Below are 72,089 nucleotides of genomic sequence, written 5' to 3' on the forward strand. Positions count from 1 at the left end.
GCGCCCGCCTTGAGGGAGGTAGTGGGTCAGCCCATCGTCGCGCCTCGGTGAAGCGCGAGGAGGAGTCTGATTGAGCTCTGGAGGCAGTATGAGCTCTCGCGGCGAGTTGGTGCCGAGCAAGTCGCATCTATTTTGTTTTTCTCCCTTCCCTCGGCGGGACTTGTCATGGTCTTCGCTTCCCAAGGCCGAGGCCTTGCCGCGCGCTTCATGTCCTTCAAGGATTAGTCAGGAGGGGTAGCTTCCGGTCTCGGTTGCGGAGGCGACCGACTCAGGTCCTGTGTTTGCGTCGTGATGCCCGTGGGGCACAGATTGGGAGGGGTGCTCCCGTATTGGACTTGGATAGAAAAACCTCAAACGATTGGGGCAGAAAACACTCGCGAGGGCGCCCACGTAGCCCCCTCGCGAGATTTGCGCGAGAGAAAACGAGGCAAGTGGGAGAAAAAAGACAGAGTCACAAGCTAAGAATGGCAACAACTCCAATAAAACTTCAAATAGGAACGAACAAGCCAACTGCAGAAAGAAAATGAAAAAGCCGCGTCCGTCACCTAATCTAGTCTTCGACGTCTTCTCACCAGCGCAAAGCTAAATGCTGCCACTGGGCGTGGGCGGGAGCCGCCGAGGCCCGAGGGCGGCTCTCCGGAGACTCCGGGGCGTGTACAACCCCAACTCATTATTACGTGAGAGTGTCACGGGCGGCGAGCTTCACAGGCATTGGCCTTCTTCACTGGCTCCGGGCCTTTCTCAGGAAAATGAGCTTCACAGGCGTTGGCCTTCTTCATAGGCACCGGGCCTTTCTTGGTTCGTCTAGCTTCACATGCGCCGGGCCTTCTTTACAGGCTCTGGGCCTTTCTTCAAGGGTAGAACTTGCAGAGATGCTGGATGTTCCACGCGTTCGAGATGGGCACCCCCTCCTGAGTCTCCAAGCGTGCAGCGCCGGGCCTAGAGACATGAACAACCTTGAACGGGCCCTCCCACATGGGCGAGAGCTTTTGCAGCCCCTCCCTAGAGAGCACCCGTCTGAGCACGAGGTCACCTACCTCGAGGGTCCTGGGGCGGATGCTGCGGCAGTGGTACCGCCGCAGTGCTTGTTGGTATCTCGCAGCCCGAAGCGCAGCCTCCCATCGACGTTCCTCCCCAAGCACGAGGTCCACCCCCCGCATGGCGTTCTACTATGCTTTGTCGAAAGCCAGGACCTGCGCGGAGCGATGCCTGACCTCGTGAGGAAGTACCGCCTCAGCACCGTAGACGAGGAAGAACGGGGTTTCGCCGGTCGACTTGGTAGCGGTAGTACGGATGGACCATAGCATGGACTGAAGCTCGTCATGCCAGCCTCTACCGCAGGCCTCCAGCTTCTTCTTGAAGGTTCGGGTCTTGAGGCCCTTCAGGACCTCCGCGTTGGCGCGCTCAGCTTGGCCGTTGCTCCGAGGGTGTGCCACCAAAGCGTAGCATATCTGCGTTCCAAGGTTAGCATAATATGTTTTGAAGAGATTGCTGGTGAACTGTGAACCGTTGTCGGTGATGATGCAATTAGGCACCCCAAACCGGCTCACGAGGCCCCTGATGAACTTGACTGCTGAGCCAGCCGGGATGGTGCGGACAGCTTCCACTTCGGCCCACTTAGTGAATTTGTTGATGGCGATGCAAAGGTAGCGATAGCCCCATGGCGCCCGAGGAAATGGGCCAAGGATATCCAGTCCCCAAACAGCGAATGGCCACGAGAGGGGAATGGTCTGAAGGCCCTGAGCTGGCTGGTGAATCTGCTTGGCGTGGAACTGACAGGCTTCACAAGCCTTCACCATCTCGATTGGGTCATTGAGTGCTGTTGGCCAATAGAAACCGCTGCGAAACGCCTTGCCGACGAGTGTGCGTGAAGACAAGTGGTGCCCGCAGTCTCCACCGTGAATGTCTGCCAGCAGCTCTTTTCCTTGCTCCCTGGAGATGCAACGCAGAGTAACGTCATTCAGCGGCCTTCAGTAGAGCTCTCCGTCTTGGATGAAGTAGGCCGTGGCCTGCCGCGCCACGCGCTCCACGTCCTCCTCCTTCTCTGGCAGGGTCCCTTGCATCAAGTAATCCTTGAACTCTGTGGTCCAACATCCCTCCTGAGGCTCCAGCGCCAGGAGCAAGCGTGCCCCTGAGGTTGGGCCACAGGCCGGGGCTCCCGAGGCAGGCGGTCGAGGGAGCTCCTCCCTAGGCTGTGCCATGCTTGATAGTGATGGCGCCGCCGAGGGTTTGAAGAGTCGCTCCTCGAACACACCAGGCTCCTGAGGCAGCTGCCTAGATGCCCTCTTGGCGATGTCATCAGCCTTTTGATTGGTGCCGCGAGGCACGTGTTGCAACTCCAGCCCCCAAAACTGTTTCTCCATCCCGCGGACCTCCGCGAGATACGCTTCCATGTGCTCGTCCCTCGGCTCATATACCTTGCTGGAGAAGTTGACGAGGAGTTGTGATTCGCCCTTGATGATGAGGCGCTTTACCCCCAAGGCGACTACAGCTTTCAAGCCCGCTATTAGGCCCTCGTACTCTGCTATGTTGTTGGAGACCTTCTCTCCATGCTGGAAGCAGAGTTGCGCAACATAGTAGAGCTTGTCCTGAGTGGGGGATATGAGCACTGCGCCAGCCCCTGCGCCCTGTCGCGAGAACGCTCCATCGAAGTACATGACCCAGCCATCCGGTGCTTCACTTCCCGAGGAAAGCGACCGGTCCTCGCCCGCTTTGAGTCCCGGTCCCTCTGCCCATTCTGCCATGAAATCTGCAAGTGCGGCTCCCTTGATGACCCTGGTCGTGCTGAATTCTACCTGAAACGCATGCAGTTCGATGTTCCATTCAGCGACCCTCCCAGCTGAGTTGGGGCTCCTGAGTACCCTTTCCAAGGGGTATGCTGAGACGACCTTGATGGGATGGCCTTGAAAGTAGTGCCGCAGCTTGCACGAGGCCACTAACAGTGCGAGGAGGAGTTTTTGGGGCTTGGGGTACCGCGCCCTCGCGTCCCGTAGCACCGTGCTGACGAAGTAGACAGGGTGCTCGACGAGGTTGAGGGTGCTGGCGCAGCCCGCGTCCTCCGGAGGTTGAGGTGCCTCCTGATACGACGGAGCCCCCAGCGCTTGGTCGCTTGGAGAGGCCTCCTCCGCTCTGGGTGCGCTCCCCTGCTGAGGTTGATCCTTTTCTTCTGCGGTCGTGGTCTTCGCGAGGCCTTCTTGGCCTTGCTCTGCTTCGGTCGGGACGACGGCTGCGGCCTTGGTCCGGCGCTCCTCTCTAACCGCCACAAGGGCTGCGCTGGTGGAATAGGGGGTGGCTGCAAGGTAAAGCACCAAGGGCTCCCGAGGGCGCGGAGCTACCATCATCGGAGGGCTAGTAAGGTACTTCTTGAGATCTTGGAATGCCTTGTCGGCTTCTTCAGTCCACTCGAATGGGCCCTCTTCTTCATCAGCTTGAAGAAGGGCAGTGCCCGCTCCCCCAGCTTGGAGATGAAGCGTCCTAGCGCGGTTACACACCCGGTGAGCTTCTGCATTTCTCTGAGGGTCTTCGGTGGGCTCATGTCTTTGATTGCCTTGACCTTCTCTGGGTTGGCCTCGATGCCCCTGTGGGACACGAGGAAGCCCAAGAGCTTGCCTGAAGGGACTCCAAATACGCACTTCTCCGGATTGAGCCGTGGATCTACTTCACGAAGGCTCGCGAAGGTTTCTTCCAGGTCCTGTATCAGGGTTTTTGCCTCCCGAGACTTCACCACAATGTCATCGACGTAAGCTTCAGCGTTTTTCCCGAGCTGCCGGCCCAAGGCAATGTGCATCAGCCGCTGAAAGGCCGCTCCTGTGTTGCGCAGCCCAAACGGCATGCAGGTATAGCAGTACACTCCGCACGGGGTCCGGAAGGCCGTTTTCTCCACGTCTTCTACCGCCAACTTGATCTGGTGATAGCCCGAGAAGGCATCCAGGAAGCACAATAGGTCACACTCAGCGGTAGAGTCGATGATCTGGTCGATGCGAGGGAGCGGGAATGGATCCTGCGGGCAGACCTTGTTGAGGTTGGTGAAGTCGACACACATGCGTTCCTTTCCTCCCTTTTTTGGCACGAAAACAGGGTTGGCCAGCGAATCAGGGTAGCGGACCTCGCGAATGACTCCTGCTGCCTCTAACTTGCGGGTCTCTTGGATGATGAAGGCCTGCTTTTCAGTGGACTGCCGCCTTGCCTTCTGCTTCACGGGGCGCACGTTGGGGCACACGTTGAGATGATGTTCAATCACATCCCTTGGGACTCCTACCAGCTGATCAGGCTCCCATGCAAACACCTTCTTCTTTGCGTGCAAGAACTTGACCAAGGCCTCCTCCTGCTCAGGCTCGAGGTTGGCGCCTATGGTGAAGGTGGCACCAGTGGATCCATCCTTGCCGACCGGTACCTGCTTGGTCTCCGCCTTGTCTTGGCTGAATAGCTGCTTCTTCTTAGCCGGCGCAGCCCCCTTGGGCTCGAGGACATCTGTGCTGGCAGGCTGCGCCACCGCAGCCGTCTTGAAAGCAAGCTTGAGCGCTTGCAGCGCATCCCCTGTGTCTCCGGACATGGTAAGGGCGCCGCTGCTCCCGGGCATCTTCATGAGGTTGTACGCCGGGTGAGTCGCTGCCATGAACTGGGCCAAGGCTGGGTAGCTGAGGATGGCATTGTACGGGAGGCTGATGGGGGCGATGTCGAAGTCGATCAGCTCCGTGCGGAAGTTGTCGTGAGTGCCAAAGGTCACCGGGAGGCGGATCTGCCCCAGGGAGCCGGTGGAACCACCTCCAACGCCCGAGAAGGGCCTGCTGGGTTGAAGTCGTTCTAGCGGCACGTGGAGGAGGCTGAAGGCCTCCACCGAGAGCATGTTGAGGCCGGCACCACCGTCGATGAGGGTCCTGGTGACGGCCACTTGGCAGATGGTGGGGGTGCATAGCATCGGGAGCGCGCCCCGAACAGGCGGTGTTGGAGCGGTGATCATCCGAGCTGAAGGTCAAATCGGCCTTGGGAGCCACCCAGCCCGGGGGGGAGGGGTTCTCAGCGCTTGAGGGCGGCGCCGATCTGGCGGACCAACGACTTGATGTGGCGGCTCGAAGGCGGTGCCTGCGATCCGCCCAAGATGGCCACGATGACTGGGGGTGCCGGCGTAGCATGATGGGCGAGGAAGAGGTTGCGCAACTCCTCCCAGGAGGCCACAGAAGCCGCTGGCAGCTGGAGCAGCCACATGTGCGGGGCGCCGGTGAGGGCCATGGGCAGCTTGTTCGCCATGACCTTGTCATCGCCGCGGCCTTGAGGACGACTTCTTCATACACCAGCAGGAAGGCCTGCGGGTTGGCCATGCCGTTGTAGCGCGGTGGCATGTCCGGCTTGATCTTGCGCGGCTACTACACCTGTCGCAAGGCGGGGCCCAGGGCTCGGAGCCCCCTAGTCTCCGCACCGGCATCGACAGCTGGAGTGGGCGGTGCATTGGCCGCCATGAGGGCAGAGCGTGGTGTTGGTGGGGAACGGGTCGACAGAAGGGAGAGCTCCGGTGCACCCCTACCTGGCGCGCCAGATGTCGGATGTTGGGTTCCGGCAGACCCGTAAGGTTCAAAATCTAGGGTGCGCACGAAGATCTCTCCCCTACCTATCTACGTCTGATCACCTCGTGAGATCTAAGCTAAAAACGATGAACAACACAAGGGACACAAGATTTATAATGGTTCGGGCCATCGTTGTGGTGTAATACCCTACTCCAGTGTGTGGTGTGGTGGATTGCCTCAGGGGCTGATGATGAACAGTACAGGGGAAGAACGGCCTCACGAGAGGTGTTCTTGAGCTGGTGCGATGAACTGCTTGGGTGAGTTCAATCGCCTCTCTCTCTCTTGTCTTCCCAAAATCAGGATCCCCAAAATCTGGATCCCCTACTCCGTGGTGGCTAGCTCTATTTATAGAGGCCCTGGGCCTCTTCCCAAATATTGAGCGGGAAGGGCGCCAACAACGGCCATTTCGAAGGGGAACACCTAGTACAAGTTATCCTGACTAAAGTTGATCTTCGGCTGCCAAAAGCACTGGCGATGACGCCGTCTTGGGCTCCATGGTGACCTCCATCCTGCCGCTCCGCTGGTCTTGGTCTCATTGCACTGAAATGGCAACCTTTGCCTGATGCCTCGGTACTCCACGTCTGTGCTTGCCCCTTTTGCACCAAAGAGGAAACAAGGACACTGCGCAGGCTGGCGCCCGCCTAGCGCCCGCCTGTTCTCGATCGTCATGGCTTGCGTCACGAGCACCTCGTGAGGTACCCTGCCTTGATCTCTCCTCCTCCTCGCGAGCGTGCCTAGCGAGGCCGTCCCTGAGGAAGCCTTGCGTCGTCCGCCCCGCGAGGCTTGGCCCCTCGCGAGGGTCTTGAGTCTTGTGCTGATGAAGATGGGCCGTACTGGGCCACCACTTGAGCCACGCCACAGGCCGCAGGCAGGTAAGTCTAGGGACCCCCATTCCCAGAACGTCAACAACTACCTGTCATTGGGACATTTGACTAATTAGGAGGGGGTTAGCTTAACAGGGGGTCAACCCCACTAACTAAACCAGGGGGCAGTGGCCCATCCGTGGCCTCCGGTGGCTAGGCACGCATAGAGCAGGGGCTCCAACAACCATAGACAGTGGCGACACGGGATGACGAGGCACAGCGAGGCGAGGTGGCTACCGAAGCTCGTATGCGGGCGACGCGAGGGTAGGGGTCGGCGTGGTCGTACCGTAGCGGACGCGGGCTCGCGCGGTTGGGCCCATGATACTTCCCTTTTGCACCATGTTTTCCTACTGTTAGTTATAGTGTTTTTATGAAATATAACACTTTGTGGAGTAACTCTAATGCCTTTTCTCTCATAATATGCAAGGTTTACACAAAGAGGGAGAATACCAGCAGCTAGAATTCTATACCTAAAAAAGCTACATCGGAGATACCTATTCTGCACATGTCCAAATGATATGAAATTTTACAGAGAATTATTTTGGAATATATAAAAAATACTCGAGAAAAAAATACCAGAGGAGGCCACCCAGGTGCCCACTAGGCACCAGAGCGCGCCTACCCCCTAGGCACGCCCTGGTGGGTAGTGGGCTCCCTGGCCCACCTCTGGTGTCCATCTTCTGGTACATAAGGTCATTTGACCTAAAAAAATGAGGAGATAACTTCCAGGATGGAGCGCCGCTGTCTCGAGGCGGAACTTGGGAAGGAGCACTTTTACCCTCCAGCGGAGCGATTCCACTAGGGGAAATTCCCTCCGGAAGGGGGAAAACGAAGCCATTGTCATCACTTATCACCAACAACCCTCTGATCTTTGGGAGGCCAATCTTCATCAACATCATCAACAACACCATCTCATCTCAAACCCTAGTTCATCTCTTATGTTCAATCTTTGTATCAAAACCTCAGATTGGTAGTTATGGGTGACTAGTAGTGTTGATTACATCTTGTAGTTGATGCTAGCCGATTTATTTGGTGGAAGATTATATGTTTAGATCCATTATGATATTTATTACCCCTCTGACCTTGAGCATGCATATGTTGTGTGAGTAGTTACTTTTGTTCTTGAGGACACGGGAGAAGTCATGTTGCAAGTAATCATGTGAATTTGATATTCGTTCGATATTTTGATGTTGTGTATGCTGTGATTCCCTTAGTAGTGTTATGTGAACAACAACTACATGAGACTTCACCTTCTTTGGGCCTAAGGGAATGCATTATGGAGTAGTTATTAGATGATGGGTTGCTAGACTGACAGAAGCTTAAATCTTAGTTTATGCGCTATTCCGTAAGGGGCTAATTTGGATCCATATGTTTAATGCTATGGTTAGATGCTATCTTAATTCTTCTTTCGTAGTTGCGGATGCTTGAGAGAGGGGTTAATCATAAGTGGGAGGCTTGTTCAAGTAAGAACAACACCCAAGCACCGGTCCACCCACATATCAACTTATCAAAGTAGCAAACATGAATCAAACCAACATGATGAAAGTGACTAGATGAAATTATTATGTGTCCTCAAGAATGCTTTACTTATTATCAGAGACCGTGCCAACCTGTCCTTTGCTAGAAAAAGGATTGGGCTACCTTGCTGCACTTACTGTAACTATTGTTATTTGTTACAAATTATCTTGCTATCAAACTACCTGTTACCAACAATCTCAGTGCTTGCGGAAATTACCTTGTTGAAAACCACTTGTCATTTCCTTCTGCTTCTCGTTGGGTTTGACACTCTTACTTATCGGAAGGACTACGATTGATCCCCTATACTTGTGGGTCATCAAGACTCTTTTATGGTGCCATTGCCAGGGAGTGAAGCGCTCTTGGTAAGTGGAAATCAGTAAGGAAAAATTTATATTACACGCTGAAATTTACTGTTACTTGCTACTATGGAAAACAATCCTTTGAGGGGTTTGTTTGGGGTATCTTCACCTCGATCAGAAGCACAAAGAGTTTCCCCTCAACCTACTGCGCCTACTGAAAATATTGGTCATGAAATTCCTTCGGGTATGATAGACAAACTGCTAGCTAATCCTTATGCAGGAGATGGAACACTACATCCTGATATGCACCTAATCTATGTGGATGAAGTTTGTGGATTATTTAAGCTTGCAGGTTGCTTGTCCTCAAGCAATTCAGTTGATAAACTGAAAGTGAAAAAGAAAAACTTTTACGAACTCTTTTGCTCTTGTTTCCATAAATAAGCTTAAACAACACCTATGTTTTCAGCAAAGATTATAAATAACCATGTCGACAATAACTCTTAGAAATTATATTAACTCATAGCAATGACACAATCAACTAGCGAGTAATAATAAGACATCTCAAACAGCAACACGTTGTTAAAACAACCATGATACAATATGACAATAGTGGTATCTCGCTAGCCCTTTCTGAGACCACAAAACATAAATGCAGAGCACCCCCAAAGTTCAAGGAGCGACGAAACATTGTAATTCATGGTAGAAAAGATCCAGTCATGATGCACCCAACATTAGCTACACACAATGCATCAGCATGACATAAGTGCTCTCATGTTCTGGCGCTTATTTGAGAAGGTGATGACACAATCATAAAAGTAAATAGATAGTCCCTTCGCAGAGGGATGCAGTGATATGTAGAGGTGCCAGAGCTCAAGTTTTTATAACAAAGGTAAATGAAATTTTGAGACATGCACCCTTCTTGTTTACTTCACGACCATCACTTATCAATATCTTCCATGCTAAACAAATTAGTAGTCGTTCCCGAGCGGTAAAGTAAAGGTTGTTTGCTCCATAGGAGTTTTAGTTTGATTATTGATAAGTTCTTTTTGAAATTTGGGACTGTGAATCCCTACTACCGCTCTTTTCTCGTGCAATGGTGAGTGAATAAACACCCAACCTGAGAATATCCCGCTTAGCATGGAACACACTAACTACCTCCTATTGCTCTATAAACAATCCAGGCACACAAAAAGGATATTTATTTGAAGTTTTTAGAGGTGGCACATGCAAATTTACTCAGGACGGACGGGTAATACCACATATAGGTAGGTATGGTGGACTCATCTGGAATAACTTGGGTTTCAGGTTTTTTTGTACAAGCAGAGTTCCCACTTAGTATAGGCAAAGGCTAGCAAATAGATTGAGAAGCGGCCAGCTAGAGAGCAATAACGGTCACGAACATGCATTATGCATAAGTAACATTGGATACTAGCATGAGCAGGATATGAACACCATGAACATAAATATCATAGAGGCTATGTTGGTTTTGATTCAACTACATGCATGAACATGTGCCAAGTCAAGCCACTCGAACATTTAAAGGAGGATACCATATCATCATACTACATCACAATCATTTTAACGCAATGTTGACATCCAAGATCAATCATTATCCACTCCTAGCTACTTATGCATGGCATGAGAAACTATAATCTCTAAATGTCATTGCAAACATGTTTGATCATAATAGGATGAATCATGGATACTAGGTTAAACATATTTACAAAAACAGAATAAGTCGAGTTCATACCCGTTTCTCTCTGCCACGACTAGTTCATTGAATATCATCATTATTGCCTTTCACTTGCATGACCGAACCATTTGAAAATAATAATAGCGCAAGAGTGCCGTGGACTAAGCTAGAATCTACGACAAATTTATTCAAAAGGAGAAGACAAGGTAATATGGGCTCTTCGTTAGATCAACAATAATGCAAATGAGAGCCACTCAACATTTTCATCATGGTCTTCTCCTCGGTATGACTCAAAAAAGAAAAGAGATTCAGAGAAACACACTGAAATATTTTTGGAGTTTTTGTTTTTTCGTAAACAAGCAAATAAAAAGGGAAAAGCAAAAACAAGAAAAACTATTTACATGGGAAAGGTCCCAACAAGTAAAAGAAGAACAAGGAAATCTTTTTGGGTTTTTGTTTTTAGTGATACAACAATTGAAACTAGGAAGAAAAATCAAAAGGAAGCAAGAAACATATTTTTGGATTTTCTCAAAGTTTTTCAAACACACAAGAAGAAAGGAAGAAAATAAATTGAACATGGATAATACAATGAATAAGTGTGGACACCGACAACTGGAATGAAATGTGTGAACATGAATGTAATGTCGGTGGAAATACGTATTCCCCCAAGCTTAGGCTTTTGGCTTAACTTGGTAATCAGTCAGTAGCCTGTGTAATGGCCGGAGTGGTATCTCATGGAGGCTCTCGGTGTGGATGCCTCATCCCGCCGTGTAGGCACAACCGCTGCATTATGTGCTCGGGCCTTTCTATCAAGAGCATAATATCTTCCCCTATTGTGAACATTAAAGAGAGCAGGTGCAGGCAAATATGTGTCCACCATAGAGTACTTATTAAACATCAAATTATAAGTGAAATTATGAGGATCTCCTTTAAGGATCTTATGATGTTTCACAGCATCAAAGTCTAGGTACTGAGTGGGTAAAATAGGGTCATAGGGCAAAGGTGAAACACTGAGCTCCCTTGCTAATCGTGTGTCATAAATTCCACCATAAAAATATCCACTACCGGTGTTGTGTTGCTGTGGGAACAATGGTGATTTTTTTGGAGGAATGTGGTGATGTGGGAACAAGAAGTAAGTGAGGGGGCCCACGTGAGGACCACAACCCACCAGGGCGCGCTTGGGGGTCCTGGCGTGCCCAGGTGGGTTGTGCCCACCTGGTGCACCTCCCTTTGATATTATTTGCATTAGAAATTCTTAAATAATCAGAAAAAAATTGTATTAAGTTTTTAGAGCATTCTGAGAACTTTTATTTTTGGGTCATTTTTTATTGCACGAAAAACTCAAAAAACAGACAAATCATGACATTTTATTTTATTTAACTAAGAAAAATAGAAAACAAAAGGTAGGGACAGAAGGTAGTGCTCACTAAAGTCATCAACTTCATACCTCTCAAAAATGATCCATTAATAAGGCTGATCAAGTCTTATTGACAACCACTTTCGATTAGCATGAAACCGAAGAACTTTCGTAAATCACTAAGTTACCTCAACGGGGATATGAATGTCCCCAACAATAAGCATTTCATATTTCTTTTTAACAGTAGGTAGAGGCAGTTGAAAACTTCCAATAGTGATTGTCGGAGATTTTTCAATAACATTTGTACCATTCACTTGGAATTGTTTCTTTGAAAAGTGCACCATATTCTCATTACCATTGATATGAAAAGTGACCTTGCTTTTATTGCAATCAATAACAGCTCCTGCAGTATTCAAGAAGGGTCTACCAAGGGTAATCGACTTGTTGTCGTCCTCGGGCATCTCAAGTATAACAAAGTCAGTCAAAATAGTAACATTAGCAACAACAACGGGCACATCCTCACAAATACTGATAGGTATGGCAGTTGATTTGTCAGCCATTTGTAAAGATATTTTAGTAGGTGTGAGCTTATTCAAATCAAGTCTTTTATATAAAGAGAAAGGCATAACACTAACACCAGCTCCCAAATCACATAAAGCAGTTTTCACATAGTTACTTTTAATGGAGCAAGGTATAGTTGGTATTCCCGGATCTCCAAGTTTTTTAGGTACTCCATCTTTAAAAGTATAATTAGCAAGCATAGTGGAGATTTCAGCTTCCGGTATTTTTCTCTTATTGGTTGATACGTCTCCAACGTATCTAGAATTTTTGATTGTTCCATGCTATTATATTATCTATTTTGGATGTTTAATGTGCATTAATATGCTATTTTAATTATTTTTGGGACTAATCTATTAACCGAGGGCCTAGTGCCATTTTCTGTTTTTTTGCCTATTTTAGAGTTTTGCAGAAAAAGAATACCAAATGGAGTCCAAACGAAATGAAACCTTCGCGATGGTCTTTCTTAGACTGAAAGAAAACTAGAAGACTTGGAGATGAAGTTAGAGAGGCAACGAGGTAGCCACGAGGCAGGAGGGCGTGCCCCCACCCTCGTGGGCCCCTCGTAGCTCCCCTTACCTAGTTCCTTCACCTATATATACTCTTATACCATAAAAACATCAAGGGGAGCCACAAACCACTTTTCCACCACCGCAACCTTCTGTACCCGTGAGATCCCATCTTGGGGCCTTTTGCAACGTCCTGCCGGAGGGGGATTCGATCACGGAGGGCTTCTACATCAACACCATTACCTCTCCGATGAAGCTTGAGTAGTTTACCACAGACCTTCGGGTCCATAGTTATTAGCTAGATGGCTTCTTCTCACTCTTTGATTCTCAATACGATGTTCACCTCGATGTTCTTGGAGATCTATTCGATGTAATACTCTTTTGCGGTGTGTTTGCCGAGATCTGATGAATTGTCAATTTATGATAAAGATTATCTATGAATATTATTTTGTTCTTCTGTGAATCCCTATATGCATGATTTGATATCTTTGCAGGTCTCTTCGAATTATCAGTTTAGTTTGGCCTATTAGATTGATCTTTCTTGCAACAGTGCTTAGCTTTGGGTTCAGTCTTGCAGTGTCCTTTCCCAGTGAAGTAGGGGCAGCAAGGCACGTATTGTATTGTTGCCATCGAGGATAAAAATATGGGGTTTTCATCATATTGCTTGAGTTAATTCCTCTACATCATGTCATCTTGCTTAATGCGTTACTCTGTTCTTTATGAACTAATACTCTAGATGCATGCTGGATAACGGTCGATGTGTGGAGTAATAGTAGTAGATGCAGGCAGGAGTCAGTCTACTTGACACGGGCGTGATTCCTATGTTCATGATCATTGCCTTAGATGTCATCATAATTATGCGCTCTTCTATCAATTGCTCGACAGTAATTTGTTCACCCACCATAATATTTGCTATCTCGAGAGAAGCCACAATTGAAACCTATGGCCCCGGGTCTCTTTTCCATATTATTGAATCTCGTTTACATCTTGCTAGTTTCCAATCTACTATTTTGAAATCTTTACTTTCCAATCTATAAACCAAAAATACCAAAAATATTTACTTTACCGTTTATCTACCTCTATCAGATCTCACTTTTGCGAGTGATAGTGAAAGGATTGACAACCCCTTTATCGCGTTGGTTGCAATTTGTTGATTGGTTGTGCAGGTATTCGGTGACTTGTGCATCGTCTCCTACTGCATTGATACCTTGGTTCTCAAAACTGGGGGAAATACTTACGCTACTTTGTTTCAACACCCTTTCCTCTTCAAGGGAAAACCAACGGAAGCTCAAGAGGTAGCAAGAAGGATTTCTGGCACCGTTGCCGGGGAGATCTACACCAAGTCAAGCTATACCAGGTATCCATCATAAAATCTTCTCCCTTGCATTACATTATTCGCCATCCGCCTCTCATTTTCCTCTCTCCCACTTCTAAAATGATTTTTGAAAACCTTCGCCTTTTCTTTGCCCCTCTTTCGCTCGTCTCTTTTTGCTTGCTTCTTGTGTGCTTGTTTGTTAGATTGGTTTGTTGCCATCATGTATGAAACTGGGGAGGTTATCACTGAAAAGGATAGTAGCAACGATGGGGGGAACTTTGATGCTTTTGATAATCCTCATGAAGAACCTACTATTTTGCACACTAAAAAGTTCTGCATTGGTAGTGGTAATATTATTGGAAAAAGGGGTTATTCAAGATATCTTTACTTGTGTCGGTGGTTTGCCATCTATGGGTGGGTCTATTCTCCATAAAACTAGTAGTCTAGCAGATGCTATTTGTTTGCTCGTAGTTGAACTTGAGAGACAATTTATTCACATGCATCCTTGCATACAAATGATTTTTCTAGAGTTTTCTAATATTGAGCATTCTTCTGTTAAGTGAGCTGCTACCATCTTTCTAGCACATGAGTTTAGATTTATAATAAAAGAGGCTAATGAATTTTTTGCGCATTATAGGGTGGACGCCGGTCGCCCTCCCATAGAAGCAATTCTTTTTAACCAAGAAGAAATAATGCATTTACGATCCTTTGATCATGTTGCTTATAATGAAAATATTAGAAAGAGGGTTCCTACCGATGTTCTAGTTGATAGGATTTCTGAATTTAATGATAATTTTGCTATTCAGAACAACGGGTTGGGATTTCCTCTTGAACAAAGGCTCATGACTTTTTGCCAAAAGAACTCTTATAATGATGAGTTGGTTGTACAATATGAAGGGCCAAAGGAGGAACAAATTCCTCCCGAGCTTGATCTTGGGGACTTCTATCCCATTAAATTTAGCCCTTTTGATTACTTCTGCTTGCCTCAAAGAAAACTTGCTGCTGAACTTAGGGAGTACGAGATGAGTTTTCGAGATTTGCCCTACCATTATTATGGCAATACCTAGATCTATTCGTGTTTTTATGCCTAGCTAGGGGCGTTAAACGATAGCGCTTGTTGGGAGGGAACCCAATTTTATTTTTGTTCTTTACTTTTTTCTCCTTTTTAGTAATAAATAACCTATTTAGCCTCTGGTTAGATGTGGTTTTAAGTTTTAATTAGTGTTTGTGCCAAGTAGAACCTTTGGGAAGACGTGGGTGAAAGTTAATGCGATCTTACTGTAAAAACCAGAAACTTTTCAGCTCATGAGAATAGCTGTAATATTGTACAGAAGAGTGCTTTTAAGTTGATTATTTTTGCAGAAGATTAATAGAAAAATTCCTCACGTCCACAAATTTATTTCAGAATTTTTGGCGTTACAGAAGTATTCGAGAGATACAGATTACTACAGACTGTTCTGTTTTTGACAGATTCTGTTTTTCGCGTGTTGTTTGCTTATTTTGATGAATCTATGAGTAGTATTGGGGGGTATGAACCATAGAGAAGTTGGAATACAGTAGATTTTACACCAATATAGATAAATAATGAGTTCACAACAGTACCTTAAAGTGGTGATTTATTTTCTTATACTAACAGAGCTCATGAGATTTTCTGTTGAAGTTTTGTGTTGTGAAGTTTTCAAGTTTTGTGTAAGGATTTGATGGACCTTGGAATAAGGAGTGGCAAGAGACTAAGATTGGGGATTCCCAAGGCACCCCAAGGTAAAATTTAAGTACAACCAAAATCCTAAGCTTGGGGATGCCCCGGAAGGCATCCCCTCTTTCGTCTTTGTCTATCGGTAACTGTACTTGAGGCTATATTTTTGTTCACCACATGATATGTGTTTTGCTTGGAGCGTCTTGTATAATTTGAGCCTTTGATTTTTAGTTTACTAATACCATCCTTGCTGTACACACATTTTGGGAGAGACACGCATGAATCGTGATTTATTAGAATACTCTATGTGCTTCACTTATATCTTTTGAGCTAGACAATATTGCTCTGGTTTTATTTAATAGAAATTGTTGAACTCTCATGCTTCACTTATATTATTTTGAGAGTCTTTTAGAGCAGCATGGTAATTTTCTTTGGTTATGAAATTAGTCCTAATATGATAGGCATCCAAGATGGATATAATAAAAACTTTCATATGAAGTGCGTTGAGTACTATGAGAAGTTTGATTTTTATGATTGTTTTGAGATATGAAGATGGTGATATTAGAGTCATGCTAGTAGAGTAGTTGTGAATTTCAGAGATACTTGTGTTAAAGTTTGTGATTCCCGTAGCATGCACGTATGGTGAACCGTTATGTGATGAAGTTGGAGCATGATTTATTTATTGATGTCTTCCTTATGAGTAGAGGTCGGGATCTCGTGATGGTTAACTCCTACCAACCCTTCCCCTAGGAGCATGCATGTAGTACTTTGTTTTAATCACTTGTAGATTTTTGCAATAAGTATGTGAGTTCTTTATGACTAATGTTGAGTCCATGGATTATATGCACTCTCACCTTTCCACCATTGCTAGCCTCTCTTGTGTCGCACAACTTTCGCCGGTACCATTACACCCACCATACCTACCTATTATGGCATTTCCATAGCCATTCCGAGATATATTGCCATGCAACTTTCCACGGTTCCGTTTATTATGACACGCTCCATCATTTTCATATTGCTTTGCATGATCATTTAGTTGACATCGTATTTGTGGCAAAGCCACCGTTCATAATTTTTTCATACATGTCACTCTTGATTCATTGCACATCCCGGTACTCAGCCGGAGGCATTCACATAGAATCATATTTTGTTCTAAGTATTGATTTGTAATTCTTGAGTTGTAAGTAAATAAAAGTGTGATGATCTTCATTATTAGAGCATTGTCCCAAGAGAGGAAAGGATGATGGATACTATGATTCCCCCACAAGTCGGGATGAGACTCCGGACAAAAAAAAATAAAGAGGCCATAAAAAAGAGAGAAGGCCCAAATAAAAAAATGAGAGAAAAAGAGAAGGGGCAATGTTACTATCCTTTTTCCACATTTGTGCTTCAAAGTAGCACCATGATCTTCATGATAGAGAGTATCCTATGTTGTCACTTTCATATACTAGTGGGAATTTTCATTATTGAACGTGGCTTGTATATTCCAATGATGGGCTTCCTCAAAGTGCCCTAGGTCTTCGTGAGCAAGCAAGTTGGATGCACACCCACTTAGTTTCTTTTTGAGCTTTCATACACTTATAGCTCTAGTGCATCCGTTGCATGGCAATCCCTACTCACTCACATTGATATCTATTGATGGGCATCTCCATAGCCCGTTGATATGCCTAGTTGATGTGAGACTATCTTCTCCTTTTTGTCTTCTCCACAACCACCATTCTATTCCACCTATAGTGCTATGTCCATGGCTCACGCTCATGTATTGCATGAAGATTGAAAAAGTTTGAAAATACTAAAGTATGGAACAATTGCTTGCCTGAAACCGGGGTTGTTTATGATTTAAATATTTTGTGTGATGAAGATAGAGCATAGCCAGACTATATGATTTTGTAGGGATAGCTTTCTTTGGCCATGTTATTTTGAGAATACATGATTGCTTTGTTAGTATGCTTGAAGTATTATTATTTTTATGTCAATATTAAATGTTTGTCTTGAATCTTTCGGATCTGAACATTCATGCCACAATAAACAAAATTACATGGATAAATATGTTACATAGCATTCCACATCAAAAATTCTGTTTTTATCATTTACCTACTCGAGGACAAGCAAGAATTAGGCTTGGAGATGCTTGATACCTCTCCAACGTATCTATAATTTTTGATTGTTCCATGCTATTATATTATCTGTTTTGGATGTTTAATGGGTATTAATATGCTATTTTATATTATTTTTGCGACTAACCTATTAACCGAGGGCCGAGTGCCAGTTTGTGTTTTTTTGCCTATTTTAGAGTTTTGTAGAAAAGGAATACCAAACGGAATGAAACCTTCTTGATGATCTTTCTTGGACCGAAAGCAAATCAGAAGACTTGGAGATGAAGTCAGAGAGGCAACAAGGCGGCCACGAGGCAAGAGGGCACGCCCAGGGGGGTAGGGCGTGCCCCCCATGCTTGTGGGCCCCTCGTAGCTCCCCTGACCTAGTTCCTTCGCCCATATATATACTCTTATACCCTAAAAACATCAAGGGGAGCCACGAAACCACTTTTCCACCGCCACAACCTTTTGTACCCGTGAGATCCCATCTTGGGGCCTTTTCCGGCATCCTGACGGAGGGGGTGATCATGGAGGGCTTCTACATTAACACCATTACCTCTCTGATGAAGCATGAGTAGTTCACGATAGACCTTTGGGTCCATAGTTATTAGTTAGATGGCTTCTTCTCTCTCTTTGATTCTCAATACCATGTTCTCCTCGATGTTCTTGGAGATCTATTCGATGTAATACTCTTTTGCGGTTTATTTGCCGAGATCCGATGAATTGTGGATTTATGATAAATATTATTTATGAATATTATTTGGTTCTTCTCTAAATTCTTATATGCATGATTTGATATCTTTGAAGTCTCTTCGAATTATCGGTTTAGTTTGGCCTACTAGATTTGTTGGGGATATAACTATTGAGTATAAACTGCCCAGGAGGGGCCGCGTTATACTCATAAGGAGTCATCCATATTGAAGCCCATGAAGACAAGGAGTATGGCGCTTTACTACAGAGATTTAAAGGCCCAGGGCCCAAAGGCGGGTTAGGGCCCGTACATATAAACCACCATGTGATATGTAACTTGTATTGTAAGATAGGAAAGGGTAGAAACCGAGCCGGACACATGTATGAGCCGGCGTCGGGATTCTGTGAACCGCCGGGCGTCAACCTGTGTATATAAAGGGACGACCCAGCGGTGGTTCAAGGGCAAGAAACAACAACTCGAGAGCCAAGTAAAGCGGATTCGCTCCCTGATCATCGAGACACCATCAATTCCACCACAACTAGATCGTAGGCTTTTACCTTCACCGCAAGGGGCCGAACCAGTATAAACTCCCTGTGTCCCTTGTCCGGTTTAACCCCTTAGGCTAATCTCGTTGCGATGGCTCCACGACTAAGTCCTCACACTAGGACATCTGACATGATAGTTCCACGACAGTTGGCGCCCACCATGGGGCTATCGCACGATGGTTTCGAGTTCTTAAAGGGCAATTTCGAAGGACTACAGGGATACGCAGTGGGCCGGATGACCAAGAGTGGTCGAGGCAAGCTCTACATTGACGATGCAGGCTTGGGCCCTGACGCCGGCTCAATTGAGTATGGGTACCGGGTCCCCTTCGAAGGAATTCATGTGTTCATTGGCAAAATCGGCGAACCAGGCCCTGAGCCGGACACCTGCGCCGACCTCGTCGAGATGGCTCAGCGTGCAAGCCCTGCCCGAGTTCAGCCCGCCATGAAGCATGCATTCATAGGATTCATCAATGGTGTGGAGTCTGAACCGGTGTCCGATGGTGAGAGGGCCGTTTATTCAGATGGCAAATCATCCACCGGTGAGACCGGGTCATTGTACCAACTGCAAGATGGCCGGTTTGGGGGCTATTCCGATAGTGACAGTATTCCGGACCCCCTTGAACCGCCAAACCGGGTTGCAATCTTCATGGCCGGTATGCAGTCCACGCAGTACTCATCGGCTGCAGCGGCAATGATTTCTGGATTGGCAGCCGGGGCAGGAGGCCTCGAGCGCCGACCAACTCAAGTCTTGTCTGATTTATTGGATGCCTGGACGACATTGCTGACCATAGAGGTTACCCCGGATAATGAAGATCAGCATAACGCGGAGGTCACAAAGCTGCGAGATCAGATAGCTCAGGCCAAGGAGGACTTGGCGACTGAGGAAACCAGGATGGCTAATGAGCGGGCCGCTTTAGATGCTCAGGCACAGCGGATTCAGGCAGAAAATTATCGGCTCATGCTGGATCAGAACGCTTCAAATGACGTGTTGCCGAGGAGGCATCGGTCTCGTCTGCCACCGGTTTATGATGCAATGAATCTCTTCAACACACCAGGAGCAGGAACCAGTAATCCGGCAGCGGTAAACCGGATTGAAGCACCTGGGACAGGAGCGCCGTATCAGCCACATGTGATGGACCCGCCTCGACGGACCCATGACCCGCCGCAGTACATGCCGACACCGCCGGGACACTACTCCACCACTTCGGATAACATGATCGTTGCGACATCGCGATTGGCAGCTATTCCAATGGAGGGCGAATCTCCAGCGGCGGTTGAGACGCGGCGGGCTAGAGATCCCCTTCAAACCGCTATGGTATAGCAGCAGACCTATTCATATAGTCGAGACAGAATTCATTCAACCACTCGCCTGAGCCGGAGTTACAGCAGGCATATCGATGAACCAACTGTATCAAGCAGTGCGCGGAACCGTAATGGCCCTTGAAGGCCTAACTCGGTGGGCGGTGGTGCAAATGCTGAGGAGGTGGTGGATAACGGCAGAGCGCATCGAGAAGCCGAGTTAGCGGTGCAGTGTGTGGACCGTCAGCTTACTCTGGTTCGTCCGACAACTTCCGTAGAACTAGGTCTTGCTTTCAGCTCTTGGGTGTGCCGTGTCTCCCCCCGACTCTATGCAATGTGTGGTTGCCCAAGGATTTCAAGGGTCCGCATAATGTGCCCAATTACACTGCTGACTTTCCCCCCGAGTCATGGGTTGAAAGTTATGAGATGGCAATGGAGATGCTGGATGTGGATGAAGCGGCATGTGTGAAGTACTTCACCATGATGTTGGATGGAACGGCCCGCACTTGGTTGAAAAGTTTGCCAGCTAACTCCATTGGGTCATGTGCCGAGTTAAAGGCTCGGTTTATACTGAACTTCAAGGACACATGCAAGCAACCCATGTCAATTGTGGATTTAGCCGCCTGTGTCCAGGAAGAAGCCGAATCAACCACCCATTGGGTGCGCCGGGTTTCGGAGATCTTGCATTCATCGGACTGCATCAATGCCGATTCAGCAGTTATAACATTGGAGGGCAATTGCCGGTTTAAGCCTTTGAAGATGATGTTGGGATGGCTCAAGCGTCACTGCAATGACATGGGAACACTTATGGCAGCTCTGGTTAAGTATGCTGACTCTGATAGTACCAAGGATCCCGAGTCTGATGATGAGAAGCCGGGTAAGGGAAAGAAGAACGACGGTGCAAAAGGGTAGCAGCATAACTAGGCAGGCCATGGGAACAATGGTAAGCGTAAAGCGGATTGTAATTCAGATTTTGTGGCTAACACCAGCGCATAGGACAATGGCCAGCGTCGTAAGGGTAAACTGCCCCCGCGGAGTGGAGGATCAGGTGTCAATCTTGAGCGCCTGTTAAATCAGCCTTGCCCGAGGCACGGGACGCGAGAGAAGCCGGCTACGCACCTCTGGAAGGATTGCTTTATTATGCGGGAGTTCAAAAACTCAGATCTTTTCCGATATGATCATGGACCGTCCGGCGGTTCAGGACCCGGGTCTCATGGGCCGGGTTATGGTGGAGGTAATTCCGGTTCAGGATTTCAAGGTAATCAGGGTGGACATAGCAATCAAGGCAATCAGGGCAACCAGGGTGGTTATAATCAACAGGGAAATCAGCAGCAGTAACAATCAAGTTACCGAAGTCACCCGAAGCAGTTGAATAGTCGGCAGTATCATGTCTTCACCACTATCCTGTGCAAGCACGATCAGAAGCTTCATAAAAGGGTAGTGAACTCTGTTGAACCGGTGGTGCCCCGTTACTTTCACTGGTCTGAACAACCTATTGTGTGGAGTCGAGAGGATCATCCGCCCCGGGTTGATAATCCGGGTCATCTGGCATTGGTGGTGGCGCCTCAGGTTGGAGGTTACAAGTTCACTAAGGTGCTCATGGATGGAGGGAGCCGTATCAACATCTTGTATTATGAAACCTTCCGTCGCATGGGGTTAATAGATAAGAATCTTAAACCGTCAAACACCATTTTCCATGGTGTGGTGCCTGGTAAATCGGCTTATCTGGTCGGTAAGATAGCTCTGGAGGTTGCCTTTGGAGATGATCATGATTCGAGATCAGAGACATTGACTTTCGAAGTGGTGAAAATCATGAGCCCGTACCATGCCCTGTTTGGGCGCCCGGCTTATGCTAAGTTCATGGCAAGGCCCTGTTATGTTTATCTGCAACTCAAGATGTCGGGTCATAAGGGGACCATCACAGTACATGGAAGCCGAAATATCGATTTGAATGTGAGGAAGGTGATGCAGCCTATGCTGAGTCGGTTTGTGCGACAGAGAGTTGAAGTTCTACAAAGACAATGTTGATCCGGTGGATATGACTTCTTTGAAAAAACCAACTACAGAGCATGATCCGGCTTTGAAGTTTAAATCGGCTGATGAGACTAAGTTGGTTGATTTTGTTCCCGGCGATTCATCCAAGCAGTTTAGCATCAGCACTAACCTGGATCCGAAATAGGAAGGCACGCTCATCGAGTTCATCCGTGAGAACCGGGACATCTTTGCATGGAAACCTTCTGACATGCCAGGTGTACCGAGGGAACTCGCTGAGCACACTCTTAATATCGATCCCAAGTTTAAACCGGTCAAGCAGTTTCTCCGCCGTTTCAATGAAGAAAGACGCAAAGCCATCAGTGAGGAGGTAGCCCGGCTCTTGGCAGAAGGGTTTATTGTGGAGGTTTTTCACCCTGAGTGGTTAGCTAACCCGGTGCTGGTACTCAAGAAGAACGGAACTTGGCATATGTGTGTGGATTACACAGACTTGAACAAGGCTTGTCCAGCTGATCCCTTTGCTCTCCCTCGTATTGATCAAATTATTGATGCTACGACGGGTTGTGAGCATTTGAGCTTTCTGGATGCTTATTCTGGTTATCATCGGATCAAAATGGCAGTTGAGGACCAGGAGAAGACAACCTTTATAACTCCCTTTGGAGCCTTCTGCTATGTGTCTATGCCTTTTGGACTCAAGAGTGCTCAGGCGACTTATCAACGATGTGTGTAGAATTGTCTTCATAATCAGATTGGGCACAATGTTCATGCTTATGTGGATGATATCGTGGTGAAATCCAGGAAAGCAGAGACGTTAATAGCTGATTTGAAGGAAACCTTTGATAATCTCCGGGTTTATAAGATGATGCTTAATCCGGGCAAGTGTGTTTTTGGTGTACCGGTGATACGTCTCCAACATATCTATAATTTTTGATTGTTCCATGCTATTATATTACCCGTTTTGGATGTTTATGGGCTTTACTTTACACTTTTATATCATTTTTGGGACTAACCTACTAACCGGAGGCCCAGCCCATATTGCTGTTTTTTTGCCTATTTTAGTGTTTCGAAGAGAAGGAATATCAAACGGATTCCAAATGGAATGAAACCTTCAGGAGCGTGATTTTTGGAACGAACGTGATCCAGAGGACTTGGAGTGCAAGTCAAGAAGCAGCCGAGGAGGCCACAAGGGTGGAGCCCCCCCCTACTGGGCGTGCCCCTATCTCGTGGGCCCCTCGGGCGGCCACCGACCTACTTCTTCCTCCTATATATACCCATGTACCCCGAGAACATCAGAACAAGCCACGAAAACCTAATTCCACCGCCGCAACCTTCTGTATCCGCGAGATCCCATCTTGGAGCCTTCGCTAGTGCTCCGCCGGAGGGGGAATCGACCATGGAGGGCTTCTACATCAACACCATATCCCCTTCGATGAGTTGTAAGTAGTTTACCACAGACCTTCGGGTCCATAATTATTAACTAGATGGCTTCTTCTCTTTTTTTGGATCTCAATACCATGTTCTCCTCGATCTTCGTGGAGATCTATTCGATGTAACTCTTTTTGTGGTGTGTTTGTCGAGATCTGATGAATTGTGGGTTCATGATCAAGTTTATCTATGACAAATATTTGAATCTCCTCTGAATTCTTTTATGTGTGATTGAGTTATCTTTGGAAGTCTCTTCGAATTATCAGTTTGCTTTGGCCTACTAGATTGATCTTTCTTGCAATGGGATAAGTGCTTAGCTTTGTGTTCAATCTTGCGGTGTCCTTTCCCAGTGACAACAGGGGCAGCAAGGCACATATTGTATTGTTGCCATCGAGGATCAAAAGATGGGGTTTATATCATATTGCATGAGTTTATCCCTCTACATCATGTCATCTTTCTTAATGCATTACTCTGTTCTTTATGAACTTAATACTCTAGATGCATGCTGGATAGTGGTTGATGTGTGGAGTAATAGTAGTAGATGCAGGCAGGAGTCGGTCTACTTGTCACGGACGTGATGCCTATATACATGATCATGCCTAGATAATCTCATAATTATTCGCTTTTCTATCAATTGCTCAACAGTAATTTGTTCACCCACCGTAATACTTATGCTATCTTGAGAGAAGCCACTAGTGAAACCTATGGCCCCCGGGTCTATCTTTTATCATATAAGCTTTCAATCTATTTTTATTTGCATCTTTACTTTTCCAATCTATATCATAAAAATACCAAAAATATATTTATCTTATCATGTTATCTCTATCAGATCTCACTTTCGCAAGTGGCCGTGAAGGGATTGACAACCCCTTTATTGCGTTGGTTGCGAGTTCTTGTTTGTTTGTCTAGGTGCGTGGGACTTTTGTGGAGCCTCCTACTGGATTGATACCTTGGTTCTCAAAAACTGAGGGAAATACTTATGCTACTATTGCTGCATCACCCTTTCCTCTTCAAGGAAAACCAACGCAAGCTCAAGACGTAGCAACTGGCAGGCAAGCTCTTGGGTTTTCTGGTGTCTAACAGGGGCATTGAAGCTAATCCAGAAAACATCAAAGCTATCATATCTCTGGCTAAACCGGCATGTATCAATGATGTTCAACGGCTGGCGGGTCGTATTGCAGCATTAAGCCGGTTTATCAGCCGGTTGGGAGAGAAGGCCATCCCTCTATATCAAGTGATGAAAAAGACAGACAACTTTGTCTGGAGTGATGCTGCTAATGCGGCGTTTGAGGATCTGAAGAAGCAGTTAGCCGAGCCGCGCCTGTTCTTGCTGCCCCCATTGATGAGGAACCACTGCTGTTATATGTGGCTGCTAACGCCCAGGCTGTCAGCGTGGCTATTGTGGTGGAGCGCAAGGAGGCAGGTAAGGAGTATCCGATTCAACGCCCAATTTATTATATCAGTGAGGTGTTTATTGAGTCAAAGCAGAGATATCCACATTGGCAGAAGCTGGTGTATGGAGTTTTTATGGCAAGCTAGAAGCTTAAGCAATACTTTCAGGGCCATCCCATCAATGTGGTCAGTTCCGCTCCTTTGGGAGATATCATCTAGAACAGGCAAGCAACTGGTCGGGTTGCTAAGTGGGCTATCGAGCTTGGACTTCAAGGGTTAAAATATATGCCTCGTACGGCCATCAAGTCCCAAGCTCTCGTGGAATTCATCAATGACTGGACAGTAGGCGCCGAAGGATAAACTGGATAATACATACTGGACTATTCACTTCGATGGGTCCAGACAATTGGAGGGCTCGGGGGCTGGAGTGGTTCTTACTTCCCCTCGAGGTGACAAATTTTTTTATGTTCTCCGCTTGATGTTTCCCTATACTAACAATGCAGCTGAGTATGAGGCCCTGCTCAACGGTCTTCGGATGGCTAAGGAAATGAACTTAATCCAGGTACAATGCTTTGGAGACTCCGATTTAGTGGCTCAGCAAGTCTCTGCTACTTGGGATTCTAAGGATCCACTCATGGCGGCTTATCGACATTCGGTGGATGTCATTGGTGGTCACTTCAAGGGTTACCAGGTTGAGCACATTGATCGGCGCAAGAATGAAGCGGCGGACGCCTTAAGTCGGCTGGGGTCTCAGCATAAACTGGTGCCGCCCAATGTCTTTCTTGATGTTCTGCATAACCTGTCGGTCAAGCTACCGACGGAGGAGGATCTGGCTGTTCCCGACCTGAAGGCTCAATTGGTGGCGGTTCTTCATGCTATCCCTAATTGGATGGTGCCATACCTAGCGTATATGACCTGGGGCGATTTACCTGAGGACGAAGTTTTTGCCAGACAGATAATCCGACGGTCCAAGTCCATGACTATTGTCAACGGCGAGTTACATCACTGTAGTGTCTCGGGGGCGTTTCAGCGCTGCGTTTCTCCTGAAGAAGGCTGTGAGATTTTGCGTGAAATCCACGAAGGGGATTGCGGTCATCATGCCGATTCAAAATCCCTTGTGGCTAAGGCTTTCCGACACGGTTTTTACTGGTTAACAGCTCATGCTGATGCTGAGAATTTGGTCAGGAAGTGTGATGGTTGTCAGAAATTTTCACGCCGAGCCCTTGTTTCGCCCAGGAATTGAGGATGATTCCAATCACCTGGCCGTTTGCAACTTGGGGGAGGGATATGGTTGGGCCCTTTAAGAGGTCCAAGGATAAGAAGGCCCACCTTCTGGTGGCAGTTGATAAGTTCACTAAGTGGGTAGAGGCAGAGCCAGCCGGCAAGTGTGATGCAGCCACAGCGGTTCAATTCATGAAGAAGGTGATTTTCTGTTTTGGTTTTCCACACAACATCATAACAGATAATGGCACGAACCTCTCCAAGGGGGCTATGGAAGATTTTTGTCAACGAGAGCACATCCGTCTTGATGTGTCATCAGTGGCTCACCCCCAGTCTAATGGTCAAGCTGAGAGAGCCAATCAAGAAATCTTGAAAGGCATCAAGCCCCGTCTTATGGTTCCTTTGCATAGGACGTCAGGTTGTTGGGTGGAAGAGTTGCCTTCTGTGTTATGGAGCATTAATACCACCCCCAATAGATCTACGAGTTATACACCCTTCTTCATGGTTTATGGAGCAGAAGTAGTTCTCCCAAGTGATATTTGCCATGACTCGCCCCGAGTGGCAGCTTATGTTGAAGCGGACAATGAAAGAGCACACCAAGATGCATTGGACTTGTTAGATGAAAAACGGGACATAGCAACAGCTCGTTCGGCGATTTATCAGCAAGACCTATGGCGTTATTACAGCCGCCGGGTTAAAACCAGAGCTTTTCAAGAAGGCGACTTAGTGCTCTGGCTTATCCAAGATCAAACCGATATGCACAAGTTATCCCCACCTTGGGAAGGGCCCTTTGTGGTCAGCAAGAATCTGAACAACGGGTCATACTACCTTATCGATGTTGGAGAGCACAAAGACTCACGCAAGTCGGAGGAGGAGACCCGCCGGCCGTGGAATATTGCTCATCTTCTGCCTTACTACACCTGAGCCATAGGCTCCTATTATGTACATATTTTTGACAATTTATATATTATGATCAATATAATAAACATGCATCCTTGCTAATGCGGGGCCTCTGCCGTTCTTCCTAAACAGTATTTCTTGGTTACATGGAGGCTCCTGCTTATAAAGCGGAGTTCTGATTTTCTATTGATCCGGCTTATAAAGCTACAAAAAAAGAGCACAACTCAAAACATAAGCTTGGGGGCTTAATACCCAACATCATAAGGAGCCAAAGAGAGTTTATTGCAAAGCACAACTCAAACATAGGCGTCCACTGAGCACAGCTCAAAATATTGCTTGGGGGCTCTTTGCTTCTACAAGAACATAGAGTCTATAACCTTGCAGTAGGCTATAAAAGCCAGGCTTGGAAGCCAGGTGTATTCACCTAAAACCCCGGGTTATCCTGCCTTTTTAAGTAAGTCACTCCATCCAGGTAATCCTGGTATGACCCGTCGAACGTTTGGCAGTCAATCTTATAAAGACCCTGAACTGTCATAGTTAAATTGATGATTGGTTAATGTGAGGTCCATCTTATAAGGCTTTGTAAAATGGTTTAACTCAGTGGCCTAGCAGCCCATGAAAAGCCTCACCGTTTTTGCATATTTTTCTTCGTAAATCTTTCTTTTTGATGTTTATTCCGACAAGGTTTATGTTAAATCCGGTGCTTACTAACCCCGACTGTTTTTTGAGTTGCTAAGTGCAAACTTATAAGATGACCGGTGTCAATTGACCCGGCTTGGCTTTCAACTCTAAGTTGTCAGTACACTATCATTTATAATCCAGTATTCGTTAAACCGGTCTGGCTTTGACTATAAGTTGCCAGAATGATCATCCGGTGTTTATTATAACCCGACATGGCTTCATCATAAACCAGCAAAGCTTGGTGGGAGTTATCAGCACTCAAGATTTGGGTTATCACCCTTACTACAATAAAGTTGGTAAATCAACAATGTGACTCAATGTCACAGGTATGATATATTTCATTTTTAATTATTCTTGAAAATACAACCTTGGTTATAAACCCTGGCTTTATATTGGATGTTATGACCCGTCTGGTGGTAAACCGCCAGGACAATTTAAGTTTATTCTATGCAGAAACAGGATTGCATAAAGCTGCTAAGGATCATAAGCAAACATAAGCATAATCATGGTGGAATAACAGTATTATGCAAAGTCAATATGCACAACGGCATAGCAGACCAAGTGTTTAAAACTAGCCTATTACAAGGCAGCAGACACCCAAAAGAATAATTGTTTATCACCGATATTTTAGTCTGCAGAAGCTAAACCGGCCTCCGGATGATGATTCTTCCTCAGGCTGACTTGACGGTTGTGGGTCATCCTACACCTGTTCAACCTTCGCCTCTCCATCCAGTGGCTGGAAGTTAATGTTTTCCCAGTCAATCCTAGTTAAAGCTCGGAACACAGCTTCATCGCTTATAAGATAGGATGGTTCAACGTCAGGGGCATAGGTATGCTTACGGATTGGCCAGATAAGATTTTGCATATCATAGAAAGGTGCATCAACCCGTTTGTTTTCTGCGTCATAAATCGACCGGTAAAAAGACAAATCAATCTCTTCAGCTAGTTTACTTGCAAGTGGACGCATTTCCTTCGTCAAAGCCCTGAGGTCGTCATTGTCAAATTCTGACCCGTCCTCTTTTTGGCTGGGATAGCCGTTTCCAATATCTTCCGGATCAAGATCAGATATCCAGGCCTTGGCCCGAGTCAATGCAGCCAGAGCACCGGCCCTTGAAGCCGATTTCTTCAAATCCTCAAGCTGGGCAGGCATCATGGAAAACTTTTCCAATGTTTCCTTGATCAACATTGGGGGCGGTTTATTATGTGAAGCTGTGCAGATGATCCGTTGAACGCCGGTTTATAGTTGCTCTATCAATGTATAGGCAGCTTTCAGTTTTTTGTGCATATTTGAGCCAAGATGAGTAACATGGCTACCTGCAATGGTCAAAATATTATTAAACCGACAGGTTCATGGATATTATTTATATAAAGTCTATGAAGAGGTTATTTACCAAAGACAGCCGAAGTCATAGCATTGATCTGCCACTTCAAGCCCGTCAGTTCTTCTGTTACCGATTAAGGGTTGCTTCAGCGTCTTCTGCCCGTTTAACCAAAGTTGCTTTTTCAGCTTCCCAGTCTGCCCATTCGCCTTTAAAGCTCTCCTTCAAATGTTCCATGGATGTTAAAGTGCCGGTCAGCTCTTCTTTAGCCTTGGAAGTTTCTGTTTGCTGGGACTTGATATTTTCTTGAAGGTCGGCGATTTGAGATTCCTTCTTGTTCAGATCAGCCTGCAAGAGACATTTACTGAGCTGATAGTACATATTTGAAGTCCCAAGCACATAACAAGTTATACACTTGGCACTTGGGGGCTAATGCATATTGCTTTTTATCAACTGTCATTTTCAAAGTCCCATGCACATAACAAGTTATCTACTTGGCACTTGGGGGCTAATGCATATTTGCTCTAGTTCAGGATATGGATTTTTCCTATCCAGACGGCTTACATTGATGATTATCAGAAATTTTGGAAGCTGCATGACAGAAGATGTACCATTTCATCCTAAAGGTATAAACCGGTCCATGGGGGCTATGCCAGCAAAATTAAATATTGATTCTACTACAAGTCCCGGTTCACATCAATATTATGAACCGGCACTTGGGGGATACTGGAGTTGATAGTTTAAGCTGGTTCTAAGGACAAAGAACTTGTGCAAAGTAATTAATATTTACCTCATATCGCTCCTTCATCAGAGCTACTAAACCGGCTTCATAGTCGCGGCTTGTGTACAGGCGGTTTAAATATCCAAAATGAATGTCCTGAGCATTGAGGTGGGCATATCTTGATAAGTCTGTTTTCCACTTGCTCTTATCCATAGTAGAAAACTCTTCCCTGGCACTATGCTTTGATAAGCCGACAGGGTTGCCAGGAGCAGTATGACTAACACTGGTAATCATAATATCATCCGTGGTGCCATCAGTAGTCTTGGCTGGGCTTGGCAGTTTATCAGTTGTTTTTGCTGGGCTTGGTGGATCAACAGATGGGCTTGGCGGATCAGCAGACTGGCTCGTTGAATTTATCTCTACCGGTTCAACAAAAGTGTCCTGAACCTAAGGTACCAGATCATCCAGGATGGTATCAGCATTCAGATCAAAGGTCTCTGGGGTCTTCTCCGGTTCAGTGGCCGGATTATCATTGGTCGGTTTATTCAACTTGGCCTTCTTGCTAAGTCCGGCTTTGGCACTGGAAAGAACAGACACAAAAGTTAGTATAATCAACAAATTCAAGGCATAAAGGGTTAAATGTAATATGCCTACCCAGGAACAGTTTTGAGGGGAGGGAGTTGTGTGGCCGATGACTCGCCGGATGATGAATGGGAGGTTCCCTGATAATTTGAGTCAGACGGATTAAGAGGATATCAGAAGTAACCTGCTTTAGGACAAAGTGTGCCAGGAATATAAGAAACCTCTTGGCGGTGTTTTCAGACCGGAGAGTTCGGTAAACCGGAGGAGGTGACCACTTGGCCACTATTTCGAGTTGTGCGGCGAGCTTCATGCTGCTGTGTCTTCAAAAGAAAGTGCAGATCCGAATAAGCAAGAGGGCGTGAAAATTTTACTTTCTGGACTGCTCGACAGATTTTTGGTGTTGGCACAGGATCTAAGTCGGAAGAAAGAATAGTTACCTCTACATCACCAGCGCGGCTAGCTTCCGCGTCATCCTGATAATGATCATTGTCAATGAGGTGTATGAAAAAGGAACCAAGAGAGTCAAGGTCTACCCCTGATTCTAGATTATCAAGTTCTTCCTCATTTGGCAGGTCAGGGGACTCGGCGGTTCTCTTCTTCGTGGGTTTCTTTGTAACTTTGGTCTTGATGCGAGGCGCTCTCACCGGTTTATCCTGCGGCTTTGCCGGTTTATCCTGGGGTTTCCGTTTCCAAAATGGATCATCGCCCTGCCATGATTAGCAAAGGTTATAATAGAGTGTTTACAGGAGGACGGATTAAAAAGAGTGATGCAATTCTTACAGCTGGCGGTTTGTTAGAAGGACAGAAGGGACTGAGCCCTACTTTGCTGCATACAGCCACCAGTTCGTCAAGCATTTTCTTAACAAATTCAACTTCATCATCAGTGAGCTGGATGTCAATATGACGCTGAGGGTCTTTCAGATCCCCTGTGTACTCACACATTAAACCGGGGCGCTAGCTTAAAGGCATAATACTCAAACGAAGTCAACGCCTGTCAATCCGTTTGCAACAAAAGCTCTGAGTTTGGATAGCTGAGGGGTGTATTTTGATTGTTCCTTGGCATTTAGCCGTTGGGGAAATGGATGAGTGTTGGTAAGCCGGTAAGCACGGAAACCCGGCAGAGGGTTCTCATCAGGTGGAGATGTATCACGACAGTAAAACCAAGTCTGATTCTAGTCCTTTGGATGACTATGATGCTTGGCATGAGGGAACCTGACATGTTTCTTCTTCTGAATTGAAACCCCGCCTAGCTCAGTGTTGGGCCCATCTGTGAACTCAGTATGGCGGTTCAAATAGAAATAGTCTCTGAATAGCTCAACGGTGGGTTCTTCTTGCAGATAAGCCTCACAAAAAACTTGAAAGTTACAAATATTGGACATAGAGTTAGGCCCAATATCTTGAGGGTGGATTTGAAAGCTAGCAAGCACATCACGGAAGAATTTTGAACCACGCGGGCTAAACCTTCGACCCAGATGGTCAACAAACACAACCACCTCTCCATTTTCAGGTTTAGGAGGATTTTTTGGACCGGGAACTCTCCAGTGTATGACTTCCTTCTTCGCTAAAATGCCAGTGGCAATGAACCCATTTAATTGCTCTTTAGTAACTCAGGAAGGGACCCAATTGCAAGCATAGAACTGTTTGGCCATTTCAATGAAAAGCTGGAGAAGAGGATTAATGCCGATTTAAGATTCATGATTGACATGTATAAACCGGCGCAAGGACAGAGGGAGAAGACATTGAAACGTATGCACATGTTAAATTGGATTCTGACATTAAAGGCGAATTGGCGGTTTAAGAGAGGGCTAATGGTACCTGGTGGGTTATCATTTTCTAAAGGGTAAACCGCCTATACTAGTGTGGAAAGTGCAGATCTGAAGTGATGAAAAACAAGTTTCACAGATAGATATGATAATTTCAGATCTGCAGCATGTCAGCAAATCAAAATATATTCAGACCTAAGATATAGGTGCTTAAGCAGTTCATCAGATCCAGTTGAGATTTTCTATACATAAAGGATGCACTAATGATGGAAAAGGGGATAATAAATTGTGACTACACAGAAAAATATCATATTGAACTCGCCATTTACGCTATGGAGAAGAACAGGGAAGAACAACACTGAGTTTCGATGAACTCGCGGAAAACCCTAACAGGATCTATTTAAGAGCAAAGAAGGATTTACCAGGGCTGTTGGATGCAGAGGTGTGCAGACGAGAATCTGATCGAATCAGGTTGATGCAGCGGCCGTTGTTGGGGTAGAGGCGAAGGTCGACGGCGGCGGCTGTGCTCGAGCACTGAGGTGACGCGAGGTGGAAGAAAGACGAAGAGGCGAGGGGAGAAAACGAAAGGGACCCTCGGCCCTATTTATAAGACGAAGGGATAAGCGACAAGCATGGGAATCGAGGAGCCCAAAAAATGGATGTGTGATAGAGCTGTCACATCGATTTTCGAAGGTTTATTACTAAAAGGGAAGTATATACGGTTTTAATAAGCAAGTGACATCATGGCGGTTTATTACAATCTTGGAAGATGATGTCATGGTGGTTTACAAGGTTCACATGAAGATTTTCAAGAAGAAAAGCTCCTAAGTGTTGAAGATTGACATGAACAGGTTCAAATCAATCTGGGGCCTAATGTTGGGATATGACTATTGAGTATAAACCGCCCAGGCGGGGCCGGGTTATACTCATAAGGAGTCATCCGTATTGAAGCCCATGAAGACAAGGATTATGGCGCTTTAGTACAGAGATTTAAAGGCCCAGGGCCCAAAGGCGGATTAGGGCCCATACATATAAACCGCCATGTGATATGTAACTTGTATTGTAAGATAGGAAAGGGTAGAAACCGAGCCGGACACGTGTATGAGCCGGCGTCAGGATTCTGTAAACCGCCGGGCGTCAACCTGTGTATATAAAGGGACGACCCAGCGGTGGTTCAAGGACAAGAAACAACAACTCAAGAGCCAGGTAAAGCGGATTCGCTCCCTGATCATCAAGACCCCATCAATTCCACTACAACTGGATCATAGGATTTTACCTTCACTGCAAGGGGCCAAACCAGTATAAACTCCCTGTGTCCCTTGTCCGGTTTAACCCCTTAAGCTAATCTCGTTGCGATGGCTCCACGACTAAGTCCTCACACTAGGACATCTGACGTCACAGTTCCACGACAAGATTGATCTTTCTTGCAATGGGAGAAGTGCTTAGCTTTGGGTTCAATCTTGCGGTGTCCTTTCCCAGTGACAGTAGGGGCAGCAAGGCACGTATTGTATTGTTGCCATCGAGGATAAAAAGATGGGGTTTTCATCATATTGCTTGAGTTAATTCCTCTACATCATGTCATCTTGCTTAATGTGTTACTCCGTTTTTTATGAACTTAATACTCTAGATGCATGATGGATAGCGGTCAATGTGTGGAGTAATAGTAGTAGAGGCAGGCAGGAGTCGGTCTACTTGACGTGAACATGATGCCTATGTTCATGATCATTGCCTTAGATGCCATCATAATTATGCACTCTTCTATCAATTGCCCGACAGTAATTTGTTCACCCACAGTAATATTTGCAATCTCGAGAGAAGCCACTAGTGAAATCTATGGCCCCTGGGTCTCTTTTCCATATTATTGAATCTCGTTTACATCTTGCTAGTTTCCGATCTACTATTTTGAAATCTTTACTTTCCAATCTATAAACCAAAAATACCAAAAATATTTACTTTACCATTTATCTATCTGTAACGCCTCGGATACAACTTTCCATATTCGTAAATCCAACTCTTGCCTTTTCCGGAGATGCGATATGTTATTTCCTCCGTGGTTGGGTTTTGTCTATTGTTTTGCATTTTGTTCTTGTTATGCATCTCATCTCATAGCATCATGCGCATTGCATCGGCATCGTTTTCATAAAACTTGCATCCGTTCGGGTTCTCCCGGTTCTCTCTGTTGTCCGTTCCGAGCCCAGACACACTCGCACGCGCCCGCGGCACCTCCGAAATATTATTTTATAAGTGGCATAAAAATGTTCACGGAATGGGATGCAACTTGGCGTGCGGTCTTATTATAGTGTAGACAGGCCGCCTGCCAAGTTTCGTCGCATTCGGAGTCCATCTGATAGCCCAACCGTTAAATGTATAGCGGTACTGTTGCCGGTTTAATCATCGGACGTTTCGGTCTCTGAAACTGCCCTGGGCCGCACCTCTTCTCTCTCTCTTCTCAGCCCAACCCGTCTACACAGCCCACTAACCCCTCCTGCAGCCCACCTAAAACCCCCCTAAACCCTAGCTTTTACCCTATATATAGACCCCCTCATGCCATTTTGGGCATCTCCTAGCCCTTCCCCTACCTCTTAGCCGCATCTTCCTCAAATTCCGCGCCAGCCCTCTTCCCCGCCGCCACTTGTCGCCCCCTCCTCGCCTGCACCACCGCTCTCCACCTCACGGGCGCCACTTGGCGCATAGCCATTGGCTGCGCCGCCACCTAAGGCGTCGCCCCGGCCAACCGGGCGCCGCCATGTCGCCTCCCCCGCCTCCACGTCGCCTCCCCAGCACGCGGCCACCGCACAGGCCTGCGGAGCCCACCCCCGGCCCGCTCTGGGCCGCGACGGCCCTGGATCCGCCCGAGCGAGCGCTGCCCGGCTCCCCGAGCCCTTCTCCTGTCAGCCCCGCCGCCGCGATGCCCCGACCTCGCCTCCCGTCGTCGTTCCCTGCTCCGGCGGGTCACGGATTCAGTCCCCGCCGGAGATCGTGGTCGCCGCCTCCGCCAGGTAGCGCCTCCCCGTCTCCCCTCTCCTCTGGCCTTCTCTCCCTCTCATGATCTCTCTCTCCCTCCCACTTGTAGGACGCCATGGAGCACCGCTCGTCGTCGGTGGTCCTCGCCGTCGCCGGGAACAGGTTCCCCACCACCGGATCTGGCGGATCCCAATCGTCCCTCGCCTTCCCCACGGTTCCCCCTCGTCGGTCTTCGTGCCATCGCCGGCTTCCCCTGTTCCTGCATCGAGCAGGAGAAGACGCACGCAGCCAGCGCCTCTGCTCACCTGCGTTGACCGAGTCCCTGCGCCTGGGCTGCCTCCCCTCCAGTGCCAAGGCCCAGCGCCCCGCCAGCCTACCTCCTCCACCGAACCGGGCCATAGCTCATGGGTGAGGCCGCACCCCAGCAGCCCCATGCCGGCCTCCTCTAGATCTGACCGGGCCAGGCCCATGGGTGAGCTGCCCCAGCGCCTGCCCTGTCCTGCGCCCAGTAGTTTCGGCCCGTTAATTTTTTTTAGATTCTGCGAATTTAGCATTATTCCAGTGTTTAACAGATTTGCAGAAAAGTCCCTCATGTTCATGCATTTAATATCTCACAAACCATGCATCGGATTAAAATGGTTTTAACATGTAAATTGCTTAGAATTTTGTGTAGATTAATAACATGCCATTTTCATCCATGTTTAAAATGTTTAACTTGCTGTTTGTTTAAATTTGCTAATATGCCCTGTTAAAGTGATTTATTTCATGACTAATTAACCGTAGCTCTGATTTTAATAAACTTTATATGTAAATGGGGTGAAAAAATGCCTAGATTAACTTGGTGCACTCATTTTGCATGTTTAACAACTCTAAAATTATGTAATAGGCAGAACAGTACCAAATCTAAAAGGTGCACATGAGGATTTTTCCGGAATTGTTGTTTGTTACTTCCGTCCTCATTTAAACTTGCCTAAATAGTTAGTTTACTTTGTTTCACCTCTTGCCATGTTTAACAACATTTAATATGGTTGTGTACCTAAATGAGATTAGACTAAATATGTCAATGTGGTGTTTCGTTAATATGCAACTCGTTGCATATTGAGCTCCACTTAATTGGTAGTATTGTTTGTTGCACTTTGCCATGCCATGCCTTATTAAACCGGACATACATCATACTTGTTTGTGCATCATGCCATGTTTATGCTTGTGTGTTTACCATGTTGTTTGCTTCTTTCCGGGTTGCCTTCAGTTTCGTTTCGGAGTTGTGAGGATTCGTTCGACTACGTCCGCTTGTCTTCTTCATGGACTCGTTCTTCTTCCTTGCGGGATTTCAAGCAAGACGACCGCTACCCTGGATCTCACTACTATCATTGCTATGCTAGTTGCTTCGTTCTATCGCTATGCTGCGTTACCTATCTTTTGCTCATCAAGCCTCCCCAAATTGCCATGAACCTCTAACCTTTGACACCCTTCCTAGCAAACCGTTGCTTGGCTATGTTACCGCTTTGATCAGCCCTCTTATAGCGTTGCTAGTTGCAGGTGAAGTTGAAGATTGCTCCATGGTGGACAGGTTTATGTTGGGATATCACAATATCTCTTATATTATTATTAATGCATCTATATATTTGGTAAAGGGTGGAAGACTCGTCCTTATGCCTTGTGTTTTGTTCCACTCTTGCCGCCCTAGTTTCCGTCATACCGGTGTTATGTTCCCGGATTTTGCGTTCCTTACGCGGTCGGGTGATTTATGGGACCCCCACGACAGTTCGCTTTGGATAAAACTCCTCCAGCAAGGCCCAACATTGGTTTTACCATTTGCCTCACCACCACCTATATTTCCCTTGGGAGTAATTAACCCAAGGGTCATCTTTATTACAGCCCCCCCCCCTCGGGCCAATGCTTGTCTAAGTGTTGGTCCGAACTAGAGCCCTTTGCAGCACCCCCTCAGGGAAACTTGAGGTCTGGTTTTAGTTGTACAGATTGCTCATCCGGTGTTGCCCTGAGAAGGAGATATGTGCAGCTCCTATCGGGATTGTTAGCGCATCGGGCGGTTTTGCTGGTCTTGTTTTACCATTGTCGAAATGTCTTGTAAACCGGGATTCCGAGTCTGATCGGGTCTTCCTGGGAGAAGGTATATCCTTCGTTGATCGCGAGAGCTTGTCATGGGCTAAGTTGGGACATCCCTGCAGGGTATAATCTTTTGAAAGTCGTGCTTGCGGTTATTGGAGATGGGAATTTGGTAATGTATGGTTGTAGATAACTTGACACCTGATGCGAATTAAAATGCATCAACCGCGTGTGTAGCCGTGATGGTCTCTTTTCGGCGGAGTCCGGAAAGTGAACACGGTCTTTGGGTTATTTTTGATGTAAGTAGGAGTCCAGGATCACTTCTTGATCATTGCTAGCTTCACGACCGTTCCGCTTTCTCTCTTCTCGCTCTTATTTGCGTATGTTAGCCACCATATATGCTTAGTCGCTGCTGGAACCTCACCACTTTACCACTTCCTTTCCTATTACGCTTTGCTAGTCTTGATACCCATGGTAATGGGATTGCTGAGTCCTCGTGGCTCACAGATTACTACAACAACAGTTTCAGGTACAGGTTATGCGATGATCATGACGCGAGAGCAATGCTTGCTTGTCTTGAGTTCTTCTGCTTCTTCTTCGATCAGGGGATAGGTTCCAGGTCGGCAGCCTGGGCTAGCAGGGTGGATGTCGTTTGAGTTTCTGTTTGTGTTTCATCCGTAGCCGGATGATGCTCTTATGTATTGTAATGATGTATTCGTGTGGCATTGTATGCCTCTTGTATGTATCCCCATCTATTATGTATTGTTGATGTAATGATATCCACTTTGCAAAAGCGTTTTAATATGCGGGTCTATCCTTGGTGGGACCTTCGAGTTCCTTTTGGATAGGGTCGCATATTGGGCATGACAAGTTGGTAATCAGAGCCTCGACCGACCATAGGAGCCCCCTTGATTGTTGGCCGTTGTTGAGTCTAGAAGAAAACTATTTTTGAGTCTTAGGATTATATATATATCGGAGATTAGGATTCTTTTTACTCCTCAGCCCCCTTCGTCGCTCTGGTGAGGTCTCCTGATGTAGATGTTTTGTCTTTCCTCTCCTCAAATTTCACTAAAAATTTTTTTAGGATCACGCGGGTATCTTGGAATCGTTCTGATGGTTTTGTGACGAGAACATTGTTCTTGGTGCCTCCTGTCTATTATGTGGCTTTGACCCGGGGAGTTCAGCTCCGAGGTGTTGTCGTCACAATTTTATCGTTGCAGTTCTGGAATACCTGAGTTTTGCCGACATCGAAAATCTCTTTTATGCAGTTGTTGGTGAGATAATCTCGACGCCACCCAGTACTGGGGAGTTCGGGAGTATTGCCATAACTCGTATAACGGATGCTTTTCGAAGGTTGAGGTACACAATTTCTGAAGGTTTCTTGGTTATGTGTTGACGGATGGATCCAGCTTGGATGTAGGTATTGTTAGTTTGGGTGAGATATATATTGCTTCCCCTGTATCCCCAACACCAGATTGCATAACCAGAAAGTTTCGGGAGTTTATAGGTGGGAATTCAAGTAGCTTCTAGAATATCTTTCCGACAGATGCATGATATGGGATTGGGTAAATCTCTATCATATGTATTTGTTCCGGCTTATTCTGCAAGCCAATTCTTTGTTTTGTTTTATTTGTGGTATTCGAGTTGCTTCAATGTCAAGTGTCGATTCCATACCTTTTCTAAACGGTGTTCTCATATTGCTATGTGAATACTAATCCTTCGTGATCATCGAGGTCGTCATGTCAATTCTTTCCAACCGGTGTGCTTCTCTTCATGTGGATCCGATCAATTTCAACATCCGCAAGATCAATTCTAAGTTTTCCCAACAGTGTTTGTTTCATCCGTCCCCAAGTTGCCTTTGTTTTCCCGCAATCCCACCCTTTTTTTGCAAGGACTCAGATTTCTTAACCAAGTATCCTTTTATTCATGTGAAGTCTCTTCACTCTTTTCAATCAATGTTATTTATCCGGTGATTCTCAAGAAGATACTAAGGAAGCTTCAAGTTTATTATTCTTCGTCCTTTTTTTCTTCGGTGGATTTAATTCAAGCTTTTGGTGTTGATCATATCCCTTTCCTCGTTTCAAATGTTTTTCCATGCCAGTGCACCTCTCAATCACTCACCTCTTGCTATTCATTTGTTCCAGAGTGTTGAAGATATCTCAGAAGATTTGTGTTTCCATTCTTAATCCGTTCAATCTATTTGGAGATCATTATCTCATTCAAGCCATTTAATTCTACCGGTGCAATCTCTATTTCAAGCAATCCTTCAATGATGTTTCTTTCGAGTGGGCCGTAACCCACAGGTCTTTTCCCAGGATCTTACCTGACTCTTCTAATTATTCTGGAGCCATTCCTAATTCTTTTCGAGTTTGATGTAAGAATGAATTTTCATCAGTCACATGCCTTCTCCAAGGTCGTTTTCAAATTCTTTTCATCTTTGGCTCAACCTTTCCTCTTTTAATTCTCCCGGAGTATCTCTACAATTTGGTGGTGGTTCTCGTTATCATTCTCAACATTTGAAGACCGAAGAAGGATTTCTCTTAAATCTCGGACCGTTCTCTTGAAGATTCATGGTTCTAGCTTCATGCCATCCTCATAATTATTTTTGATTGTGACAATTCTTTTCTTACCATCCGAAGCATTTCATGAGTTGTTTCCATTTCTTTCCTCTGAAGGCCATCATGTCATAATTCTTCATTCTCAGCGTGTGGCTATCGTTCTCCAAATCTTACCGGTGCATCGTTCAAATATCCTCTAATCAGTTCATGTTCTCTCCGTTCTCATTTATCTGAATCCCCTCAAGTATCATCATTCATTTTCAAATTCTTCTAGGTGAATTGTGCCTTTGCTACTTTCATTTTCAATTCTTACGGCGGTTTGTTCGAGATTCCTCTTCCTTTGTTCTCATATTAATTTAGTCGCTGTTTCAATCCCACTAGTGGCTCCATCAATACCTTCACAAGTTTGCGCCATATCTATCTTGATCCTTTTTACGAGAATAAGTATTATGCTAAATCCGTTGTTTGTCATCAATTTAAATTGGTGAAGGATAGGCATACCATAATTCTTATTATTGTTTCATCCGAGTGATCTAGTTTCTTCTTTCCAGAGTTGTTCATCATGTCACATTTCTCGGTTCGAGATGCTTCATCTTTTCTTTTCCGGAGTTCCAAGTTTTCCGCTTTATCTCGTCGCGAAGCACCATCTAAATCATTGCAAGGCTTCACCTTGTGTTTTCAAGTTCTCTTTCTTTTATCATCCTTTTATTACCGGAGTTCTTCATGGAAGATCTACATGATGGTTCGTCAAGGATTCCTTTCAATCTCAAATTGTTCTTCAAGAGTTCTCTTGAAGTTATGACCCGCCTAGCTATACTCAAAATTAAACATGGTGCTCAACACATGTTTTGTTTTGGGGCGTTCAAGCATTCTTCATCTTGCATTCCAAAGTGCAATTCTTTCTACCTTATCTTTTGAGATGGTGTTATGTCATCCTTGGCAATTTCTCCTCGTGCTTCATGATTCACAAGTTGTCAGGAATGAGTTAATTAAATCCATCATTTTCTCTTTGTTCAAGATATCTTTTCGACCAATCAATCTCTTTGTTGGAGTTATCTTGGGTTAGTTTTCACCTAAAGCCTTCCCTAAGGAATGTTGCTCTTTGTGGTGCTTATCATTGATCCAAGTTTTTCTCCTATCCTCTCGGTGAAAGGAGTTGTCATCTCCCTGTTGACCTCAATACAATCTATTGTTTCCGTTAGTGGCAGAATTTCGCCTCAATTTTGAGAAGTTTTCCATAAGCCCACTACAAACTTGTGTTTTTCGTTGTTGATTTTCCAACAACTCCGTTCAATCCTTCTTTGCAAGGATGCTTTCCAAGTTCATTCGTGGTACAAGATTTCATTTTCTTCTCCATCCCTTTATCCCAACAATCTAACTTCTATTCTTTCGTTCCGGAGGCATTGTGATGTTGCTCTTTTCACTCATCATATCGATTGTGAGGATCGTGTTCTTTTCGTGCTCATCCATTTAACCGGAGTGTTGTGTTCGCATTCAAGTTCTTTTCATCTTATCAAGTTTTGCCTCTATTTTCAACCGGAGAGCTGTCTGAAATCTTTTTTTTACCCCTTGTGCCATTCTTTCAATAGTTCCGGAGGTAGTGTGTTGTTGATCTCATCAAGTATCCTCTCATCTTGTAAGTTCATGTTCAATTCCTTCCATTTACAGTCGGAGTGCTGTCCAAATTACATCATTATTATTCATTCTTATCTCGTTTCAACCAAAGTGGTTTCAATTCCTTCTTGTCCATTAAACTCTTGATTCATGTCTTTGCAACCTTCAAGTTCTCGTAATGTTCCTTGTTCCTCTTTTCTAACGGATTGCTTGCAATCTCGTTCATCTCGGTTGTACTCTTTCTTTTAAATTGCTCAACCTCTCCAGGTTCATGGTTTCACTCGTTTGTCGAAGAAGCAACTTAGTTTACCTCCTCTCTTCCTCTTCCTTTTCCCTCCGGTGCCATCCTAGATCTCGGGACGAGATCCTCTCATAGTGGTGGAGTGTTGTAACGCCCGGATACAACTTTCCATATTCGTAACTCCAACTCTTTCCTTTTCCGGAGATGCGATATGTTATTTCCTCCGTGGTTGGGTTTTGTCTGTCGTTTTGCATTTTGTTCTTGTTATGCATCTCATCTCATAGCATCATGCGCATTTCATCGGCATCGTTTTCATAAAACTTGCATCTGTTCGGGTTCTCCCGGTTCTCTCCGTTGTCCGTTCCGAGCCCAGACACACTCGCACGCGCCCGCGGCACATCCGAAATATTATTTTATAAGTGGCATAAAAATGTTCTCGGAATGGGATGCAACTTGGCCTGCGGTCTTATTATAGTGTAGACAGGCCGCCTGCCAAGTTTCGTCGCATTCGGAGTCCATCTGATAGCCCAACCGTTAAATGTATAGCGGTACCGTTGCCGGTTTAATCGCCGGACGTTTCGGTCACCAAAACTGCCCTGGACCGCACCTCTTCTCTCTCTCTTCTCAGCCCAACCCCTCTACACAGCCCACTAACCCCTCCTGCAGCCCACCTAAACCCCCCTCCGTTCCTGATCATCAGATCGTTATCCGAGGGTCCGAAACGGCCTCAAACCCCCCTAAACCCTAGCTTTTACCCTATATATAGACCCCCTCATGCCATTTTGGGCATCTCCTAGCCCTTCCCCTACCTCCTAGCCGCATCTTCCTCAAATTCCGCGCTGGCCCTCTTCCCCGCCGCCACTTGTCGCCCCCTCCTCGCCTGCACCGCCGCTCTCCACCTCACGGGCACCACTTGGAGCGTAGCCATTGGCTGCGCTGCCACCTGAGGCGTCGCCTCGGCCAACCGAGCGCCGCCACGTCGCCTCCCCCGCCTCCACATTGCCTCCCCAGCACGCGGCCACCGCACAGGCCCGCGGAGCCCACCCCAGCAAGCTCTGGGCCGCGACGGCCCTGGATCCGCCCGAGTGAGCGCTGCCCGGCTCCCCGAGCCCTTCTCCCGTCAGCCCCGCCGCCGCCATGCCCCGACCTCACCTCCCGTCGTTGTTCCCTGCTCCGACGGGTCACCGGAGTCAGTCCCCGCCGGAGATCGTGGCCGCCGCCTCTGCCAGGTAGCGCCTCCCCGTCTCCCCTCTCCTCTGGCCTTCTCTCCCTCTCACGATCTCTCTCTCCCTCCCACTTTGCAGGACGCCATGGAGCTCCGCCCGTCGTCGATGGTCCTCGCCGTCGCCGGGAACAGGTTCCCCACCACCGGATCTGGCAGATCCCGATCGTCCCTCGCCTTCCCCGCGGTTCCCCCTCGCCGGTCTTCATGCCATTGCCGGCCTCCCCTGTTCCTGCATCGAGCAGGAGAAGACGCACGCAGCCAGCGCCTCTGCTCGCCTGCGTTGACCGAGTCCCTGTGCCTGGGCTGCCTCCCCTCCAGCGCCAAGGCCCAGCGCCCCGCCAGCCTACCTCCTCCACCGAACCGGGCCATAGGTCATGGGTGAGGCCGCACCCCAGCAACCCCATGCCGGCCTCCTCCAGATCTGACCGGGCCAGGCCCATGGGTAAGCTGCCCCAGCGCCTGCCCTGTCCTGCGCCCAGTAGTTTCGGCCCATTAATATTTTTTTAGATTCTGCGAATTTAGCATTATTCCAGTGTTTAACAGATTTGCAGAAAAGTCCCTCATGTTCGTGCATTTAATATCTCACAAACCGTGCATCGGATTAAAATGGTTTAAACATGTAAATTGCTTAGAATTTTGTGTAGATTAATAATATGCCATTTTCATCCATGTTTAAAATGTTTAACTTGCTGTTTGTTTAAATTTGCTAATATGCCATGTTAAAATGATTTATTTCATCACTAATTAACCGTAGCTCCGATTTTAATAAACTTTATATGTAAATGGGGTGAAAAAATGCCTAGATTAACTTGGTGCACTCATTTTGCATGTTTAACAACTCTAAAATTATGTAATAGGCAGAACAGTACCAAATCTATAAGGTGCACATGAGGATTTTTCCGGAATTGTTGTTTGTTACTTCCGGCCTCATTTAAACTTGCCTAAATAGTTAGTTTACTTATGTTTCACCACTTGCCATGTTTAACAACATTTAATATTGCTGTGTACCTAAACGAGATTAAACTAAATATGTCAATGTGGTGTTTCATCAATATGCAACTCGTTGCATATTGAGCTCCACTTAATTGGTAGTATTGTTTGTTGCACTTTGCCATGCCATGCCTTATTAAACCGGACATGCATCATACTTGTTTGTGCATCATGCCATGTTTATGCTTGTGTGTTTACCATGTTGTTTGCTTCTTTCCGGGTTGCCTTTGGTTTTGTTTCGGAGTTGTGAGGATTCGTTCGACTACGTCCGCTTGTCTTCTTCATGGACTTGTTCTTCTTCCTTGCGGGATTTCAGGCAAGATGACCGCTACCCTGGATCTCACTACTATCATTGCTATGCTAGTTGCTTCGTTCTATCGCTATGCTGCGTTACCTATCTTTTGCTCATCAAGCCTCCCCAAATTGCCATGAACCTCTAACCTTTGACACCCTTCCTAGCAAACCATTGCTTGGCTATGTTACCGCTTTGCTCAGCCCTCTTATAGCGTTGCTAGTTGCAAGTGAAGTTGAAGATTGCTCCATGGTGGACAGGTTTATGTTGGGATATCACAATATCTCTTATATTATTATTAATACATCTATATATTTGGTAAAGCGTGGAAGACTCGGCCTTATGCCTGGTGTTTCGTTCCACTCTTGCCGCCCTAGTTTCCGTCATACAGGTGTTATGTTCCCGGATTTTGCGTTCCTTACGCGGTCGGGTGATTTATGGGACCCCCTCGATAGTTTGCTTTGGATAAAACTCCTTCAGCAAGGCACAACATTGGTTTTACCATTTGCCTCACCACCACCAATATTTCCCTTGGGAGTAATTAACCCAATGGTCATCTTTATTACAGCCCCCCCGGGCCAATGCTTGTCTAAGTGTTGGTCCGAACTAGAGCCCTTTGCAGCACCCCCTCAGGGAAACTTGAGGTCTGGTTTTAGTTGTACGGATTGCTCATCCGGTGTTGCCCTGAGAACGAGATATGTGCAGCTCCTATCGGGATTGTCGGCGCATCGGGCGGTCTTGCTGGTCTTGTTTTTCCATTGTCGAAATGTCTTGTAAACCGGGATTCCGAGTCTGATCGGGTCTTCCTAGGAGAAGGTATATCCTTCGTTGATCGCGAGAGCTTGTCATGGGCTAAGTTGGGACACCCCTGCAGGGTATAATCTTTCGAAAGCCATGCCTGTGGTTATTGGAGATGGGAATTTGTTAATGTTTGGTTGTAGATAACTTGACACCTGATCCGAATTAAAATGCATCAACCGCGTGTGTAGCCGTGATGGTCTCTTTTCGGCGGAGTCCGGGAAGTGAACACGGTCTTTGGGTTATGTTTGACGTAAGTAGGAGTTCAAGATCACTTCTTGATCATTGCTAGCTTCACGAACATTCCGCTTGCTCTCTTCTCGCTCTTATTTGCGTATATTAGCCACCATATATGCTTAGTCGCTGCTGCAACCTCACCACTTTACCACTTCCTTTCCTATTATGCTTTGCTAGTCTTGATACCCATGGTAATGGGATTGCTGAGTCCTCGTGGCTCACAGATTACTACAATAACAGTTGCAGGTACAGGTTATGCGATGATCATGACGCGAGAGCGATGCTTGCTTGTCTTGAGTTCTTCTGCTTCTTCTTCGATCAGGGGATAGGTTCCAGGTCGGCAGCCTGGGCTAGCAGGGTGGATGTCGTTTGAGTTTCTATTTGTCTTTCATCCATAGCCGGATGATGCTCTTATGTATTGTAATGATGTATTCGTGTGGCATTGTATGCCTATTGTATGTATCCCCATCTATTATGTATTGTTGATGTAATGATATCCACCTTGCAAAAGCGTTTCAATATGCGGGTCTATCCTTGGTGGGACCTTCGAGTTCCTTTTGGATAGGGTCGCATATTGGGCGTGACAAGTTGGTAATCAGAGCCTCGACCGACCATAGGAGCCCCCTTGATTGTTGGCCGTTGTTGAGTCTAGAAGAAAACTATTTTTGAGTATTAGGATTATATATATATTGGAGAGTAGGATTCTTTTTACTCCTCAGCCCCCTTCGTCGCTCTGGTGAGGTCTCCTGACGTAGATGTTTTGTCTTTCCTGTCCTCAAATTTCACTAATTTTTTTTAGGATCACGCGGGTATCTTGGAATCGTTCCGATGGTTTTGTGACGAGAACATTGTTCTTGGTGCCTCCTGTCTATTATGTGGCTTTGTCCCGGGGAGTTGAGCTCCGAGGTGTTGTTGTCACAATTTTATCGTTGCAGTTCTAGAATACCTGAGTTTTGCCGACATCGAAAATCTCTTTTATGCAGTTGTTGGTGAGATAACCTCGACGCCACCCAGTACTGGGGAGTTCAGGAGTATTGCCATAACTCGTATAACAGATGCTTTTTGAAGGTTGAGGTACACGATTTCCGAAGGTTTCTTGGTTATGTGTTGACGGATGGATACAGCTTGGATGTAGGTATTGTAGTTTGGGTGAGATATATATTGCTTCCCTTGTATCCCCAACACCAGATTGCATAACCAGAAAGTTTCGGGAGTTTATAGGTGGGAATTCAAGTAGCTCCTAGAATATCTTTCCGACAGATGCATGATATGGGATTGGGTAAATCTCTATCATATGTATTTGTTCCGGCTTATTCTGCAAGCCAATTCTTTGTTTTGTTTTATTTGTGGTATTCGAGTTGCTTCAATGTCAAGTGTCGATTCCATATCTTTTCTAAACGGTGTTCTCATATTGCTATGTGAATACTAATCCTTCGTGATCATCGAGGTCGTCATGTCAATTCTTTCCAACCGATGTGCTTCTCTTCATGTGGATCTGATCAATTTCAACATCCGCAAGATCAATTCTAAGTTTTCCCAACGGTGTTTGTTTCATCCGTCCCCAAGTTGCCTTTGTTTTCCCGCCCTCCCACCCTTTTTTTTCAAGGACTCAGATTTCTTAACCAAGTATCCTTTTATTCATGTGAAGTCTCTTCACTCTTTTCAATCAATGTTATTTATCCGGTGATTCTCAAGAAGATACTAAGGAAGCTTCAAGTTTATTATTCTTCGTCTTTTTTTTTCTCCGGTGGATTTAATTCAAGCTTTCGGTGTTGATCATATCCCTTTCCTCGTTTCAAATGTTTTTCCATGCCGGTGCACCTCTCAATCACTCACCTCTTGCTATTCATATGTTCGAGAGTGTTGAAGATATCTCAGAAGATTTGTGTTTCCATTCTTAATCCGTTCAATCTATTTGGAGATCATTATCTCATTCAAGCCATTTAATTATACCGGTGCAATCTCTACTTCAAGCAATCCTTCAATGATGTTTCTTTCGAGCGGGCCCTAACCCACAGGTCTTTTCCCAGGATCTTACCTGACTCTTCTAATTATTCTAGAGCCATTCCTAATTCTTTTCGAGTTTGACGTAAGAATGAATTTTCATCAGTCACATGCCTTCTCCAAGGTCGTTTTCAAATTCTTTTCATCTTTGGCTCAACCTTTCCTCTTTTAATTCTCTCAGAGTATCTCTACAATTTGGTGGTGGTTCTCGTTATCATTCTCAACATTTGAAGACCGAAGAAGGATTTCTCTTAAATCTTGGACCGTTCTCTTGAAGATTCATGGTTCTAGCTTCATGCCATACTCATAATTATTTTTGATTGTGACAATTCTTTTCTTACCATCCGAAGCATTTCATGAGTTGTTTCCATTTCTTTCCTCCAAAGGCCATCATGTCATAATTCTTCATTCTCAGCGTGTGGCTATCATTCTCCAAATCTTACCGGTGCATCGTTCAAATATCCTCTAATCAGTTCATGTTCTCTTCGTTCTCATTTATCTGAATCCCCTCAAGTATCATCATTCATTTTCAAATTCTTCTCGGTGAATTGTGCCTTTGCTACTTTCATTTTCAATTCTTACGGCAGTTTGTTCAAGATTCCTCTTCCTTTGTTCTCATATTAATTTAGTCGCTGTTTCAATCCCACTGGTGGCTCCATCAATACCTTCACAAGTTTGCGCCATATCTATCTTGATCCTTTTTACGAGAATAAGTAGTATGCCAAATCCGTTGTTTGTCATCAATTTAAATTGGTGAAGGATATGCATACCGTAATTCTTATTATTGTTTCATCCGAGTGATCTAGTTTCTTCTTTCCAGAGTTGTTCATCATGTCACATTTCTCGGTTTGAGATGCTTCATCTTTTCTTTTCCGGAGTTCCAAGTTTTCCGCTTTATCTCGTCGCGAAGCTCCATCTAAATCATTGCAAGGCTTCACCTTGTGTTTTCGAGTTCTCTTTCTTTTATCATCCTTTTATTACCGGAGTTCTTCATGGAAGATCTACATGATGGTTCATCAAGGATTCCTTTCAATCTCGAATTGTTCTTCAAGAGTTCTCTTGAAGTTATGACCCGCCTAGCTATACTCAAAATTAAACATGGTGCTCAACACATGTTTTGTTTTGGGGCGTTCAAGCATTCTTCATCTTGCATTCCAAAGTGCAATTCTTTCTACCTTATCTTTTGAGATGGTGTTATGTCATCCTTGGCAATTTCTCCTCGTGCTTCATGATTCACAAGTTGTCAGGAATGAGTTAATTAAATCCATCTTTTTCTCTTTGTTCAAGATATCTTTTCGACCAATCAATCTCTTTGTTGGAGTTATCTTGGGTTAGTTTTCACCTAAATCCTTCCCTAAGGAATGTTCCTCTTTGTGGTGCTTATCATTGATCCAAGTTTTTCTCCTATCCTCTCGATGAAAGGAGTTGTCATCTCCTTGTTGACCTCAATCCAATCTATTGTTTCCGTTAGTTGCAGAATTTCGCCTCAATTTTGAGAAGTTTTCCATAAGCCCACTACAAACTTGTGTTTTTCGTTGTTGATTTTCCAACAACTCCGTTCAATCCTTCTTTGCAAGGATGCTTTCCAAGTTCATTTGTGGTTGAAGATTTCATTTTCTTCTCTGTCCCTTTATCCCAACAATCTAACTTCTATTCTTTCGTTCCGGAGGCATTGTGATGTTGCTCTTTTCACTCATCATCTCGATTGTGAGGATTGTGTTCTTTTCGTGCTCATCCATTTAACCGGAGTGTTGTGTTCGCATTCAAGTTCTTTTCATCTTATCAAGTTTAGCCTCTCTTTTCAACCGGAGAGCTGTCTGAAATCTTTTTTTTACCCCTTGTGCCATTCTTTCAATAGTTCCGGAGGTAGTGTGTTGTTGATCTCATCAAGTATCCTCTCATCTTGTAATTTCATTTTCAATTCCTTCTATTTACAGTCGGAGTGCTGTCCAAATTACATCATTATTATTCATTCTTATCTCATTTCAACCAGAGTGGTTTCAATTCCTTCTTGTCAATTAAACTCTTGATTCATGTCTTTGCAACCTTCAAGTTCTCGTAATGTTCCTTGTTCCTCTTTTCTAACGGATTGTTTGCAATCTCGTTCATCTCGGTTGTACTCTTTCTTTTAAATTGCTCAACCTCTCAAGGTTCGTGGTTTCACTCGTTTGTCGAAGAAGCAACTTAGTTTACCTCCTCTCTTCCTCTTCCTTGTCCCTCCGGTGCCATCCTAGATCTCGGGACGATATCCTCTCGTAGTGGTGGAGTGTTGTAACGCCCCGGATACAACTTTCCATATTCGTAACTCCAACTCTTGCCTTTTCCGGAGATGCTATATGTTATTTCCTCCGTGGTTGGGTTTTGTCTGTTGTTTTCCATTTTGTTCTTGTTATGCATCTCATCTCATAGCATCATGCGCATTGCATCGGCATCGTTTTCATAAAACTTGCATCCGTTCGGGTTCTCCCAGTTCTCTCTGTTGTCCGTTCCGAGCCCAGACACACTCGCACATGCCCGCGGCACCTCCGAAATATTATTTTATAAGTGGCATAAAAATGTTCTCGGAATGGGATGCAACTTGGCCTGCGGTCTTATTATAGTGTAGACAGGCCGCCTGCCAAGTTCCATCGCATTCGGAGTCCATCTGATAGCCCAACCGTTAAATGTATAGCGGTACCGTTGCCGGTTTAATCGCCGGACGTTTCGGTCTCCGAAACTGCCCTGGACCGCACCTCTTCTCTCTCACTTCTCAGCCCGACCCCTCTACACAGCCCACTAACCCCTCCTGCAGCCCACCTAAACCCCCCTCCATTCCTGATCGTCAGATCATGATCCGAGGGTCCGAAACGGCCTCAAACCCCTCTAAACCCTAGCTTTTACCCTATATATAGACCCCCTCATGCCATTTTGGGCATCTCCTAGCCCTTCTCCTACCTCCTAGCTGCATCTTCCTCAAATTCCGCGCCGGCCCTCTTCCCCGCCGCCACTTGTCGCCCCCTCCCCGCATGCACCGCCGCTCTCGACCTCACGGGCGCCACTTGGCGCGTAGCCATTGGCTGCACCGCCACCTAAGGCGTCGCCTCGGCCAACCGGGCGCCGCCACGTCGCCTCCCTAGCACGCGGCCACCACACATGCCCGTGGAGCCCACCCCCGGCAAGCTCTGGGCCGCGACGGCCCTGGATCCGCCCGAGTGAGCGCTGCCTGGCTCCCCGAGCCCTTCTCCCGTCAGCCCCGCCGCCGCCATGCCCCGACCTCACCTCCCGTCGTCGTTCCCTGCTCCGGCGGGTCACCGGAGTCAGTCCCCGCCGGAGATCGTGGCCGCCGCCTCCACCAGGTAGCGCCTCCCCGTCTCCCCTCTCCTCTGGCCTTCTCTCCCTCTCACGATCTCTCTCTCCCTCCCACATTGCATGACGCCATGGAGCTCCACCCATCATCGATGGTCCTCGCCATCGCCGGGAACATGTTCCCCACCACCGGTTCTGGCGGATCCCGATCGTCCCTCGCCTTCCCCGCGGTTCCCCCTCGCCGGTCTTCGTGCCATCGCCGGCCTCCCCTGTTCCTGCATCGAGCAGGAGAAGACGCACGCAGCCAGCGCCTCTGCTCGCCTGCGTTGATCGAGTCCCTGCGCCTGGGCTGCCTCCCCTCTAGCGCCAGGGCCCAGCGCCCCGCCACCCTACCTTCTCCACCGAACCGGGCCATAGCTCATGGGTGAGGCCGCACCCCAGCAGCCCCATGCCGGCCTCCTCCAGATCTGACCGGGCCAGGCCCATGGGTGAGCTGCCCCAGCGCCTGCCCTGTCCTGCACCCAGTAGTTTCGGCCCGTTAATATTTTTTAGATTCTGCGAATTTAGCATTATTCCAGTGTTTAACAGATTTGCAGAAAAGTCCCTCATGTTCATGCATTTAATATCTCACAAACCGTGCATCGGATTAAAATGGTTTAAACATGTAAATTGCTTAGAATTTTGTGTAGATTAATAATATGCCATTTTCATCCATGTTTAAAATGTTTAACTTGCTGTTTGTTTAAATTTGCTAATATGCCATGTTAAAATGATTTATTTCATCACTAATTAACCGTAGCTCCGATTTTAATAAACTTTATATGTAAATGGGGTGGAAAAATGCCTAGATTAACTTGGTGCACTCATTTTGCATGTTTAACAACTCTAAAATTATGTAATAGGCAGAACAGTACCAAATCTAAAAGGTGCACATGAGGATTTTTCCGGAATTGTTGTTTTTTACTTCCGGCCTCATTAAAACTTGCCTAAATAGTTAGTTTACTTATGTTTCACCTCTTGCCATGTTTAACAACATTTAATATTGTTGTGTACCTAAACGAGATTAAACTAAATATGTCAATGTGGTGTTTCGTCAATATGCAACTCGTTGCATATTGAGCTCCACTTAATTGGTAGTATTGTTTATTGCACTTTGCCATGCCATGCCTTATTAAATCGGACATGCATCATACTTGTTTGTGCATCACGCCATGTTTATGCTTGTGTGTTTACCATGTTGTTTGCTTCTTTCCGGGTTGCCTTCAGTTTCGTTTCGGAGTTGTGAGGATTCGTTCGACTACGTCCACTTGTCTTCTTCATGGACTCGTTCTTCTTCCTTGCGGGATTTCAGGCAAGATGACCGCTACCCTGGATCTCACTACTATCATTGCTATGCTAGTTGCTTCGTTCTATCGCTATGTTGCGTTACCTATCTTTTGCTCATCAAGCCTCCCCAAATTGCCATGAACCTCTAACCTTTGACACCCTTCCTAGCAAACCGTTGCTTGGCTATGTTACCGCTTTGCTCAGCCCTCTTATAGCGTTGCTTGTTGCAGGTGAAGTTGAAGATTGCTCCATGGTGGACAGGTTTATGTTGGGATATCACAATATCTCTTATATTATTATTAATGCATCTATATATTTGGTAAAGGGTGAAAGACTCGGCCTTATGCCTGGTGTTTTGTTCCACTCTTGCCTCCCTAGTTTCCGTCATACCGGTGTTATGTTCCCGGATTTTGCGTTCCTTACGCGGTCGGGTGATTTATGGGACCCCCTCGACAGTTCGCTTTGGATAAAACTCCTCCAGCAAGGCCCAACATTGGTTTTACCATTTGCCTCACCACCACCTATATTTCCCTTGGGACTAATTAACCCAAGGGTCATCTTTATTACAGCCCCCCCGGGCCAATGCTTGTCTAAGTGTTGGTCTAAACTGGAGCCCTTTGCAGCACCCCCTCAGGGAAACTTGAGGTCTGGTTTTAGTTGTATGGATTGCTCATCCGGTGTTGCCCTGAGAACGAGATATGTGCAGCTCCTATTGGGATTGTCGGTGCATCGGGCGGTCTTGCTGGTCTTGTTTTACCATTGTCGAAATGTCTTGTAAACCGGGATTCCGAGTCTGATCGGGTCTTCCTGGGAGAAGGTATATCCTTCGTTGATCGCGAGAGCTTGTCATGGGCTAAGTTGGGACACCCCTGCAGGGTATAATCTTTCGAAAGCCGTGCCTGCGGTTATTGGAGATGGGAATTTGTTAATGTCCGGTTGTAGATAACTTGACACCTGATCCGAATTAAAATGCATCAATCGCGTGTGTAGCCTTGATGGTCTCTTTTCGGCGGAGTCCGGGAAGTGAACACGGTCTTTGGGTTATGTTTGATGTAAGTAGGAGTTCAAGATCACTTCTTGATCATTGCTAGCTTCACGACCGTTCCGCTTGCTCTCTTCTCGCTCTTATTTGCGTATGTTAGCCACCATATATGCTTAGTTGCTGCTGCAACCTCACCACTTTACCACTTCCTTTCCTATTATGCTTTGCTAGTCTTGATACCCATGGTAATGGGATTGCTGAGTCCTCGTGGCTCACAGATTACTGCAACAACAGTTGCAGGTACAAGTTATGCGATGATCATGACGCGAGAGCGATGCTTGCTTGTCTTGAGTTCTTCTGCTTCTTCGATCAGGGGATAGGTTCCAGGTCGGCAGCCTGGGCTAGCAGGGTGGATGTCGTTTGAGTTTCTGTTTGCGTTTCATCCGTAGCCGGATGATGCTCTTATGTATTGTAATGATGTATTCGTGTGGCATTGTATGCCTCTTGTATGTATCCCCATCTATTATGTATTGTTGATGTAATGATATCCACCTTGCAAAAGCGTTTCAATATGCGGGTCTATCCTTGGTGGGACCTTCGAGTTCCTTTTGGATAGGGTCGCATATTGGGCGTCACACTATCTCTATCAGACCACAATTTTGCGAGTGACCGTGAATGGACTGACAACCCCTTTATCACGTTGGTTGCAAGTTGTTGATTGTTTGTGCAGGTATTCAGTGACTTGTGTGTCGTCTCTTACTGGATTGATACCTTGGTTCTCAAAACTGAGGGAAATAGTTATGCTACTTTGCTACATCCCTCTTCCAGGGAAAACCAATGCAAGCTCAGGAGGTAGCATTGGTGATGATGTCTTTCGTATACTTTGCATAAGGAGGCATTTTAAGATATCAGTCAAGCAAGTGCGCAAAAAGACTGGCCAGATCATTTCAGCAAAGCATTCAAATTCTTCATCTTTCTTTTTAGTTGACTTAGGTGTAAAGGGCATAGGTGAGGGAGTCCTGGATTAGGGGGTCCTCGTACAACCGGACTATATACTTTGGCCGGACTGTTGGACTATGAAGATACAAGATTGAAGACTTTGTCTCGTGTCCTGGTGGGACTCTCCTTTGCATGGAAGGTAAGCTTGGCAATTCGGATATGTAGATCTCCTTCTCTATAACCGACTCTGTGTAACCCTAGCCCCCTCCGGTGTCTATATAAACCGGAGGGTTTAATTCGTAGGAGAACAACAATCATAATCATAGGCTAGCTTCTATGGTTTAGCCTCTATGATCTCGTGGTAGATCAACTCTTGTAATACTCATATCATCAAGATCAATCAAGCAGGAAGTAGGGTATTACCTCCATCAAGAGGGCCCGAACCTGGGTAAACATCGTGTCCCCCGCCTCCTATTACCATTAGCCTTAGACGCACAGTTCGGGCCCCCCTACCTGAGATCCACCGGTTTTGACACCGACGTTGGTGCTTTCATTGAGAGTTCCACTATGCCATCACGATAAGGCTTGATGGATCCTTCAATCATCAGCAACGATGCGGTCCAGGGTGAGGTTTTCCTCACCGGACAGATCTTCTTATTTGGCGGCTTCGTACTACGGGCCAACTCGCTTGGCCATCTAGAGTAGATTGATAGCTACGCCCATGGCCATCAGGTCAGGTTTGGAAGCTTGAACTATACTGCCGACATCTGCGGAGACTTGATCTTCGATGGATTCAAGCCCACGTCAGGTGCACCGAACATTCACGACGAGCATGACTTAGATCTGCCATCGGACGGTGTTTGGGAGATCACACCTGCGGCTGCCTCGGGCCTCAATCCGGAGCAGATCGCCATCCGATGACGGGCGGATGGACCCCACTACGGAGGCCGCACACTCAGCAGCGATAGAGCCGAACACTGACTTCACTCTTATGAGGCCGGTGTCATCGGACCCTCGGACTCGTCTCCGGCCACAGGCTCCGAACCATGTGTGTCCGTGCCTATCGAATCTGATTGGGCATCGATCATGGAGTTTACCTCTGTGGATATCTTTCAGCACTCACCCTTGGGCGACGTGCTAAATTCATTGAGGTCTCTCTCTCTATCAGTACACTCTTGGCCAAACTATGTCCGGCTTGAGTGGGAAGCGGACGACGAAGAAATTCGTTCCCCACCCACCACCCACTTAATATCCACTGTCGATGACTTAACCGACATGCTTGACTTCGACTCTGAAGACATCGACGGTATGGACGACGATGCAGGAGAAGAACAGGAACCACCGCCCACAAGGCGCTCGACAACCACATCATCATATGATATATATATATGGTGGACACCCCCAAACAAAACAATGGCGATGAGGCAACGGAGGATAATCCCCGTGAGAAACAATCTAAGCAATGGCGTCATAGGCGCCTCTTTAAGCCCCGCGATGGCAAAAATAGTAATACCGGCACAAGAGATGATAGCAATCCGGATGGTGCCAAAGACGAAAACAATCCCGCCCAGCCAGACTTCGAGCAGGCCGAGCGAAAGGACGGGCAAGCTAGCCCCAAGGAGCAGGAAACAGATGGAGGATCAGAGGATGACAATTACATGCCCCTCTCCGAAGACGAAGTGAGCCTTAACGACGAAGAATTCATTGTGCCTGAGGATCCCGTCGAGCAGGAGCGCTTCAAGCGCTGGCTTATAGCCACTACAAAAAGCCTGAAAAACTGCAGTAGCAGCTTCAAGCTGATCAAGACCTGCTAACTGATAGATGGACCGAGTTCCTGGCTGCCGAGGAATACAGACTCAAGCGGACAACTAAAAGTTACCCAAAGCGCAGGTTGCTACCTCAACTCGAGGAGGAGGCATCATAGCCTACACTACCAACGCATGATGCGGCTGACTGGCCACCTCGTGGCCGAGATAAAGCGGCTTATCAGCCCGAAGCCCAGCCTGCACCCCGCCGCAAAAAAAGCAAAAATACGAAGGCCCGGGGCTCCGCGAATGACCTGCAAGACAAATTGAAAAACATAGCAGGATAGTCAAGATCGATCTACGGATCACGGGGGCGTGCCCCAACACGTGACGATGACCGTCACGCCGGATATACCAACAAATCCGGCCGGACCGAATACAATGTAGCCCAGCACAGAGGCGCCGCACACCCCCAATGCTTCACTGATGAAGTAATGGATCATGAATTCCCAGAAGGGTTTAAACCCGTGAATATTGAATCATATGATGGTACTACAAACCCCGCGGTATGGATAGAAGATTTCTTCCTCCACATTCATATGGCCCGCGGGGATGATCTACATGCCATCAAGTACCTCCCACTAAAACTCAAGGGACCGGCTCGGCATTGGCTGAATAGCTTGCCAGCAAACTCCATCGGAAGATGGGAGGACCTGGCAGACGCATTCCTGGATAACTTCCAGGGCACTTATGTACGACCACCAGACACTTACGATTTAAGTCACATAACCCAATAGCCCAGAGAGTCAGCCAGGAAATTCTGGACTCGATTCCTAACTAAAAAGAACCAAATTGTCGACTGTCCGGATGCCGAAGCCCTAGCGGCCTTTAAGCATAACATCCATGACAAGTGGCTTACCCAACATCTCGGTCAAGAAAAGCCAAAGTCCATGGCAGCCCTCATGACACTCATGACCAGCTTTTGTGCGGGCGAGGATAGCTAGTTGGCTCGTAGCAACAACACAACAAGTAATCCTGGCACATCAAAAGCCAGAGACAGCAACGACAAACCATGACGCAACAAGAACAAGCGTCGCAAAAATGACGATAACGCCGAAGACACGACAGTCAACGCCAAATTCAGTGGCTCTAAGTCCGGTCAGCGGGAAAACCCATTCCAAAAGAACAATTCGGCCCCGTCCAGCCTGGACCGCATACTCGACCGTCCATGCCAAATTCACGGCACCCCAGGAACACCAGCCAATTACACCAACAGAGAATGCTGGGTCTCCAAGCAAGCCGGCAGGTCAGGTGCCGCAAGCAAGGAGCAAGGGTCTCAAAGTGATGACGACGACAAGGAGCCCCGATCACCAAACAAAGGAGGGCAAAGGAGATTTCCCCCACAAATCAAAACGGTGCATGATAAACGCCATCCACATCCCCAAACGGGAACATACATGCACTTTTAGGGATGTCGACTTAATGGAGTCAGTCACCCCACAATATAACCTATGGCCGATCACTTTCGATCATACAGATCGTCCGGCTAATACCAACCAGGGTAATTCAGCCGCACTTGTCCTCGACCCAATAATTGACGTTCCACCTCACACGAGTCCTTATGGACGGAGGCAGCAGTCTAAACCTGCTATATCAGGACACAGTGCGCCAGATGGGTATTGATCATTCGATGATCAAACCCACTAAAACCACCTTTAAAGGTGTTATACCAGGTGTGGAGGCCAGTAGTATAGGCTCCATCACTCTGGAGGTAGTCTTCGGATCACCAAACAATTACCGTACCGAAGAGTTAGTCTTCGACATCGTCCCTTTCCGTAGTAATTATCATGCACTGCTTGGGCGAACCGCGTTTGCTCGCTTTAACGCGGACACCACTACGCCTACCGTAAGCTTAAGATACCCGGCCCGTGCGGCTTCATAACGGTTAATGGCAAAGCCGAACTCCACCTCGGGGCCGAAGAGTATACCGCCGATTTAACAACAGAAGCAACGAGTGGCACCTTTCAATCGAACCTTGAGTCGACGGCCAAGCTCCCGGACAGTGCTAAAGGAGTCCGAACTACTTCGCGGCATGATAGCCCAGCTCGTCCAGAGCTCAATTAAACACTCCGGCAAAATCTAGGAAGGGCCACATACTGCGGCTCAACCGCTCCGTGGCAGACAAATATTTCTCGCATTTTCTTTGCAGGTTCACTTTTGCGCAGGCTAGGACCGGTGACATGGAAATAGCTCGAACACGCAGGGGAATCTTTAGACATTCCCCTCTAAGACCATCTGAATAAACTCCGGATCCGCACACAGCTTCTTCCATCCTGGTCTCAGCAGGTTCCGTCGTCATATCTCTTTTTATCACATTACCTATACTCATACGCATCAACGTATTACTCGAATACAACATGTAGATTTATATGACGCTTGTCTGCTATTGTCTCTTATTGACACCTTTCGTCAAAATGACATCCGTACATCGTGATATGCCTTAATACGCCAGAGGCTTCATTGTACCCATAATATGGCAATTAAGTCCGACCACCTTCACGGTCGTTCGGCACCCCGAACTTATAGCATTATATGCATGAGCTCCGAATCATGTCTTGGGTCAGTAGTTGGGTTTGCCTGGTTCCTATGTTTTGCTGCCTTACATTCCGCTATATCGGCTAGGGCAGCACATGGAGAACTACTGTGATTGTTTCTCGGTTCTTCCGGACGAGCACCTCAGTAGAGAAAGCCGAAAACTGACTGTCATGATACAGTGAGAGCTGGTCAGCTGTTCGAGAGGTTGTAAAATCTTTAAGGATTTCTTCCGCATAATGCCATAACCAATGCAGCATGTGATGGATCAGTTTATTCTGATCAGGTGCTTATAGAGCCCCTCGTGCGGTCTTCCGAACACCAGGGGCTGCGCCTACCTTCCTTTCGTCAAACTCCTATGGCTAAGTGAGAGTGATAAATCCCTATAGTCTGATTGCCTGGTTCATTGTGCTGAGCACCTCCTTCAAGGACCCAAAAATGGGATAAAGAGTGCTCAGGTTTATCCCGAACACCCCCGTACTTCCTACGTGGGGGCAGAAGCCGACGACTGGCCAACTCTCAGGATTAATACATAAAACGGCCGCACAGGAGGAAAAACTTTCACATAACAGGCAATAAATAATATAAATGACCTTGTTCAAACATTGCAAAGGACTGCATGACTGTATTCATGGAAATATAATGTCCTTGGTGCATTGCTCTGCCGCAAGGCGGGCTCCTTTCAGGACACTATCATAATATAATTCGGTCTTGCGGTGCTCCTTCCCCTCCGGCGGTCCCCCGGTCATCAGCTTTTCCGCATCCATCTTCCCCTAGTGCACTTTTGCATGGGTGAAGGCCATTCGCGCACCCTCCATACAGACCGAACGCTTGATGACTTTGAGTCGAGGGCAGGCACTCACAAGACGCTTCACAAGCCCGAAGTAACTGCTTGGAATTGGCTCCGCCGGGCCATAGACGGATAATCAAATCCTTCATGGCTAGTTTGGCCGCCTTGTGCAGTTCGATTAGCTGCTTCAGTTGATCGGCAAATGGCACCGGATAATTCGGCGCCAAATACCGCGACCAGAAGAGCTTCTCCGCAGTCCTCTTTTCCTCGGCTCGGTAGAATTGGGCGGCATCAGATATGTTGTGTGGCAGCTCCTCAAACACCCCTGGAGAAATCGGAATTCAAATCATTAACTTGATTTTACCCTTTAAAACAATCGCTTTGCATAGAAAAAAGCCTTACCAGCCGCAATCTTCCTCGCCTCCTGGATTTCCTTCAGATCACCCTAGGCTTCCTCCCAGGCATCACTTGCGGCTTGGCGAGCATGGCCGAGTTCGGATTCTTTTCCTGATATACTCTGCTCCAAGGTCTCGCATTTCTTCACGGCCTCCTAAATCTCTCGCTCAGCTTCAATAACCCTGGCCTCGTGCTTTTCGCGAAGAGCCTGCTCTGCGGCTGCCTTCTTCTCGGCTTCGGCCACAACCTTCTTAAGAGCCTCGATTTCGGCCATCGCCCCTAGACACTACAAATAAAATACACTTCTGTGATGATACGTGTTTGTCACAGTAGGTCATGTTTTTTGTCATGCATGTACATCCATGACAAATTTATGACAGAATCAAGATAGTAAAACCTATGTTGTCGTAGAAGTGTTCCATGACATTACCAAAATTATCATCACGAAAGTGTCCACTTCCATGATGATAAATCGCGCGTCACAGAAGTGCTTTCGTCAAGGGTGACCGACACATGGCATCCACCGTAACGGAACGCCGTTAAGCTATCAGGTCGGGTTTTGGATCCGATAACCCATTAACAGCCCCGACCAATGGGGATTTTCCACGTGTAAAATCATCATTGGCTAGAGGAAACACGTGTCGGCTCACCGTTGGGACAAATGTCATCCGCTCATTGGACCGAAGGCGCCTATGATACGGTGACACATGGCACGGCCCAACATAGGCCCATTACTGTGAAAAGGCTGGCCCGTTTGACTTGGTCAAAAGGTAGCAGGCCGACACATGGAAAGCGTGTTAACGGCCTGTTCGCATATAGCCCATTTACAGCCCGCTACCCAGGGCCCGTTACGCCCTATCCGAATTAGGCCCAGTAGTGTCATCTGAGCCGTCCAATATAATGCAGCCCATTTTAACTTCCGGCCCATGTGTGGCCCATGACTTCTTTCGGCCCATATGAGGACCTTTGTAACTCTTGGCCCATTAACGGCCCATGGTGAAACTGGCCCGTAATGAACAGTGTATCACTTTATACCCATTAATGGCCCGTTATTCCATTGGGCCGTTTCCAGCTCAAGTTATCTTTCGGCCTTCTCAAGGCCCATTGATTCTTGGGCTCACTTGCAGCATTCGGTTACATACGACCCGTTACTATCATTTTCTGCTTGTGGGCCAAATTCAGCCCATCGTTACAGTTGGCCCGTTTGCGGACCGTTAATACGTTGGGCCATTTTCATGTAAAAAAAACCCGTTGGGCTGTTCTCATAGAGTTATCAAATACGGCCTATTAACGGCCCGTTATGGTCCATGAATAGTATGGCCCATGATTGGCGAAATGATGATACGCCCCGTAGAAGGCCCATGGATGCTACGGCCCGTATGAGGCCCATGGATAGTACGGCCCGTAGAAGGCCCATGGATCATACGGCCCGTAGAAGGCCCATGGACCCTACGGCCCATAGAAGGCCCATTGATCCCTAAGGCCCGTATAGAAGGCCGATGGATCCTACGGCCCGTATAGAAGGTCAATGGTCCTACGGCCGAACGAAGGCCCATGGATCATACGGCCTGCAGGAGGCCCATGGTTACAACAGTCCGTGTGTTGCCATGATTATTTTGGCCTAGTTACCAAAAATAGGCTATTGTGGCCACTAGAAAAACACAGAAAAAGAACTGCAGTGACTACAAGCAAACAACTAAACAAGACAATAAGGAAATAAATAAGCAAGCAATTAAGGCTAGCCTATTACCACTATTACACATATTACATCCACTGGGCATCAAAGTTCGCCACCAATGCAAATATAGGGAACAAAGCAGCATATTACATACACTGGCCATCAAAATTGGCCACCAGTGCAAATAAACGTGGCATCAAAACAAGAGCATAACTGAAACAACTTCAGAAGAGCTCAAGAAACGTTATCCTGGGTATCCACCATGCTGGCAATAAGCTTAGCAAGCTGATTAGCTTTGTCTTGTTTGGCGCTAAAATCCTCCAGCGCTTGCTGTTGCACCAGAAAGTATGCATCTGAATGCTCTAGGGACTTCTGCAGTCCTTCCGCTTCTTGTCGCAACACAGCTGATCGATGTCTTTCAGCTTGTAGTTGAGACTCAAGAAACCGAACTGATTCAGACAGTGAGTTTGAATAGCTTGTGCAAGCGGTAGTGGCGAGTAACCCGAACACTAAACCAAGACAGGACTTTGGGGTTGTCTCGCTGTCTTCAAGATAGTCTTCCTTAGCTGTTTTATCAGCTTTGTTGGAGACCAACAAGGATGTGTAACTATCCTAAACCTTATCTGCATTACTTCCTTTACCATTGCTTAATAAGGCACTCTTCCCCAATATTCTGTCAGGATTCTAAAAGAAGAAACAAGCAGACACATACCAAGTTTAGCATGTACTAGTATATGAAACTCATTTCGGTGAACCAGTTCATTAGTAAGGTGGACAGGATTAAACTACCAAGTCTTCTATTGCCAAGCACTAGTACATAATAAAAGCATCAAACAAACATATATCTATGTCCTATGGTCACTGCATTGTCTTGCCAAATCAAAATAGAGACACGGTTCAAATCATATCAGTTCAAGACAAAGCAGCAGTGAACGAATACAAAGCGTGGGAAACTACATGGCATAACAAGATTTCAGATGGGTACCACGGGTCTACATGTACAACAACACTATTGGCTATGTTGTGATCCTAGTAATGTGCATGATATGAAAGTCAACTGTATACACAATTGAAATTGAAATCAAAAGAGCTATTGATAAGAGCAAACCTGTTAAAGAAACATGCGTGAACATACCTGCTGTGCCATTGGAGTTTCGATTGGATCCTTCAATTTAAAAATAAGTTTGTATTAGTAAATACAGTGATACAAGAGCAAAGCAATCATAGTTAAAAAAGGCATGCCTAAGCGAGCCCTTAAGTGCGCCTAGGCTCTAGGCGTTGGCAAAACGCATTGTGCATAACTACGCTTAATCTGTGCATAACTGCGCATAAGCATGCGCTTTGGTCAGTAAAGTGCAAGGCGGTGGCAAAATGCACAATTATCGCCTAGCGCTTTTTGAACTATGATAACAATGGAATCTTAAATTAGAACAGTTGTTCTTCAGGTTTAGGCACTTGTTCTACATGAATAGAGTACAGTAAGACGCAAGAATATAATACTTAAAATAGAAAACGAGCTCATAGACCTTACCACATTCTTGGTTCGGGACCAGTATAGAACAAGGCGTTCCCAGTCATCGTCCAGTAAATGTGTCTCAGGAGAACGTTAGGGAATTTGATGAGTTTCTTTGCCGATGAAGTACGTTTTCTTTAGGTAATTCCGATACTGCCACCAAGCATTCTTGAAGATAGCAGAGGTATTAGCACAGGTTACCTCATCCTGAGTTTCCAAATCGGTCCTTCTCTATAGAGAAAAATGGGAATTTTTTCTGTATTATAACCATCATGGAGGTAGGATGTATTGGACGAAGTAAAGTAATTGCCATGAATAACATTACTTACACATAACTCCTGGACAAACACCTGCAACTAGCATTTTCCTTCATCTTCAATATAATATTTCCAAGATGGGAAGATACGCACATACGATTTAACAACATCAAATGCGATAGATGCTAAACTACGACTGGTTGGTTGTGCTTCCTCCACAGGAATAGGCGTACTAACTGGTGGAGTTGGGGTTCATCGTGATAGTACTGGCCCTTTGGGCACTGGAGCTGCCTTACTAACTTCTCTTGCTTGGGAGCTCTGTGGTGGAGATGGTGCTGTGTCAACATGAACTGGGTTACTATCGGCTGGGGTTGGGGTTAGATTGGGTGAAGCTGGTTCTTTGTCCATCGCAGTAGGGGTACAATCTGCGAGAGTTTGGGTTATGTGTGGTAGGGCTGGTTCTTATGCATGTACAACCGGGGTGCTATCTCCACCAAGAGGTAGCACTATTTTATTTGAAGACCGTGTTTTTATTCCGCTAGATACTGGCATCACCCGCTCCAACTCAAATGGCTGATAAACAGGAAACATAGTTGAATGTACATACATTGTATGAGAGACAGATGCAATAGATAGTGTGGAAAAAAGAGGGCATGAAATAGTTGATATGTATATTGTTTAATTAAAACGGATAGCATGACATAATTTCACATATATGATGTCTATCTAAACTAGATAGCATAACATAATTCAAAGATATGATGAATAACTAAACAGGATCGCATGACATAATTCACCTACATGTTATCTAAGTAATCAGGATCGCATAATTTAATTCACATATGTGATTTATAAGCTAAACATATGGCATTCAATATGATGTCTGAACTAAGAACATGGTGTTGAATATTGTGTATATGATGTCTAAACTATGCAATGCAAGACATCGTATGCATGATATGAGTAGTATAACCATGCCAAGTTAGAGCATACACCTCAGTAGGGGAATAGGAATGGTCATCTGTCTCTGAATCCATCTCCGAGGAGCTATCGGGACCCAACAAGAGATCTGCTTCGATAGGTAGCACTGTCTGCTCTGAAGGCCTTGTTTTCACTTCAGATTTTTCCATCTCCCACCCAAATGGCTGATTCACAGGAAGAGTAGTTTAATGTACAAACATTGTCGACAAATGGAAATGTAATGAAGAAAAGGATGGGAAAGATATCATTCAAATATATGATGCCTGGTTAAACAGGATGGCATTGCACATTTCACATATATTATGGCTGGCTAAAATACATGAGACTGCATAAATTCCCATATATGATATAGAAGCTAAACAGGTGGCATTACAGAACATGTCTAAACTAAGCAGATGACATATATGATGTTAAAAGTAGGCACTGCAAGGCAACATATGCATGATATGACTAAAATCATCATGCCAAGGTAGAGCAAACACCTTGGGGGGAAATAGGAGTGGTCAGCGGCGTGAATCCGCCTCAGAACAGATATTTTCCTGTGGATGACAATCTGGAGAGGGGTGGGGAGGGTTTGCCATTGAACCCACCATGGAGCGATGTCTGCATGACATTGTATTGCCGCGCAAAACTCCTCTTTTTCTCTACATGTTCAGCATGACTGTGTACAATATCTGACATGCATACGAGAAAATATGGTGAGATTATGTAAGGAGAGCATGCAGAAATTTAGAGTGATGGTAACAACTAGTGGATGGATCCAAAAATAATGATAGGAGGCTGATGATTGCTTTAAATTAATAAAAAGACAGATGATGATTGCTTTACTATTTGTTTCCCACCCAAGATGAACAACATAGTCATAGCCTAGGTGAACCAGATATTAGACATACATACTATTCATTGCTGCCTCGATATGTGCCCCAGAACTAATTTAGAACTCAAGATTGAACATTAATTTGGACCTGAGTTGGGAGTCCAAGAGTTGAACAGGACGATAAAGTAGCAGGTAGGTTTAAGCAATGCATAACATAAGCAGAAACAAAAGAGTGCGACCTCTCTTGTGGACCCGTGTACTCCTCAGGTTCATCTGCTTAGTCGATGATGGTGATGCCGTTGGGGTGGGTGCCAGCGGCAGGGAAGGAGATCTGAGGCGGCGAAAGACGGTCAGGAGTCGTGATGTCTGGTTTGGTGGGTGCTTCTATCGATGGAGCAGCTCAGGTGAGGTGGACGACGTCGCGCCGGGAGCAGGACAAACCACACAAAGTTCCCTTCGACACGTACCTGTAACTGAAGTAATTCTGTAAGGGCTCATTTGGCTTGCATGATTCTTAAAGCGCAGGGATAGGAAAAACACCGGAATAGGATAGGAAAATGCACATGGTAAACAGAGCATTTGTAAACACATGATTTTTGTCAATTTGGGTGTTTGGTTTACAGGAATTGGAAGAGCAGAGGAATGCAAAGAAACATGGCCAAAATAAAGAGAAACCATATGAAAGCGTGTACAGTTAGAATGTTATTCTGGCACTAATGCACTTGATCTTGTTTTCATGCATAGGATTTTGAAAAGTACGTCAAGGTGGATGTTTTGCTTCATTCCTTTCAACAAAATGCATGAATAATTGAATAGTAGAGTGCCATTGGAAAATTCCCTATTGCTATGTTTTTCCGTTGAACCAAAATAGCCCTAATGGATCGACGTGAATGTATAGTAATAAATGACGCAACAAGTGTACAACCTCTTTGCCGTAGCGGTGTCGACCTCAGCATCATTGGGTTGGTCGCTGAAGCAGTTGAGGCAAAGGTGGCTGTCGGAGGTGTGGAGGAAGATCTGAGGAATCTGTAGACGGAGTCCAGGGCACTGCTCTATTGTGATGGATCGTTCTGTCGTTGGAGCAGCTCCGGTGAGCCGTAAGACGTCAAGGCTGAAGCAGCACAACACAGACATCGTCAATCTCAAGTGGGATTCTAATAGCATCTCCAATAGATGATGTAAAATGGATGTAAAATTAACATCACCAAAAACCACCTGACTACAACAGATGAGGTAAAAACTGTTGACTCTGAACTTAACTGTCGAAACTGAAATTTACTGTGGAATCTGAATGCTACTGTCGAAACTGAACGCAATGGTAGCAGAGAGGCACTTGACATGTAGTTTAGGGAGGGCCTGCAGTTCATCTTCACCCTGCACCCCCCTGAGTCGCCAGCCACCACCGGCCTTGCCGCCGGCCCCAGCGCCGCCTCGCCACCCCGAAACAACTCACCACCGCCGCCCCGGCCAGCCCTCTAGCCCCCCCGCCCCCCACCTTGAACCCTAAGATAGATAGTGGGGTACCTCTCCGGCGAGCCCCCGTCCCTGCTGCGGGTGGTTCTTCCTTAACTCCGGCGAGCCCCCCTTCCCCCCAACCCTTGAAAATCGACTGACCCCAAAGTCGATTCAGTCGACTGAAGTGTGGCTTAATCGGAGCAGAGCAGCAACACGAGTGAGGGGGAGAGCAGCAACAGCAGCTGGGCGAGCGAGCGATCAAGCGAGAGCCGGAGCAGCAGCAACAGCGCGAGCGAGCGAGCGAGAGCCGGAGCAGCAGCAGCAAATCCGGCTGGTATGAACGCCGCCGCCGAAGGGGCCTCACACTGGGGGAGGGCCACCATGGAGATGTCGCCCGCGTGCCGGCTTCAAGGTAGCCACTCCATGGGGGTGCGATATGGCGCACCGTGAGCGCCGGGAGGTCGAGTTAAGGAGAAGGTGTGATGCGATGAGTGTACAACATATTTGGTGGCGTCGAGTAGGCCTCGGCTTCGTCCGAGGAGTCGATGAGGATGCTGCGGTTCCGGTGGAGCAGGTTAAGGCGGCGCTGTGGGGATGGAGCAGCCGCGATAGAAGAGGCGATCGTCGGAGCAGCTCCTTGGAGGTGGAGGACGGGGCGGCTGAACCGGCCGGACGGCGAGATGGACAACGGATCCTCATCGGGGGAGGTGGACGAGGGATGTCGAGTTGTTGCAGTGGACGACGTCGTCGGGGAAGAGGCTCCGGCTGGGCAGAAGTGACGTGGTGGACGGAGGAGGGTGGGGTTTCACGGCTGGAGCGGAGAGATTATGGCGGCCTGGGATATTGAATGGCGAAAAGGGGGCGATGGGAGGGGGTGAAGCATGACTTAGGGACGCGCTTGTCCAAAATGTAGGGTGTGTTACAAAAGTACCCCCCACTGATTTGAACTAGCAGCCCTTTCAGCTCAGGGTTAGAAGGGGGATTTCACGTGTCGGGATTTGGCAGCTGGAGGGAGTTTTCGCGCGCATTGTAATTTCAGGATAGCAAGGCACAGGTTGTGAAGGCGCCAGTTTTGGGAGCATGATATCTGAATTTTTGGGATATAACAAGACGCGGGTTGAATTTTAGGTACAAGCCTAACGTGTAGTAATATTGTACTGGTACATACCAAATTAATTCGCACTTCCCTCAACCAAAAAGAAAACAAAAAAAATAAAACTATTCACACCACACAAAGAGAGAGTTTTGCCCCGTTTTACTATACAAATGCTATTCAAGGCTACTCCCTCCTTCCATCTATATATGGCCTAATCCGTTTTTCGATGCTGACTTTGCCCAAATATTAGAGCAATGATATATGACATGCAACTTACACAAAGCACACCGTGAACTTCATCTGTGAAAGGTTCTTTCAATGATATAATTTTCACATTGTGCATGTCATGTACTATTAATCTTGTCAATAGTCAAAGGCGGTCTTAAAAATCTCATTACGCCCTATATAGATGGAAGGAGGGAGTATGAATCCATGTTATGTCTGATTAAATTTTTTTGCTTGCTGTATAATGCATGTAACCTACTCATACCAACATTTTAGTGCATTCCAAATGTCTACACTATCGCTGCAATCGAACTAAATTTGAATTCGTTTCTCTATTTCAATAAGAATCTACAATCATGATTGTTGCCAACTTCAACCATCATTCGTGTATTACCTTAATAACACACCACATGATTACTATAGAGATAGATATGAGCTATGTGTACTACATGAACTCGAATTCTACTTTTTGAATACACTTGATGTTGATTCCAAATAATAGTACATTTGATATACTAACTATATATTCATAATCTAAACCATGTTCCATACGTACACCATGTTTATCACACAAAGTATGGTGCCCCGCCCCCTACATTATGATAAGTATTTAGACCTGAGTTGCAAAAGCCACACATTAGCCCAAATTATAATCAATGTTCTACATTATGACATCTTCTTCAAGTATCTGTATCCACCTTTTTATAATGAATTATGATCTTTGTTCGTCTTTTACACCTTCACAATCCTCTTCTATTTGTAGCTAGCTAGCACTAACTTTCTATCGTGCATGCACATGCCCGCCCCCTCACACACCCTTAGCGTCCCCTCCATCGCACACGTTCATTATTTCTCTTTAGGTCGTCCACCAACGGTGTGTGTAGGCCCCCGGCTCCTTCTTTCTGGCACACACCGGTCGATATACCTCTCTAGCCAAGTGTGCCTACAACAAACACATATATACTTCCCCTCTTCTCTTCTCATCGTCCATGCCCCCATATGTCCAATACGATTCCACGCAGGTGCACACTCCCGCCCCTCTTTTCATTAATCACATGCTTGCACACTCCTCCCCCCTCGACATGGTAGGCCTCTCGCACCACCTCCTAGCCACACCCTCTCCCCCTGTCTGCCTCTCCGGACCTTATTTGCTTCTAACACATGCAGGCATGTATATGAATTGATCTCCCTACATATAGCCAGGTAGACTATAATTTGTTTTCACCAAGCACCGATACACTTACCTCGCTAGTTATGTCTCTCGTTTTCTCGGACACACGACGATTGATCTTCCTATGTAGTTATGCATGCTTACCACAATCATATATTCTCCCCTCATCATCCTTGAATACCTCCCGACCCGTCTCTCACATGCACGTGCATAGACAGACAGACATCCCCCGCCCTCTCTTATTGATATTGCACTCATACCCTCCGTTTGTCTAGCAGACCTCTCCCACCATTTGTGAGACGCCACTCCACCACCAAACCTCGATGCTCTACCTTTGTCTTTTTCCCAACCTTATTCCTCTACTACACATATCCATGGATGTCGATCGATCTCCCTCAATACATAGGTAGGTCTCTCTCCTTCCCCACACATATACTAGTCGACCGGTCTCTACCCCCCATGCACACACACACACCAATAGTCGAACGTTGTAGGTAGGTATCCATGCCACGGAGAAGAATTGCACCTCTGCCCTCTCAAATTCCAGTAGGCTAGCCACCCTGTATCTTTGACGTGGGCAAACACAAATTCGATGGCACTCTTTATCGACCGCGCAGCCACACACTTCATCCCTGTTTTCAATTCTATCGATATCTCACGTCCATGACTCCATTTCACACACATTGCATATGTTATGTTTTTCTGATTGAGATATCATCAACACATTGCCTCTGTTTCGCACAAACCATATCTCTCACACCCACCCATGTACGTACCTGCACCTAAAGAAGAAGTGCACGCATGACGCACGTACTCACGTCTCGTTCCCGGCCACACCTGCGCGGGTACACGGTGGAGTTCGTTTCTGTACGAAAAGGCAGCCCACGTGATAATTTGACGCGTGTAGCGGTTGTTTACTCGAAGGAGGGTCGGGTACCACACCTAGAATATAAAATGATTGTCGTTGGGAAAATGAAAAAATGGGTTTGTCTCTCGTGAGTCTCGTCACACAATCTCACACAAGGCCGCCGTGGCCTCTCTCTCTCAGCGTTGGTCAGTGATCCGGCCGCATCCCATCCGCCGGCGGAAAGGGAGGATGTGCATTATCTCTCCGTTCGACGGCGTTGAGCCAGCTCTTCCCGATCTTTGGGACCCGCCGTTCTCTTTGACCAAGCTCCGACGCGGTAGGGCCTTCGCCACTTGCTCGCTGCCGTAGTATGGGAAGATCCCGGCCACCGGTGCCCTCCTAGTAACATCCCGACGACCCTCAGGTACAGCTTCCTCCGGCCTTGCTCCACTGCCCATCTTCCCACGTTGTTGCATGTGGATCTTCTTTAGTTGTTTGCTTAAATCGTATCTCGGCCGGCGTACTTTCCATCTTGCAATCTCGTCCTCAAACCATTTTTGATAAACCACCATGTGCTATCTTTGCCTTTTTACATGGAACATGCTTCTTTTTTGTCGGTGTATGTGTCTTCAACTCGTGTTATTGGGCAGTAATTGTTTCCTTTTGACCTCCTTTTGCAAACAGGGCTATCCATTTTCACCTCGTTGCTATTGCGACCTTTTGGTGAACTGCACAAATCACTTTTCTGAAGAGTGTTTTGTGCAGTTCCGCCAAAATGTCACACAGGCAACGTTTTTACATTTCTGTGGGACTGCGGAAAGGGAGATTGGTTTTGCTATCCTCCTCATCCAACTCTGTGCCTAATCTTCTCCAACAAGAAGTTAGTCCTAAAGAGAGATCGTAGAGGTGATCGGCTTCTATTTATGTGTGTTATGTTTCATCATCTAGTTCCACTATTATTGTAATCACACTGACTGGATATCTTTGCAAACAGGGATGGTCCGCCCGATTTTAGTGGAGCTGCACAAAATGATCGGATTGTGGTGTCCTTCATACACCTCTTTTTTGGCTATAGAGCTGGGTGAAACTAGCTACCAAGCAATGAACACTGTGCCATGGAAATGGAGCCATGCCTACGAACAACATCGATCAATTATATTTTTTTCTTTATTTGTACACCTTCTCACAACTTTGTCTTCAGTTGTGATGTGAATATTGGCACTGATCTGCGAACCATTGAGATGCATTAGCCATGGTAGTTTCATTTGTATTTGATGGAATGTTGTAACGAGATAATCTCGAGGCAAGACACATGAATCCTAAGTTGAAACCTTTTTTTTCCTGCGGGAACAAGAGTTGAAACCTTCATAGCATCACATTACAATTTCATCAAAATTATGCGTACATATAAACAAATGCTGAAGGATTGGTAGCAATGCCAGAAACAATTCAACTTCGTTTCGCCGACATGTTGGACATCCTTCATCCGGCTCCACCTGCCGTGTAGCAATATTGAGTGCACAACACAACTTCAGGGAAAGATTCACCCCGGTCGTTGCGCCGCAGTAGTAATGATTAGTGAGCAGTCAAATGACAGAGCCCCACCTTCACCACAGTAAGTTGCTCTGACGAAGCAACCATCATTTCTCTGTTCCTTGAATCCGCTGGTACTCCCATATTCCCACAGTAATAAGTTGCTCGGGTGAATCAACCATCACTATATCCGCTCACGTGTGATGACCATAGGAGCTATCCATTCAGATTGCATGACAAAAAAAATAAAGGTCGATAACTAATGCGGGAAACTTTAAAAAAAAAACTAATGCGACACCTCGGGCCAAAGCGGCCAGATTGCATTTTGCACGAGAAATTACACAGCATGTTTCGTTGACATGTGGTCCCGTTCCAACATATCAGTGAGACGACGGCGAGTAGTAGGAGTATTTCTGAACCGACATGTAGGACGGGCCGCCTCTTCGTGAACCGTCACAAACTGGCAACCGTCCACCGGCTCTTCGCCTTTCCCTCTCGATTTGGAACTGCTGTCGCACGCTCTTCCTCTCCCTCCTCCATTTTCCTTCAGGCCTTCACCCTCTCTTCTGCCATTGTTCGATCATCTTCTCCATGGAGGGAACAGGACGGAAACGACCCCGTTATTCTTGCCCCAATCTGAAAGATGACATGGTGGAGGAACTCATTGATCGGTGCGACGTCATCACCTCGGCTAGCATGGCAGGTTCGTTCAAGCATATTCTTGACTGAACTAATAACATCATTACAAGTAACCCAAGAGTCAAGGAGCGGTTTGATCTCCCCTATCTTCTTCGCGTGACCCTGATGACTGGCGCCATCACGACGGAGGCCTCGCCCTATGCAAGTTGATGCCGCTTGATAATGATATGTATGATGTTAAGATGCCATCGCTTGAGGGAAAGGCTTGGGCAGGTGCAAATGGAGATTGGGTTGTTTACATTGGGTCCAACTGCGAGTGGGAACTTGTGATTGTATACACTCGTGACCGGGTTCCACTTCCAAAAATCTCAGCAGACTGCCCAGAGGTTGAGCACACCGGTATTGTACGCACGTTCAAATACAATCATGGTGACTGTCTTCTACGGAAGATAGCAATTTCTCGAATTCCCAACCGCTCTTGGAATTACAACAACTATGAAGTTGTTGCTATCTTCGACAAGCTTGTTGCCGTCCTTGCTGGTTTGACTCGATGGATATTGCTCAAAAATCAGTTTCTGTACACGGATGAGTACTGTGATGCAATTGAATACGAGGGCCTTGTGTTTGCTGCCACCACTCGTGGCGCTGTTTTTGCATGGAATCGTTGTTTTGGTACGTTTCTCTTCCACCGTAATTATAATTGTTTCATCCACATTCATGCGGGTTAGCAAGTTTCCCTTTACTAATTAACCTTCTTCTTGTGTTTCCAAGGTCCTACAAACATTCCACCACCTATACTTGAAGATTTTTATAACCAAGGGGGAGATGACGATGGT

Source organism: Triticum aestivum, chromosome 6B (genome assembly GCF_018294505.1).
Source record: "Triticum aestivum cultivar Chinese Spring chromosome 6B, IWGSC CS RefSeq v2.1, whole genome shotgun sequence".
Classification (NCBI taxonomy): domain Eukaryota; kingdom Viridiplantae; phylum Streptophyta; class Magnoliopsida; order Poales; family Poaceae; genus Triticum; species Triticum aestivum.